The sequence below is a fragment of the Peromyscus californicus genome, unplaced genomic scaffold (assembly GCF_007827085.1).
Source record: "Peromyscus californicus insignis strain IS unplaced genomic scaffold, ASM782708v3 Scaffold_8__1_contigs__length_139910024, whole genome shotgun sequence".
In the NCBI taxonomy this organism is placed as follows: domain Eukaryota; kingdom Metazoa; phylum Chordata; class Mammalia; order Rodentia; family Cricetidae; genus Peromyscus; species Peromyscus californicus.
Genome location: NW_026294606.1, coordinates 132941757 through 132997325, shown reverse-complemented (window position 1 = coordinate 132997325; position 55569 = coordinate 132941757). Strand labels below are relative to the sequence as shown.

Below are 55569 nucleotides of genomic sequence, written 5' to 3'. Positions count from 1 at the left end.
TTTGATTTTATTAGTAAGACCATCTAAGATTTCTGCTACACCGGACACCATGCTGTGTGCCCATAATTCCATCCTCAGGACCCACACATGCTGTGGATCTAGATTGCTCTGTATGCTGTGAATATGTTGCTCTGATTTGGTTGATAAATAAAATGCTGATTGGCCAGTAGCCAGGCAGGAAGTATAATATAGGCGGGACAAGCAGGGAGGAGAATTGTGGGAAGTGGAAGGCTGAGTCAGGAGATGCTGCCAGCCGCTGCTGCCATGAGAAGTAAGATTAAAGTACTGGTAAGTCACAAGCCACGTGGCAACGTATAGATTTATAGAAATGGGTTAATTTAAGATATAAGAACTAGATAGCAAGAAGCCTGCCATGGCCATACAGTTTATAAGTAATATAAGTCTCTGTGCGTTTACTTGGGTCTGAGTGGCTGCGGGCCCCAGCGGGACTGGAGAAAACTCCAGCTACACACACAGGAGCCAGATACCATACTGTATGCCCACAATCCCATCCTCAGGACCCACAAAGCTGGACACTGTACTGTGTGTCCATAATCCTATTCTCAGGACACACAAAGCTGGACACTGTGCTGTGTACCCATAATCCCATCCTCATGACCCACAAAGCTGGACACCGTGCTGTGCGCACATAATCTGGAAAGCTGCAGATAGGGGGGAAGCCTAGGACTTGATGCTCAAATAATTGCTGAGTTCAGAGGCATTTTCTTTTTTTTTTTTTTGGTTTTTCGAGACAGGGTTTCTCTGTGTAGCTTTGCGCCTTTCCTGGATCTCGCGCTGTAGACCAGGCTGGCCTCGAACTCACAGAGATCCGCCTGCCTCTGCCTCCCGAGTGCTGGGATTAAAGGCGTGCGCCACCACCGCCCGGCCAGAGGCATTTTCTAAAAAAAAAAAAAAAAAAAAAGCGGATAAACTAGGCACAGTGGTGCACACCTTTAACCCAGCATCAGGAGACAGAGGCAGGCGGATCTCTCTGAGTTCAAGGCCAGCCTGGTCTACAGAATGAGTCCCAGGACAGCCAGGACTACATAGTAAGACCCTGTCTTAAAGAAAAAAAAAGTGGACAGCAATAGAACACATTCAAACGTACTGAAAGATGACCTGTTGCCCCCACATGCATGATACAAAGGGTGTGTTCGCATGCACACGCGTGCACACATGCATGCATACATAAGTAGATCAATGTGAAGTAAACTGGACAGGAAAAAGGAGTACAAACATTTTACAATCTTCAAACTCAGTAACCCTGACTTGTCCTAACTCTTGAGTCTCTTGGGAACTGTGGGCCACCTTTGTAGCTGTGTTTCCTTTCTGCCTGTCATGGAGAAGCAGCCTTCCAAGTCCAGCCAAGTGGACTTTAAACATTGGTTCCCATCACTGATTCTGTTTTGTTAGAGTATACATGGCCACTTCAGAAATCTTTAGACTAGTCTGGTACACTAAATGCCAATCATGACTTTCGCTTCTAAGACGCCTCAGCTTCCTCCACTTTTGACTCTTAAGAAGAAACTACTCTGCCAGAGCATAAGAAAAGGAGGAAGTGGGACCAGTCCCACACAGTATGGTTTTAAAACCACTACCCATGTCTAACCGTGCCACACAAGTCAGCTGGGGTGGGACAAAAGTGTCACAATATAAACACACAGGTGACATTGGGATATGAAGTACTCTGGAAACTCTATAAAATGATTGTACAGGATAAGTTTATTAGTGTTCGTTTTTAAAAGCTTTCAACAGTAAGTCTGCTGCTAGTCCTGGGGAGAGGGCCGCGCTGAGAACCTTCCTCTCCATCAGCGGAATCTGTTCTCGGGTGCTCGGATGGGTCTTGAAAAGGTGTAAGATGTTTTCCTGAATGAGATTCCACATCCAGACTTTCTGCTGCTTCTGTCTCTTGGTGGTCAGCTCCCCACTGGCCAGCATTACGTCCTGAAATTCTCTCATTGCATCCCACACTTCACTGATGCCCTCTCCAGTTCTGGCGGAAATGCGAAGGACCTATGGAGAAGGCAGAACCAGAACTGTTATTTCATGGGAAGTCTGCTATTTGCAAATGAACTCTTCGTTTATGGAAACAAATGACCATGCACTGGCGCACACTGCAGCATGGGCCTCAGGTTACTAACAGCACAACAGAAATAAGCTGCTGACTTAAGGCCAAATTCTTTAGCCCAGAAATGTATTTTAAATTAGGATGGCTGAGATAGATGGTCATGGGAATCCCAGACAACTTGTGAGTGTCATAGGATGAACAGAGACAATGGTAGGGAGGGCTCCCTGAGGTCTGAGTGCCACAGATGAAGCTAAGCTGAGGAAGAGCTCCACTCCTGGGCCAGTCAGTGCAAGGCTGAGCACCCAGCACCTCCATGGACAAGATGGCGTCACCCCACACAGAAGTCCCCAGAGAAGCCAGCAGTAAGAAAGCCTGCTGCTCTCATGATGACTACTGTTTATTCCTTACTAATAGGGCAAGCATCCTCCTGCAGACAAACTGCCAGCCAATGCAACTGCAGTTTCCTACACTGCTGTTCTTCACTTTCTTAACTCACCGAAAATAATGGGAATGCAAGCATCACATCATAAGCCTCTGCTCTGCTACCCAAGTCCTAGTGGAGAACATCAAACCATGAAGTGCTCTATAACCTTAAGGGCTTTCTTTTAGGATGGCTTCCTATCGCTCTCAAATGGTTTACAGCAAGTGATGAGCAGCCTCATCTCTTACCTCACCGTGTGGTTGAAAGATTATATTTAAGCTCAACTACAAACTCTGGCTCTCAGAGTTTTCAAAGTGTAGTCTTTACATTCAAGCAAAGACTGTTCAGATGTCCAGCCTGAGACCCATGTCCTCTGTCCTACGGTACACAGTCCACTCAGTGAAAACAGAGAAGAACACATGCCAACCTTCGGTCTCCAGACTTCTGAGCGCCTGCGCAGCAACTTGAGTGCACTCACGTACTCTGCCTGGATCCTGCAGGCTGGCACAACCAAGTCTCCATCAGATTTAGTTATAACGACCAGATCTGCCATCTCAATTATACCCCTTTTGATGCCCTAAAGAGAATAGAAGAACCACACTAATCAGAAATATTCCATTTACTCTCACCTAGAGTGAGAAAAGAATGATCAGTAGATGCTCTTGGAATTACTGAAGTCATCTGTAACATCCCTCCCAAATTTAGAGACTAACTTGGTGAAATATATCCAGACTTTGAGTAAATAGATGATCAAGGAAAATTTGATGGAGTGGCAGGAGGCAGCTCACATCATCTCACTGAGACAAAGTTAGCCCCACCTCAGCTCACTGCAAGAAGTAAGGATGAGAACCTATGGTAAATTATAAGCTAGTCATGTAGCCCGAGTACAAGGAAGGGAAATTATTTGACCAGTTGCCTACAAAATAAGTAAGGCAAGTAGAGAGATTAAACAAAGGTGACCGTGACATGTGACCACTGCCTAGATTGGATGAGCAAAGCATGATTGTCTCCAGTTGAGCCAGGGGACACAAAAGAGTGTGGGGCTTATTCTTACTTACAAATGTCCAGCCTTAGCTTGGCTTGTTTCTTGCTAGCTTTCCTTAACTTAAATTATCCCGTCTACCTTTTGCCTCTGAGCTTTTTCCATTCTCTTCTGTAAATCTTGTTCTTACTCCATGGCTTGCTAGATAGCTGTGTGGCTGGCCCCTGACATCCTCCTCTGTAGCTAGAGTTTTCCTGCCTGGCCCACAGTCAGGACAAATCTCTCTTACCTGCCAGTCCCACAGCCGCTCAAACCCGACCAAGTAAACACAGAGACTTATATTGGTTTCAAACTGTATGGCCGTGGCAGGCTTCTTGCTAACTGTTCTTACAGCTTAAATTAATCCATTTCCATTAATCTATACCTTGCCACATGGCTCGTGGCTTACCGGCATCTTCACATGCTGTTTGTCATCGTGGCGGCTGGCAGTGTCTCTCTGACTCAGCCTTCCACTTCCCAGCTTTATTCTCCTCCTTGTCCCGCCTACACTTCCTGCCTAGCCAATGGCCAATCAGTGTTTTATTTATTGACTAATCAGCAACACATTTGACATACAGACCATCCACAGCACTCCTCCTTTTCTGGCTCCTTCTTTCTTTTCCTCCTCCCAGATTTCTCCTCCTATTTATTTTTTCTGCCTGCCAGCCCTGACTATGCTGTCTCCTGCCTTGCTATTGGCTGTTCAGTTCTTTATTAGACCATCAGGTATTTTAGACAGGCCCAGTAACACAGCTTCACAGAGTTAAACAAATGCAACATAAATAGAAGTAACACTCCTTAAAATAATATTCCACAACAGGTCTCTTACTGGTTTGGTTCATGATGTGCCCAAAGAATGATGAATCTCAGTAAGGAGTGCCTCAGGCTCTACCCACTTCCCAATGTAAGTCCCACAAAAGACCACTAAACAGCATGATGGTCCCCTCTCTTAGGACCACCCCTCCCATTTCAGAGGCCTTATTTTTTCCTTGATAAAATCAACTTTCACTTGCTTGCCTCTCTTCCAGTCCTTATTCTTCATCAACATTAGACAATTAACTCCAAAGTCACTCGCTTGGGGTCACTCTGGTGACTGCTGATCACCTAACACCTTAGTCCCCTGGGTTAAATCCACCAGAAGAAAATCTTTCACACAATCATGGGTGTGTATGTTTCCTCCCCACATACAAAGTCCTACCCTTGCACAAGGAAACTCCATACCCCCATACTAACTTCTATGTGTGGATGTGTCCCAGTCAATGCCACACACACACACACACACACACACACACACACACACACACACACAGAGCTTCATGTGTGTCTCTTCTTCACTGGGGTACCTTTGTCATAAACCTACTCTTACAGGACTTTCCTGAATTTTGTGAGTTATTCTAATGGATTATGGAACCTGAGAGGAAGTGGAACCTTCAGCTTTGTAGGCAGTGGTTCAGTGGTACAGGTGGCCTGGCAGAGCTGGTATGTGTGAAATCTGCACCAACTCCAGCTGGCTAATGATGGACTGACAGGAGAGTGCTGTACTGGTGGACAGTATGTAAGCTACCAATGATATCGCACCCATCACTGCTGAGCCAAGTGTTCTACAACAGCCGCCATACTGTGGTCTCTGGGCCGAAGCCTTCCATTTATTCCAGTCACTTGCATGTTGTACAGGGAAGAGTAAGTTGTGTGAGTAGCTCAAAGTCATACCATTTAACTTAGGTTGAGAAAAAAAAACACACACACCGAGAGAATCTGCCTGTGGCTCATGTACTTCAGCCTAGAGGACAATGTTTTTTCCTACACTACCTTCAACCTAACTCACAACAATACTACGCTTCACATTTGTACTTTCAGAGATACCTACCAGGAGGGCTGGGGCACCCAGATCATTACCTGCAGCTCATCCCCTCCCGCTGGTGGCAGCAACAGAACAAACATGTCAACCATATCAGCGACAGCGAACTCTGACTGGCCCACACCTGCAATTTCAAATCATGGCTTTATTTAAAACATTCAGCTGTAACATTTCTGCCATCAATTCCATTCCACTTCTGCTCATTTCCATTCCACTTCATTCCACTCCTCATCTTCATGGCCACATATTAACCCTTTAAAGTCCTGTTGCAAGTGCACATGCATAGAGCCAGCAGCGTCTACTCAGACAGCAAGCATGCTGATGCAGGTGTTTCTTCCTCTGCATGGAAAGTCCTGGATGTCATCGCAGGGGCCTCATGCTTGGTGCATTATCCAACCCTAACTACTTCCCAAAGGCCCCACCTCCAAACGCTGCTAGCATGAGTTTGGATTAATGTGTCAACACATCTTTTCTTTTCTCACTAGACCAATATTTTGGATGAAGACCTTACAGCACAGGCTTTCAACCTGTGGGTTGTGACCCCTTTGGAGGTCAAATGACCCTTTCACAAGAGTCGCCTAAGACCATTGGAAAACACAGCTATTTATATTATGATTCATAACAGTAACAAAGTTATAGTTATGAAATAGCAACGAACTAATTTTATGGTTGGGGGTCACCGCATGAGGAACTGTATTAAAGGGTTACAGCGTTGCAAAGGTTGAGAACTATTGTCTTATAGACTTCCATTCTCTCCTACCCTTAAAGCTTTCTCTGGGCTTCTCTTTCATCAGAAAGTGGCCTGAAAACTGTGACTCTAGTCTTAAACCATGTCTGCGAAGATTTTCATCTCCTTTGCCTTTTCGTTTTTCTTCCCACTCTGCAAAGCCCCAATTCTCTTCTCTTTAAACATGCTTGGAGAGGCCTCTCGATTGCAGCCAAGTACCACCGAAGGGTCTCATAAAAGCCATCCCCCCTGGGGGCTGGAGAGAGCTCAGTGGTTAAGAGCACTTGATGCTTTTGCAGAGGGCCTGGCTTGGATCTTTACACCAGCAAGTGACTCACAACTCCACTTCCAAAGGATCCAAGGCCCTCTTCTAGCCTCTGTGGGCACCAGGAACACATGTGGTGACAGACATACATACAGACAAAACTTACACACATCTCCTAAATGTGTTCAGTCAGTTTCCTTCTTTTGTTTTCACTGTGTCAAACAAAGGAAGCACTTCCCAGCTCCTCCCGTTCCCACTCTGTGGACAGATGTCAACACAGCCTCAGCTAGGCCACCCATGCTGCAGTTCTGATGTGGGCAGCATGGCTCACGAGGACCTCCATCCCACCCACTTTCCTGAGCCCCACTCCTCCTTGAAACCAAAAAGGAACAAACATCTCACAGCTTCCTCAACCATCACCGTATTTCTCTCTTTCTCTTTATGGTCAAATTTCTGGAGAACCTTAACTGATGCTCATTGTCTGTTTTGATCTGCATCCCTAGCTTGAACACCTGCAAACTCTTCCTCTCTGTGGTACAGAGACTTCTATCTATTCATTTCCTTTCCTCCCTAGAGTGCCAGTGTACCAGGTCAAGGCCCACATTTCAAGGTCCCTTTCAGTCAGGTCAAGGTCAGCAGATGGGGCTTCCAGGTGAGCTCTTTGAAGAAGGATGGTCAGCTGGGTGTCCTCTTTATGTTCTCCATTCTATTTCCTATTCCCTCTCCTTCCTTCTATCTGGAACCAAGGTGGGGCAGTCAGCACTCCATCAGTCATGAGCAACCTTGAGGATGGAAACTAAGTGAGAAGGACAGAGAGAGAGACGCCAGCAGCATCCTGAGGGACTGAAGGTGTAGAACTACACTTTCTCTGAACCACCGGCCCCAGGCTTTGAAGACAGCCACCCCCCTTTTACCCGGAGTCACTGTCACCCTGAGTAACACAGGGGGCTTTTATATTGCCCTCTCCTCTCCTTCTCCTGCTATCATCCAGGCAGCTCTTCCTCCACTCAAACTTGAACGGTGGACTTCCCAAGGCCGGTGGACTTCCCAAGGCCGGTGGACTTCCCAAGGCCGGTGGACTTCCCAAGGCCGGTGGACTTCCCAAGGCCGGTGGACTTCCCAAGGCCGGTGGACTTCCCAAGGCCGGTGCTGACTACTTAGGGACTAAATTAGGCCTATCTTCCCCTCAGGTCCTACGTTGAAAACCCAGCCCTCAGTGTGACTGCAGGCGGAGATGGAGCACTAACCAGTGGGACTGGTGCCCCGTGGGCAGAGGAGACACCAAGGTGCACGTGCCTGGGAAGTGCCCATGTGAGGGCACAGCAAGGCAGCCACCTGCAAACGGGGGGGGGGGGGGGGGGGGGAGTGCAGAAAGCCACCTGATGGTGCCTTGACCTCAGTTCCAGCTTCCACACCTGGGGTGACACCGAGGGTCTAAGCCGCCCAGCCCTGTTTATGACAGTAATCCTAACAAACAATGTGGCTAGTTTCCATTTTTATTCCCTATTTTCTTTTTAACCCAAACCACATTTACAACTTCGTACAAAGCTATGAGCCATGCTGATAAGCGTGAGGTCTGTATTTCCTGCCCAGTCTTCCTAAAACCATGTCACCTTGGACATTCGCACGTCATAGTAACGTACTGATAGTTGGACTCACAGTACTCTGCCTTCACCCTTGTCCATGGTGCTCTCTGCTGCTCCAACCCCCCTGCCTTCATCTCTTACATTTAATCAACAATAAAGTCCAGCCCACTCGCTGCCAATGCTTTTGCTCCATCTCCTCTTCCCCAGCCCTGCTTACCTGAAGGAGAGCCTGCATCCCCTTTCTCTGATCGACACCATGGTCTAACTACTTCCCACCTCCATTCTGAACCTTGACCATTCCTCATTCTGCTGTACGGTTCCCTCCAAACACACGTGTGGCTTCGCACTCCCTTCAGAGAAAGGAAACTCTTCGGCAGGGCACACAAGCAAACCTGACCCTGGCCACTGCTCTGGGCTCCTCTCTTTGCCCTCAGGGTTGTAAGTGGCCTGAGCAAGCTGCACTTCTCTGAATGAGCCATGCTGTCTCTGTGTCTGTGCAACACCCTTTACCCCGCCATTAACATCCACTTTCCCTCCTCCAGGCAGTCTTCACTGACTCCCCCAAACACTGGTTTGGGTTGTGTCACACACATTCACCACAAAGTAAACCAAAAGAGCATTTCCCCACAAGAATGCAGACGCCTGGAGTTGTCCTTCTGATGTTTCACTCCACACATTTTGTGCTAATGATGAACTAGCCAGCCTCAGAGTCCCGAGGTCCCAGCTGCCCACACTTCCGTAGTGAATACTGTGGACATAAGTGTGCTTACGCAGTGCTGTGATTTGTTTCCAAATGTCCTTCTAGTTCTTACTAACCCCGCACACAGAAAGCTGCTATGCAGACATGTGGGTCACTATCATCTTTCATAGGGAAGGCTCTTGTGGGTGGGGAGCACAGCCCATATACTCACATTGCCCTTCGGGCAATAGCTTGTGTTTAATTACACTTCATATCTGCTGAATGAACTAAGTGAAATCGGTTGTTATTATCTTTAAATAGCATTCATTATAATGGTATATTATTTTTATGAAAGAGAATATCACACTTACCTACAGTTTCAATAAGAATGATGTCATATCCCCCTCCTTCACACAACAGAATAGCTTCATTTGTGGTCCTTGTCACACCTCCTAAAGTCCCACTGGTAGGAGATGGCCTGATGTATGCATTCCTATCTCTTGATAGCTCAGTCATCCGGGTTTTATCACCTAAGAGGGATCCTAAAACACATAATTACATTTCACAATCATGGAAGAGTTGTAAGAACTAATTACCAATCATCCAACTGCAAGAGGACATGAGCTACGACAGTTCTTTCCAATATTTCACTGTTACCAAGTTCTCCTCCAACTCACAGTGGTGTAACCGTTGGATCATTCCAAGCTCCTGAAAACCAACAAGGGCTCCCCAAACTCACTAGAGGTTCAAATCTAAACCACGCTCCCTAGGCACCAACCCTACCTTATCTTCCTGGACCAATGTCAGCCTCCTAGGACCAAGCCAACCCTCTGGCCCAGCAGTGTGGTCTCTTCACAGCCATCAACATTGGTGTGTCTGCCTCTTTGCTGGTGTCCTACCAGGGCATCTACTGTGTCCTCTTGTCACTCATTTACAAGTGGTCAAATCAGGGTCCTGCTCTATTGCCCCTGGCCACTTCATTTTGTGGTGTTATTATCTTCCTGAACCCCTCCTCTCCTCATTAATGGGACAACAAGTCATGGTGAGGCTCACAGGAGATTGTGTAGCAATGGAACGTGTGCTTCAGAACCCGCTAACAAAAGCAGACCCTATCTATCTTCCATACACTGAAGACCTGTTTCTTTCAGATAGTCTTTCTAGAACTTTTTCATGACGTGTCTTTTGCTGTAGATCTCTACAGTACACAGTAACTGCTCTGCAATCTTCTGGTACCTTGGAGGACATAAGAAAACTTCAGTGACCCTCTCCTTTTTCTTATTACCAAGAACAGCCTCCACTCCCCATTCCCTCATTTGTACAAATGACATTCTATCAGCCTAATGCGAGTACTATGAAATATGTATCGAAGCTACCTTTAGTCCCAGTCTGCTCTTTCTAAATACCTTCCCTGCAGTTAGAAAATGTAGAGTCTACAGTAAATACTGGAAAGTACGGTGAAAAGATAGAAAAGTATTCCTATAAGACATCTTGAGGTTCCATAGCTATTTGTCTTATCTCCTTCACATGACAGTTTTCTAAGCAGGGTCAATTCTCCGCCCTATAGGAAATCTGCCGTATCTAGAGACATCTCAATTGTCACAAACAGGGGCAGGATGCTATTGGCCCCACTGGATAAAGGGTGGAGTTCTGCTAAGCAGACCTCCATTCATAGTACGGCCGCCACATACAACGGATTGCCACCAGTTCCACCAAACGGTACCAGTGCCAAGGCTGCGAAAATGTGCCACAGTTATAGCATAAGTTCCTTGTCTATGAACCTCATCCTAAAGCTACTGTACACTGAACGCTAAACAAAGTGGTTACAGGAGGTACTCAAAATACAGAAGGAATGGATTGAATTAATTGTAGTATTTGAGCAAACATCAGTATTTGAAAATTCTGAAAGAATTAAGGCCCTGGAACCACTATTACCTTTTCCTACTTCCTTTTTTCTTAAATTAAAATATATTTATTTTTACTATTTTTTGTTTGTTTGTTTTTTTTTCGAGACAGGGTTTCTCTGTGTAGCTTTGAGCCTCTTCTGGAACTTACTTGGTAGCCCAGGCTGGCCTCGAACTCACAGAGATCCGCCTGGCTCTGCCTCCCGAGTGCTGGGATTAAAGGCGTGCGCCACCACCGCCCGGCTATTTTTACTATTTTTAATTAGGTGTCTATGTGTGCATTCTACATGTAAGTATGTGTGCATGAGTGCAGGTGTCCTTGGAGCCTGGAGGCACTGGCCTCATATTCCCCCAGAACTAGAGTTACAGGTGGTTGTGAGCCAGCCGCCAGGTGGGTGCTGGGAACTGAACTCGGGTCCTCTGCAAGAGTAGCCAGTGCTCTCAACCACTGCGCCATCTCTCCAGCCCGCTAATTTCTTTCTGCCATCTAATTACATACGAGGAGTGGGGATTTTCTCACCTGTATGTTCAGCTCTACCACAGCAGACAGTAAAGACTGAGAAGGTCCTGAAAAGTATACCTTTCGTTTACTGCTCCATGTTAGAGCCTTTTCACAGGCAGATTCTAGAGCACATGCCTCCCATATGCCTCAACTACCTCATTCCGTGCACACAGAACTTCTTCCTCAAGTACTTTTCCACCTGAACTCACCCGTGTGGAAGTGCAGTCTATCCTCAGAGCTACAGCATATTACGCTATGGAGCCCACCACACTGAACAGCACTGTGAAGTTACTCTTTCATAGAGCTGCTCTTGCCAGTGAACCCAACAGTTAGCTGTAGACCCAGGGTGACCTGTCTCAAGGCCATCACAGGAAGGCTTAAGAGTCTAAAGCAGAAGGGCAGACAAAGGAATTAATGCTCTTTAACTTTAATTTAGTGCTATTTTCCAATTATATTTATATTACATAGACCAGGAATTCATATTTATAATATTCTATTTACCTGCATTTATTTTTTCTTTTGGATTACACACACTTTTTTAAAACCCTAAGACTAGGATCCTTCCCTTTCAGTTTGAGAAAGGTGAGGAACCACAGCTTAGTCAGGAAACGAGTTTGACCCTCAGAACTCTGTAAGAAAATCGGGCCTGGTGGCACACGCTTGTTATCCAGCACTGGGAAGGCAGAGACAGGTGGATTACTAGAACTTACTGACCAGTCAACATACCCTTCTTGGTGGGTTCCAAGAGAGTGAGAGATTTTGTCTCAAAAAAACAGCTCCCAAGGACTGACAGCCGAGGCTGCCCCTGCCCTTCACACACATATCTACACACACACGCACGCACACATACACACACACACACACACACACACACACACACACACACACAGAGAGAGAAAATGGGGGTTAGGAGACACAGAGCTATGTGCTTAATCACAGGATATCACATCAGTTCTGTTATTAATTCCTATTTCAAGCTATTGTTTTCTTTTTCTATGGCAAATACTCTAGATCATTAAGGTGGAAAGGAAATGGCCTTCTCTCTTGAATGAAAATGAGGATTATTTGTGAAAGCCTTTCATTAACACACTTCACGTATTTTCATTTAGCAAAGTTCAAAAACAGTAAATAAGCTAGACAACAAGTTGACATGGAGTTAATCTTGGAACTTGAGTATAATTTCATTTACAGTTAAACTTTCTATTATAGCGAACCAAATCCTTTGAAGCCTCTGATCCACACTTCTCAGTAAAAGGTAATAAGAACTGTTATCTACTTCTCTACTGACCAAAGGTCTTTCAAATATTACTTTCTGCAGAACACCACGGCATACAAACCAAACACTCCCATTAAGTACCCAGTGTTTACTCTTCAGAGCTCCACACAGTGTGGCTGCCTGTGCTGCCTGTCTCCCTCCTAAGACATAAAGCTGGGCAAGGCCAAGAACATCACGTCATAGCCACCCTGCAGCATGGTCCCTGCTGTGCTGGTGCCTCACCTAGAGAAGGCACTCCCATGCCCACTCAGTGAGTAACTGTAATTTGAGCAGCTTAATCCACAAAGAGAGAAGCGGGGGGGATGTTTCCTGAGTATTTATAGGAAAGGCTTTATATGGTTTCTTTAAATGGTCCTTAGGGAGCTAAGTTTATATTCATTTTATCTCTGATGAGCTGCAAATTAAATGTTGAGTGATTGCACGACCTCACATCAGCAAGTAATTGCCCAACACTGCAGTGCACAGTGTGCTCTGTGGACTGCTGCAGGAAGACAGCAGCACATTACACGGGCCTTCGAGCGTCTTCTGCTTCTGGGCATAGAACAGACAGGTGACAAGCTATAAACAATTATACGTTTTGTTCCCTCAAGTTTAATTGAAGAGATGCTACAATACTATGAAGATGAAACTGAGAAGTAAGGCCCACTGGAGAAACAGATTGTGAGAAGGGCTGGCCCTAGGCATGATCACAAAAGGGCTGAGATGTGTGTGTCCTTTGATCAGCCTTAACTTCTGGCCCCTCTGACCCTACTTGAGCTACCCACCAGCTGACCTGCTCTGTGGATTCAGGACTTCCTCACTAACTCCCAGAGTTTTCACCGGTGTTACAGCTTAGACCAGAAAGGCATCCTGGCAGTCAGGAGCCAAGGAATACCACAAAGTCACACCACACAACAAACCTCACACAAGAGATTTATTAGGAGGGAAAAACCCAGAAGGGTGGCTGCCTCTGCTCTAGAGAGCTGAACAGAAGACAGAGTTATACAGGGCTTCAGGGTCAGGGGAGCTTTCGAGTGGCCTGGGATTGGAGGGATTATGGCCTGATTTTGGGGCAAGATTAGGGATTGGTGGGATTTTTTTTTTCTGTAGGGTGGGGCCTGGTCACTGGGTGGGAGAGCAAGGAACAGCCTTTAAAGCCATTAGGGCTGTTAGAGAAGTCTGTGGGTCGGTCCTAGCCATTGGAGCTCCTCAGGTTGGGGAGGGGTCAGGTCTGGCAACCAAAGTAGTCTAGGGGTGGAGCCTGGCCGCTGGAGGTCTCCAGGGGTGGGGCCTTTTTTTTTTTTTTTTAAAAAAAAAAAAAAAAAACAGAGAAAGCCATCTCTGCCTTCTGAGTTGGCATGATTAGCCAACATCACCTCACTCTGCAGAACAGGAATGGTTCCTTTCATGAGGTCAAACTCAGATGGCAGTTAGAGGTCACTTGTTGTTGGTTGTTTTTTCTTTTGGGGGCCGGCCATCCAGCTCCCAGATAAATCACACACAGAGGCTTATTCTTAATTATGAATGTCTGGCCTTAGCTTGGCTTGCATCTAGCTAGTTTTCCTTAACTTAAATTAACCCATCTGTCTTTTGCCTCTGGGCTTTTACCATTCTCTTACTTCTGTAAATCTTACTCTTACTCCATAGCTTGCTGTGTAGCTGGGTGGCTGGATGGCTGACCTCTGATGTCCTCCTCCTTCTCTGGTTACTCCTTTCTTCTCCCAGATTTCTCCTTCTATCTATTCTTTCTGCCTGCTAGCCCCACCTATCCTTTCTCCTGACACACTATTGGTTGTTCAGGTCTTTATTAGACCATCAGGTGTTTTAGACAGGCACAGTAACACAGCTTCACAGAGTTAAACAAATACAACATAAACAAAAGTCACACACCTTAACATAATATTGTACAACAGTCACCTAACTGCCGATTCCCACTAACCTGTAGCAGAGCCCCATCAGCTGTGCAGGTAAAAATGTTAGCCATACTCACCACCACTGGTACAAGAAGACGGGTCCACTGCTAGCACAGACAATCTGTGCCCTCTCTCAGTCAGCATTTTTCCAAAATATTCTATAAAGGTTGATTTCCCTGCACCAGGGGGCCCAGACAATCCTATAGTGAAATAATGAAATCAGCACCATGACTAGTTTTGATAAATAAAACATTAATTTACCTTCTGTTTCCTCTAATTTATGAAAATCATCATTGACATATTTTAACACGCCTTAAAGCAGTCAGTGGAAAATGCATCTCTTTATCTAATTCCCAAGTAACAGTGAGACAGAAGAAAACACTTCCAAGGTCCATGTTTATAAAGTCCGCTTTCATCAATGACCAAGTGTCTTCCCCTTCCCTGTAGTGCAGGTCTTTAGGGACACACACTTCACTGCTTGTGTTTCAGTGTGTAGACCTTGTACACCTGCCACCTTCTCATCACAGTGGGTAATTATTCCACCCGCCCTACTTCTACTTCAGCCCACTGGAAAAACAATCCATGACTCCGAAACTGCTAGCAATTGAGAAAGTGATTTTCTGTACATTTTTCTGTTGTCTCACTCATAACTAAGAAAATATCCAATAAAGGGAAATCTGAAAAAAAAATCCTGATGTTCAGAAAGGCAGGGAAGGCCCTACATGGAAATTCAGTCAAGCATGGCAGGTAAGGGGTAAACCCTGAGCTGTCAGTGGGGGCTCACCCAAGTGCTGTGGTCTGTACAGTGCCACTCAAGCCCTCCGAGTGCCTCAGCACCCTCCTCAGGCCAGCAGCTGCTGCAATAGCACAGTCTTTGCAGGTTGGTTTAAGGTTTAAATGAGATAATGTTTAATAATGGTGTGTGACATACACTGCAGGCATGAGAGGCACACCATTCAATGCAGAACATTAAACATGGCATTCAACAATCTTCAGGAGTACAGACAGGGTATGGCAGGCTTAGGTCCTTACTATAGCTCATGGCAGCTTTCTGTCTTGAGCACCTTTACAGGGGCTGAATAAATTCATGTTGCTTTAATTTACGATGATGATAAAATGACTGAAGACTGGAGTGTCTCAGGACTAAGATCAGGTAGAACACCCAGGAGGCCCTGAGAAGGTGTGTGTGACTTGCTAAGCAAACACTAAGACTTTTCTCTCTTCAAGGGTTCTCTAAGGTCTACTGTAAGTAGACACTTTGTCATGCTTGGTGCTCTCTTTGGGGGTGTGCTAGTCTGTCTACAACACATAAAGACTATCAAGACCAGTGTGGGACTCTCATTTTGAGGAAGAAATGTGAAATGGAGGGACAGGTACAAAGACTGGTTGGAGACCTATGTGTGAAACTGTCTTTGAAACATTCATATCCATTCCTGATCTCGTCTTTCAAATCATGGCACAGAGATGGCTGGAAGGTTAGAGCCACCCCTAGAAGCTCAATGAAAAGTATCTCAGTGCAGTGAGAGGCTAGAGTCCTAGGACATGCCTGGAACCCCAGCATTCCAGAGGCTGAGGCAGGAGGATGGCTTAGAAGTCACCCTGTGAGACACAGCAAGACTAAAGAAAAGGAAAGAAGAAAAGGTGGGACTTGTGTTCAAGAGAGAAAACAAAACACCAAGGAAACAGAATTTCCAACTCTGAAAGGTAGGGCAGGAAAACAGGAGAACTCACTCCAGATGAGCATCTGAGGACTGCCAGGAGCAGCACACTGCTAACAACTCATTCTGGGTGCACTTCTGTTCTGGAATCCACCACAAGAGTCTTGCCACAACAGAATTCTTACTGACTACACAGGCTTGCTTCAAATGGTCATGGTAATTTTACCATATATGAAGATTAATACTTGTAAAACACATCATTTAATTTTATCCAAATGTTCAAGGAAAGAAGTCTCCATCTGACCTCACAGAAGGTGGATGTATTTTAGAAGAGTTTAGAAAACCATTTTCACTGAGCAACAGAAAAAGAAAACCGACCTACTCGAAACGTGAGGGGCTTCCCCTGGTTGAGCCGTTCCTGCTCTCGGTGGTGGGCCAGGACCCTCTGAAGAAGCACCTGAGCCAGCTCCTTCTTCCTCGCATGAGTCGATTCCACAAGAGTTATGGCCTCCGCTAAGCAAGCTCTTTGCCCGCGGACTAAACCCGTATAAAGTTTATCCACAAATCTTTGTTCTTTATCAGAAAGTCCTTCTGTGTGGTCCTTCGAGGTTGTCTGGGCACATAACGCTCTCCTTAGGCCTCCAGACAGCAGCACCCACTTAGTATACTGGTGTCCAGGGGGTGTGGCTGCAGGTGCACTTGGGGTTCGGGATGCAGGATGCCGACCTGAGTGAAGGATGCAGTGGAGCCGTGGGGAAGGCACTCTAAGGCTGTTTAGGAGATGCTGGTAAGGATGCAGTAGCGTGGGAAGACTCATTTTGTTTGTAACTGGCTACTTTCTGACTTAATGTGATTTATAAACTCCCTAGAAAGAAGAAAATATATTTTTGAGTCCAACAGATAATTAAAACACTGAAGTAGTAAAACTGAGACTGTTTATCCTGCATTCTAAGACATGAATAATCAGGGTTCCCGATAATTTATGTGATAACTAATCTTGGGTGTCAGCTTGACTACATCTGGAATCAATTAAAACCCAAGCTGCTGGGCATGCCTGTAAGAAATTTTCTTAATCAGGTTATTTGAAGCAGGAAGGCCCACCCTAAATCTGGGCCACACTTCCTGGTGGCAGCCCACAGAGTCAGAAAAAAGCAAGCTTTCCTTTCTGCCTGCTTGCCCTCACTTTCACTGGCCAGTTCATCTACCCCGCTGCTGAACTATACTATACTTCACCAGTATCAGCCAACTTCCTCCAGGTTTAGACAGACCAAAGGTCAGCAGCTCTCCAGGAATCCTGCAGGACTCCAGCTCCAGACTGGGACAGTGAGCTCCAGGCTGGGGACTGAGAAAGCCAGAAAGCGGCACTCCTCCATGGTCTCTGCTCCATTTCAGGATACTGGCTTGAGTTCTACCCTAACTTCCCTTGATGATGGATTGTAACCTGTGAGCCAAATAAACCTTTTCCTTGACAAGTTGCTTTAGATCATGGTGTTTATCCCTGCAACAGAAAACTAACTAGGACACTACAACTTAGGAGAGGCTGCCTTCCTTGGCCAGTTAGAATAACCCAGAATAATTCAGAATAACCCCAAACATGAAACTACTTTATTGTAAAATACAATCTACATTAACATTGCCCTGTGAACAAAACCAACACAAGGCGTTTGTAAGAGTGCTCCATAAGTCTAGCACTCTGTGGTCCATCTCGGGAATCCACAACACAAAGAACTGAGTTCCAGGAGTTCCTACCTCTAAATACCTGCTATGGCATACATATGAGTGTGCGCACACACATAATAATAATAATGATAAATAAATGTAAAAATGTTTACAAAATCTCATTTGAGTAGCTATCTTCTGTCATTTTCTTTCTTGCATTCATCTTAATGATTTCTTCAGGTCAACATACCCGATTCTGAGGCGTGCACAAAAGATCTGCTCAGAAGATTCCCTCTGCTGCTGGCCTCCTATTCATTCTCTACATAAGGAGTGTGATTAGGAGTGCAGCACTTGAGCATGCACATACTCAAAGAGACACCCTGAATAATCTGGCATAAGTACACAATCAACAACAATAAGCCTTAATGTGAAGTAAATAGCGTAGGCCGTGTAGCAACCAGACCAGTGTATCTCAAAGATGGTCAGAAGCACCTGGTGCCTCTTAAGAATGCCTCTTCCCAGATCCACGCCAGCCTCTGAAGGTGAGCACGCTATGGTTTGAACCACCACAGAACTAGGGAAGAGCCTTTCCAGCTTTACTGATATTATTAACACAACTTCCCACTATATTAAAGAAAGTTGACATGTGTGTTGAGTCAGAATGGGACAAAAGTTATGAGCCATGGCCACTCACTTTTGCTGTCATGACTTTGGGTAGGCCACCTAACTGTTCTGTTTTCAACTTCCTCTGGAGTGAAAAGACTAGGTCAGAGCAGGGTAGTTGTAAGGATGAAATGACTTGGCTCCTGTGAGAAGCCTGGAGTGGTCGGTCAGCATCAGTCTTTGCCATCATCATGTCAATTTGTAAACACTGTAATGCTAGGCCACACCCCCACTTCCCGGGTCAGCTAGAATCTGTAGGTAGACATCACCTGCCCAGTTGAGTTTATGGTTCTTTGTGCATGCTGGTTTTCCTAGACCTTGCAGCACATTGAGTTACTCTATTGCTCCAAGGTCCTTTCTCTAAATAGTACTTCGAGGCCAATGAACATGAAACAGTTAGTAATAAACATTCTACTAGGCAAAAAGAAGAAATGGGTTAAGGTTTTTAATTGGTAAAATTAGCTGCTCTGATTTTCCAAGGCCACAATATTTTTCTCTATTCTGAGGAAGGTGGTGATGGCTTTTTTCAGTTGTCAACTTGACTACATCTGGAATTAACTAAAACCCAAATGACTGAGCACACCTGGGAGGGATTTTTTTTCTTAATTAAATCATTTGAAATAGGAAGATAAACATTTAATCCAGATCTTTTGAGGTGGGAAGACCCACCTCTAATCTAGGTCATACCTCCTCTGGCAGCCTGTGTAAGGACGTGGAAGAAGGAAGCGCTCTCCTTCTTTGCCAGGTTGCTTTAACCTCCCTGGCAAGTCCATTCCTTAACTGGCATTAGAGCCTACTTCTTCAGGATTCCAGTGTGTCCTGAAAACCAGCTGAGTGGTCCAGCCTTGTGCACTGAACAACTATTGGATGCTTGGACCACAGCCTGTAAGCCATTCTAATAAGTCATATATATGATATATATATTCATTCTATTTGTTCTATAAGTTCTATTACTCTACAGAATCATGACTAATACAAAGGTACTATAACTTCTGTTTAAATAAAATTAGTCTTATTCTAAAAGGACAATTTATTTTTGAGATCATAATATATGATTTCCCCCTTCCCTTTCCTCACTTCAAATCCCCCCATACACCCCATCCTTGCTTTTTTTCAAATCCATCATATATATATATATATATATATATATATATATATATACACACACACACACATACACACACACACACGCACGCACGCACGCACGCACGCATGTACATTCCTAAATATAACCTATTCAGTCTGTATTGTTACTTGCATGCACATTTTGAGGGCTGACCGTTTCCTCCACTCTCAGCACTCCTTAGGTGCCTGTAGTTCTCTGTGTGTTGTAAGGCCTGTGGACTTCCCCTGCCCACTGCAGCATGTCTATTGTTGTTGTCTTTGTTTAGCACGTGTTTAGGCAGTCAAGCTGGTGAGACTTCATGTGTGTAACTTCTGACTTTTCTAGGAGACACAGTCTCACAGCAAATATCCTAATAAAAGGACAAGTTTTTTTAATGTGTAAAAAATATTAAGTATCCATCACTACCCTTCACATCCTTAAAACAACAACAACAACAAAAATATAGGGGCTAGAAAGATGACCAATGGTTAAGAGCACATACTGCTCATACAAAGGATCCAACTTTGGTTCCTAACCGCCATATCAGGTAGCTCACTAATACTGCAATTCCAGCTACAAGGGATCTGATGCCCTCTTCTGGCCTCGGTGGACACCTGCACTCACTTGCACATACCCATACAACATGTAATTAAAAAATAAATATTTTAGGGCTGGAGAGATGGCTCAATGGCTAAGAGCACTGGCTGTGACAGAATCCGCCAGCTCTGATTGGACCAAAAGGTGTAGGCCAGCAAGAAAGTCTCCTGCATCCCCACCAACACCCCTCATCGGACCAAACCCTGCAGTCTACAAGACCCACTCCTTGCCCTAAACCCACCTGTCCTGCTGGGACCTCAGCAGTTCCCTGAGACACAGAATCTGCCAGTTCCAATTGAACCAAGAGGTGAATGTCTCCTCTCCTAGCCTGAGAGTCCTGTCTCTAGGCCCCAGGCCCCAGAGGCACTACCCCTTTCCCCTGCCCATCACTGCCCTAGGTGCAGGCCAGCAGGGAAGACTCCTGTTGGCAGGCATCCCCACCAACACCCCCCATTGGACCTGACCCTGCAATCTACAAGACCCACTCCCTGTCCCAAACCCACCTGTCCCCTTGTGACCTCAGAGGCTCCCTGAGACACAGAATCCACCAACCCTGATTGGACCAAGAGCTCCGATTGGACCAAGAGTGGCTCCTGGAGACACAGACACAGCCAGCACAGAGTGGTCCAAGAGCAGCTCCCTCAGACACAGACACCTCTTGTACCTATTAGAGGAAGAGATGGGTAGATGCCAGTGCAAAAATATGTACAACAACATAATGAGCAATATGGCACCACCAGAACCTAGTGGTTCTACAACAGCAAGACCTGATCATCACAACGTAAAAGTAACAGAAAAAAGCAACCTTAAAAATACCTTTATGAAGATGATAGAGGCCTTTAAAGATGAAATGAAACATTCCCTTAAAGAAAATGAGGAAAAGACAAACAAAAAAATTGGAAGAAGTCAATAAATCCCTTAAAGAAAGTAAAAAAAAAGCAATTAAACAGGTGAAGGAAACAGTTCAAGACCTGAAAATTGAAATAGAAACAATGAAGAAGACATAAATAGAGGGAATGCTGGAAATGGAAAAATCTGAGTAAATGAACAGGAACTACAGATGCAAGCATAACCAACAGAATACAAGAGATGGAAGAGAGAATCTCTGGCATGGAGGATACAATAGAGGGAATAGATTTGTCATTCAAAGAAAATACTAAAGCCAAAAAAATCCTAACACAAAGCATCCAGGTTCTGGGACACCACGAAAAGACCAAACCTAAGAATAATAGGGATAGAAGAAGGAGAAGAATACCAACTTAAATGCACAGAAAACATATTCAACAAAATCACAGAAGAAAAATTTCCCAAGATAAAGAAGGAAATACCTATGGAGATACAAGAAGTTTATAGAACACCAAATAGACTAGACTCCCCCAAAAAAGTCCCCTCGCCACACAACAATCAAACCACTAAACATACTGAATAAAGAAAGAATATTAAGAGCAGCAAAGGAAAAAGGCCAAGTGACTTATAAAGGCAAACCCATCAGAATAACACCTGACTTCTCAATGTAGATTCTGAAAGCCAGAAGGTCCCAGACAGACATAATGCAGACACTAAGAGACCATGGATGCCAGCTCAGACTATTATACACAGCAAAACTTTCAATGACCATAGACAGAGGCATAACACATTCCAAGACAAAACTAGATTTAAACAATACCTATCCACAAATCCAGCCCTACAGAAAGCACTAGAAGGAAAACTCCAACCTAAGGAAGTTAGATGCACCCACGAAAACACAGGCAATCGATAACCCCACCACAGCAAATCCCAAAGAAGGGAAATACACATACTATCACCAAAAGATAACAGGAATTAACTGGTCATTAATATCCATCAATATCAATGATCTAACTCACCTATAAAAAGACACAAGCTAACAGAATGGATACAAAAACAATGTGGTGGTATTGTGTTCCCCAAAATATTGTGTACCCTAATAAACTTATCTGGGGTCAGAGACAGAACAGCCACTAGATACAAAGGCTAGAAAATGGTGGCACTCACACCTTTAATCCTAGCACTCCAGAGATAGAAATCTCTCTGGATCTCTGTGAGTTCAAGGCCACATTGGAAACGGCCAGGCATGGTGACACATGCCTTTAATCCCAGGGAGTGGTGGTAGAAAGCAGAAAGGTATATAAGGCGTGAGGACCAGGAACTAGAAGTATTTGTCTGGTTAAGCTTTCAGGCTTCTAGCAGCACAGTTCAGCTGAGAGCCATTCGGATATGAGGACACAGAGGCTTCCACTCTGAGGAAACAAGACCAGCTGAGAAGTTGGCCAGGTGAGGTTAGCTGTGGCCTGTTCTGTATCTCTGATCTTCCAGCTTCACCCCAATACCTGGCTTATAGGTTTGATTTTATTAATAAGAATTTTTAAGATTCATGCTACAAAGATCCATCCTTCTGCTGCATACAAGCAACACACCTCAACTTCAAAGACAGACACTACCTCAGAGTAAAAGACTGGGAAAAGGCTTTCTAATCAAGTGGACTTAAGAAGCAAACTGGTGTAGCTATCCTAATATCTAATAAAATAGACTTCAAACTAAAATCAATCAAAAGAGATTGGGAAGGACATTACATATTCATCACAGGAAAAATCCACCAAGATGAAGTTTCAATTCTAAACATTTATGCCCCAAATACAAGGGCACTCACATATGTAAAAGAAACATTACTAAAGCTTAAATCACACATCAAACCCCACACACTAGTAGTGGGAGACTTCAACACCCTACTCTCACCAATAGACAGGTTTGCCAGACAGAAATAAGAGAAATAAGGGATCTAACATGTTATGACTCAAATGGACTTAATAGATATCTACAGAATATTCCACCCTAACACAAAAGAATATACCTTCTCACTACCCCATGGAACCTTCTCTAAAATCGACCACATACTTGGTCACAAAGCAAATCTCATTAGATAAAAAAAAAAAAATTGGAATAGCCTCCTGTATTTTATTGGACCATCATGCCTTAAAGTTAGATTTCAACAACAAAAATTACAGAAAGCCTACAATCTCATGGAACTGAATAATGCTCAACTGAATCACCAATGGTTCAAGAAGAAATAAAGAAAGAAATTAAAGACTTCCTAGAATTCAATGAAAATGAATGTACAACATACCCAAACTTATGGGACACTATGAAAGCAGTGCTAAAAGGAAGATGCATAGCACTAAATACCCACATAAAGAAGTTAGAGAAGCCAGGTGGTGGTGGCACATGCCTTTAATCCCAGCACTCGGGAAGCAGAGCCAGGCGGATCTCTGTGAGTTCGAGGCCAAAACAAAACAACCCCAAAAAACAAAAAACCAAAACAAAACAAAAAAAGGAGTTAGAGAAATCTCACACTAGTAATTTAACAGCACACCTGAAAGCTCTAGAACAAAAAGAAGCAAACTCACCCAGGAGGAATAGATGCCAGGAAATAATCAAATTGAGGGCTGAAATCAATAAAATAGAAACAAAGAGAACAATACAAAGAATTAATGAAAAAAATAGTTGGTTATCTGAAAAAATCAACAAGACAGACATGCCCTTATCCAAACTAACCAAAAGGCAAAGAGAGAACAAAAATAACAAAATCAGAAATGAAAAGGGAGACATAACAACAGACAACGAGGAAATCCAGAGAATCATCAGGTCATACTTCAAAAACCTGTACTCCACAAAATTGGAAAATCTAAAAGAAATGGACAATTTTCTGGATAGGTACCACATACCAAAATTAAATCAAGATCAGATAAACAATTTAAATAGACCTATAGTCCCCAAGGAAACAGAAAACTTAGTCTTTAAAAGTCTCCCAAACAAACAAACAAACAAACAAACAAAAAGCCCAGGACCAGATGGTTTCAGTGCAGAACTCTACCAGAATTTCAAAGAAGGGCTAATACCAATACTCTTTAAACTATTCAGCACAATCAAAACAGAAGGAACACTGCCAAACTCTTTTTATGAGGCTGCAATTACCCTGATAACCAAACTACACAAAGATGCAACAAAGAAAGAGAATTATAGACCAATTTCCCTCATGAACATTGATACAAAAATACTCCATAAAATACTGGCAAACTGAATCCAAAAACACATCAAAAAAATCATTCACCATGGTCAAGTAGGCTTCATCCCAGAGATGCAAGGATGGTTCAACATACGAAAATATGTCAATGTAATACACCATATAAACAAACTGAAAGAAAAAAACCACATGATCATCTCATTAGATGCTGAAAAAGCCTTTGACAAAATCCATCACCCCTTCAAGATAAAGGCCTTGAAGAGATCAGGAGTACAGGGAACATACCTAAATGTGGTACATATATACAATGGAGTTTTTTACTCAGCAGTAAAAAACAATGACATCATGAAATTTGCAGGCAAATGGATGGAACTAGATAACATCATCCTAAGTGAGGTAACCCAGACTCAGAAAGAAAAACATGGTATGTACTCACTCATAAGTGGATACTAGAAGCAAAGCAAAGGATAACCAGATTACAGCCCGCAGATTCAGAGAAGCCAGGTAACAAGGAGGACCCTAAGAGGGACGCATGGATCTCTCTAGGAAGGGGAAATAGATGAGATTTACATGAGCAAACTGGAGGTAATGAAGGATAGGGATAGGGGATGGGAGCATGGGGGAATGGGATGGTCAAGTTTGAACAGGGGTGGAGTGGGAGAGCAATGAGGGAGATATCTTGATAGAGGGAGACATCATGGGGATAGGGAGAAGACTGGAGTGAGGGAAGTTTCCAGGAATCCACAGGGATGGCCCCAGCTTAGATTACTAGCAGTGGTGGAGGGGGGTGCCTGAGCTGGCTTACCCCAGTGATAGATTGGTGAATGCCCTAACTGTCATCATAGAGCCTTCACCCAGTAACTGATGGAAACAGATGCAGAGTGTCATGGCCAAGCACCAGGCTGCCCTCCAGAAGTCCAGTTAAAGAGAGGGAAGAGGGATTCTATGAGCAAGGGGCATCAAGACCATGATAGGGAATATTACAGATACAACTGAACCAAGCTAGTGGGAACTCATGAACTTTGGACCGACAGCTGTGGAGCCTGCATGGGACTAGACTGGGCCCTCTGCATGGGTGAGACAGTTATGTAGCTTGGTCTGTTTGAGGGGCCCCTGATAGTGGGAATAGGATCTATCCATGGTGCATTAACTGGCTTTTTGGAGCCCAGTACCTATGGTGGGACACCTTGCACAGCCTTGATGCAGGGGGAGGGGCTTGGACCTGCCTCAATTGAATGTATTAGGCTTTGCTGACTCTCCATGGGAGGCTATACCTTTTCGGAGGAGGGGATTGGGGGTAAGCTAACTCCTGAGGTGTTCAAGTCTTCAAGTAGTCAATGCCAGAACTAAATCTAAAAGAATGAAAAAGCTAAAGCATGAGGCAGTTTTTCCAGGCTGAGGCCTTAAATGTGTACATTTTTAATAGAGGTGTGGCTATACAGAACTAGTGATAGGAGACGGGGTTTGAACCAGGACAAAAACTGAAGCCAAAGAACAACCTTTTGTCTGTTGTCAGGGATAAATGACAGTCTTTTACAGAGGCAACACAATCAACCTTAGTACTACTAGTAGTAATATTAGTAGCAGTAGTAGGATATACATCTAGAAGCAGTGTGAGAAGCCGAGCGATGAGACTCTGGTAACACAGAATCCAGAATAAGAAACCTGAGCAAGGCTCCCTAGCAAGGAAAAGAAGGAGAAGAGGAGTACACAGCCTTGGATTGGGCCATTAAGGGATAGAAAACAGAAGGCAGGTTCTAGAACTTCCTGTCCCTGTTAGACTCCTCAAGGCTGACACATCTGGCGTGCTGCAATTTTAGAAACCATCCCAACCACCACAAAGAGAGGATACGCAGGTCTGAACTTTCTTCTCCACCTCCCACTCTATAGAGTTTATAAACCATCCTCAAACACTTGATCTTACTCCCGAGTTCCACGAAGACAGTATGATGACAGTTGGTCTCAATTAACAGAAGGGGAAATCAAGAATGAGTGAAGTGTCCTTAGTCACAGGACCAGGACTAAAATCCAGGACTTTGGGCTCTTTCTGACATTTTTCTTAATGAAGTATGTTAGCACAAGGGAGATGTCCTGTGGCAAAAAGGAAATAGTTATTCATAACTGCCTATCTCTGAAATTGAGTAAGAAGACTTTTTGTAATGAAGAGAGGCTAGAGAACAGAAGGAGACACCCTCATGCCACAGAACATTCTCACTATCAAATCTAGTCCTACATCCTATGAAACGATAATCACATTTGGTCTAAAAACAAATGAGAACTATTTAAAATATGTCCTTTTTATATTTACAGGTCTCACCATGACTACTCTTGTTACCAAACAAGCCCAAAGGAATACAATAACAGGGAAGAGGGGGACCCCCAAACCAAGTAGATTTCAAAGCTTTCAGCCAATACATGTTTGAGCATTGACTGCGCGTCATGCTCTAGTCTAGTACTGGGAATGCAGCAACACCAAAAAAGGTTGATGCCATTATGTTCTTAGGGGAAAATCCATCATCTGTCTGTCAGTCTGTCTGTCTGTCAGTCACTGCAGCTAGATCTGAATAAGCCAGGAAAAATTCAGGAGAGACTGTTAAAGACAAGTTGAATACAAGGCTTTACAGACAGATGAGATGTGAAGCCAGCACAAGAACTCATCACACATAATTTTTAAAAGGACCTCTGGCTATTCCATGTAAAACTCCAAAGTAGGAACTGAGGAGCAAGATGTAAGAACAGAGACGAGACAATAAGAGAGGAAATTATTGTAATTGTACTGATGGGAGATGAAGGCTTGGACCAAGTGGAGGTGATGCTGAATCAAATTCCATATGACTTCTGAAGGAGCTGTTTTTATACAAGATGTGGGCTGGGAAACGAAGCAGTTAAGATCTAGCTGAAAGGTCTATCCTGAGCCATAGAAAGCTCAAGACTGGGAGGTGAGGTTTGAGGTCTAACCAGGAGTTGAGGGGAGATATATCCACAAAAATAAATTGAATTTTTATTTTTTATTATTTCTGTGTGTTGGGGGACACATGCTTGTGTATATGGGTATGGCCAGTCATGCATATGTCACATGTGTGTGGAGGCTAGGGTTGCTGTCCGAAGTTTCCCTTAGTTGCTCTCCACCTTGTATACTGAGGTAGTCTCTCACTTGAACTGGTTCACTGATTTGGCTAGTTTAGTTAGCTAGCTTTTCTGGATCCCTCTGTCTGCCTTCTGAGATTACAATCTGTCACCATGCCTGACAGGCATTTAGTGGGCGCTGTGGACCTGATCAGTCCTCACACTTGGATGTCAAGGGCTTTATCTATTAAGCCATCTTCCCAGTCCTAGATTTAATTTTTTTCCTCCGAGACAGGGTTTCTCTATGTGGCCCTGGGCTGTCCTGGAACTCACTCTGTAGACCAGGATGGCCTCGAACTCACTGAGATCCACCTGCCTCTGCCTCCCAAATGCTGGGATTAAAGGTGTGCGCCACCACCGCCCGGCTCGCAGACCACATTTTTATGATTTTAAAGAAGCGGCATGTTGTTAGGGTGTATAGTAATGGCATCTCTGACAGTATCCCTGTCTTGGACTTCCTCAACTCTGTGAATATATTATATTACTTTACAAAGGGTAACTGAAGTATGCCAATAGAACTCAAGGTGCTAGTTGGCTAAGTTAAAGATAAAAAAAATTAGTCTACTTAATCCAAGTTGACTCCGTGGAATGACCAAGGCCCTTTAAGACGAGGAGGGAGCCAATAAAAACAACAGCCTGATGGCATGAGGGCTAATCTACACTTGCTGGCTTTGCAGGTGGAGTAGAGGACCAAGAGCCCTCAGTGAAGGCTGACTGGAGAGGCTGGGGAAAAACCAAAGAGGCAGACTCCACTGAGACAAGGATGGACCACAGTGCCAACGACACCTTAACTTTAGCCTGCTCTGACCCATGCCCGCCATGACCAACCACACCCATCTTTGACAACAGATCTGTTGGGCCAGCAAGAGAGTTCAGCAGGTACAGGCGCTTGCCATGCAGCCTGGTCACCTGAGTCTGAGCCCCAGCACCCAAGCAAAGGTGGGTGGAGAGAACCAACTCCACCAAGTTGCCCTCTGACTTCCACGTGCTGGACTGCACATGTGCACCCTCCCCACACATTAATTAATTATTAAGAAAATAATTCTGTGTTGTCTTAAGGAACTAAGTGTGTGATAATTGCTACAGTCACACCAACAGAAAACTAATACAGTTGCTATAGCAACCACAATTTTTTTTAAAGATTAGAATTTAGATTTTTAAATGAGAAATGTCTAATAACCACTCATGATTTAATTATCTTTGCCATAACCTGTGACCTCTCCATTCCTCATTTAGATCTTTCCTAACCCGGGAATCAACTTGATGAGACTTTTACTATTTATTGTAACCTTCAGTGTTACATTCAATATATGTGCATGTCAACTTCCAAATTAGACATAAAATTAGCATATCTTCTAAAAAAGAAAAGAATTACATGCAAGGTGAAAAGGGCGGTTAGTGTTTTAGCTATGCTTCTACACACAGATTTTTATCAGACTCATACAGAGATTAGAAGTACAACCACACTCTGAAACGTGTTATCCACAGGTCCCTACTATGTCTATTCTGCCATAAACACTTGTTTGACTGACAAATGTCTCTTGAGTTGAACTAGCACCCTCTGGGACACATTCCCCAACCTTCCCAGACAGTTAGCCATGCTAGTCAGTGCTCCACAACCTTCTGTTCACATCTGCAATACAGTACTTGTTGATTGTGTTGAAATCTATGAACCAGTTCTCATCACTCCTGTTAGCTGATGAGCCTCCCACAGAGAGGACAGTATCTAGTCTTTATCTCCTCAGGCTCTAGGGTAGTGCCTGCACATGGCACACTTTCAAAACTGTTCTTTTAGACTTATCAATGGGACTCAACCTGTTCTCCACTGAATATGCTATGGGGGAGAGTCTGACCAACAATAAAACCTGTATGAACAGAGAACCTGGACAAAACACAGTCTGCTGCTCTTCCAAGCGCCCTGCTTTCAGTCAAGATATCCTTGGCATCTAACCAAATCGCCAAAGAAGAAATTCAATATGGAAGGAACCAAACCCACAACAAGGATTTGACCAGATGGAAATATGTCCATTCATAACACAAGCAAATTCTCTAAACAAGATGAATAAAAACTGTCTAATAAAATAGTATAGCCTCTTTTAACATATAAAAAAGTAGTTTCCTAAAACAATTTTAAGATAATATTTTATTAATTGAGTATTTCATGTATGCAATGTCCTCCAACAATTTAATGGCAATCTTCCTCAGAAAACTCATCTAACTATTGATAAGCTTACCGTTTGTTCTACAGGCAGTTCTCTGATGCCCACAAGGATCTTAGAAGTCCTTTAAGTGAAACACAAGAACTAAGAAAAGAATGGTATCATTTTCACAAGCTCCCAATAAACTAAAAAAATTAACCAGATTCTACCGACACTTACCAGACTGTTTCTAAGAGATGACTTTTTTTTGTACCCCCCCTCTACGTGGATGGCAGACACCAACAGCTCTGCTTCACTTCATGTGTAGCATGTATGAGGTTCTGTGTGTACTTTCCTAACTAATCCACGCACTACAACAAAGGAGATCCTGGTGTATAGGTGAGGAGCTCAGCACCATGAGGGGGAATGGCCAAGGCGTCACAACTAGTGCTGGGATTTCATAAACACAGATATGCATGGTGGGACCTCAAGAGAAAGTAAAATAGCCTTTACATTGGAATGTGGCATGGTTACATCTGGCTTTTATTGTTTAATTTTTTTTCATTTTTGTCAAAATTACAAAGTCAACATGAATTCCAATCATGTGTTAGGTACAGAACAGACTAAATTTTAAACATTTTAAAACATTCTTTCATTTCAAAGAAAAATCACACCCAATAAATCCGTAAGTTATATAACTCATTATTTAATTAAACTGATTTTAAAGGGTCCAATATATTTCTTAAAAGTGAATATAACTTGGCCTAATGAACGAGTTCCTATCTTTAATATACATGTCCCAGGCAGAACTGAGAAATAAGTAAGAACTTTACTGACATTCTAGCAGACTCTGTCCACTATACTGGCAAAATGATATAAGCAGAGGGGCTTCTCACTTGCTCATGGAACTAAACATCTTGGCCTGCTGTCTGAAGGACAGACATCAAAGACTGTGGCCAATAATCATATCAAACTGTTAATTAATTGTCATGATTTCTAACAGTAAGGCTTCATCCTGTAATCTGTAAGCTAAGCGTTCTGCAGAATTCTGCAGCATTTACAGCACTCAGTTGCTTGCTTCAAAGTACTGTTGGACCTAATAAGCCAGGATGCCAGTGTTTTAATATACAATGAAAAATATTAAGTAGGCACAAATACTGCAATAGGTTAAGCCATCACTTCCTGCTACGGCTTGGCTCTTAAAAGTACTAAAGGTTGGCCGGGCAGTGGTGGCGCACGCCTTTAATCCCAGCACTCGGGAGGCACAGCCAGGCGGATCTCTGTGAGTTCGAGGCCAGCCTGGACTACCAAGTGAGTTCCAGGAAAGGCGCAAAGCTACACAGAGAAACCCTGTCTCGAAAAACCAAAAAAAAAATAAAAAATAAAAAATAAAAAAAGTACTAAAGGTCTAGGTGTAAGAGGCTTCCTTCTAAGCCCTTGATGCAGTAGAGCCTTGAGGAAGTGGGGCCTCGTGGAAGCTGTGCCCTAGAGGTATCTTTTCTCTTTCATTCCTGGCTCCAGGAGCAGGCAGCACCTCTGCCACAGGCTTCCACCATAATAGACTGTGCCACCACAGGGCCAACAGGGACAAAACTCAACCAAAATAAACCTTTACTTTGTTACAGGAATAAAAATTGAACACACCTGACCTGAGAGAGGTTCACATGGATAGTAACATTTTGAGTTCACATCTACTTGCCTCAAAAATACAATTCATTTATTATTTCTTCTCCATCCTCCACATCTGTCTAATGCAATGGGCTTCAAACTCTGTATGCCATAAAAAGGAATTTACAACACACACGCACATGCGTGAGCAAGGAACACAATATCACCCAATGACACTTAGCCCTTTTACATGTGATACACTCTAGTATTGCCTCTTCTGGTTTTCTAATGCAGATTGAAGATGGGGAAAACGTGAAGTTTCGAAGACCACAGTCTCTCACCATTATCTATTCATCCTCCACACCGCCATGCATCTCATGTGCACATTACTCTCCTTAAAACATTCAAAGGCTCCCCCTGCCTTACCTGAAGAAACAGAAAATGGCTTTTTTTCTATGACTATGCCACTCATTCAGTAAATACTTACGGAGAAGCTACAGGGCAATGTGCTACATCTTGGAACGCACTGACATACGGGACAGGCATGACTACCGATAGCAGAAGTGTACATCGAGGAAGGACAGTCATTACATAAATATCTTAGACTCCTTCATGAATTCTTTATCATCCTCTCCAACTTATTCCATTCCCCTCAACTTTTACTTCCTGCTATAACCATTCTAATCCGCACAAAGATCCCAGAGAAGGCTACACTCTTCTATACAGAGAGGCTGTCATCCATATTCTTTCTACATGGGACGTCCTCTTCCTCATCATCTCACAAAATCCTTCTCAGCTTCCAAGATCAGCTCAAGTGCGTCCTCTACAGAACTCCCATTGACTGCTTTCTTGACACTAGTTCACTCCTCCTGCCTCTCGCCATCACTCCCGGACCACACTCCTCTCTGACAGTCCCCATCACAACGCTGTGGTCACTTTTAAGACGGCAGTTGTCTTAGTTAAGTTTCTAATGCTGTGAAGAGACACCATGACCACAGCAACTCTCATAAAGGAAAACAGTTAACTGAGTCTGGTTTAACAGTTTAGAGGTTTGATCTATCATCATCATGGCGGGACACGGTAGCGTGTAGGCACACATGGTACTAGAGGAGCTGAGAGTCCTACATCTTGATCCACAGGCAGCAGAGGGAGACTGTGTTACTCTGGGCATGGCCTGAGCATCTGAGACCTCGAAGCCCGCCCCCACAGTGACACACTTCCTCCAACAAGGCCACTCCTCTTATAGTGCCACTCTCTATAGGCCAAGCACTCACACGCGTGAGCCTAGGGGCCATTCCTACTTAAACCACCACTGCAGTCTTCGGTGGTTTTCTTTGTATCGTTCACAGACTCAAAGAACACATGCACAAATGTTGCATGTGTCCATGACTCCATTACAATGACTGCTAATTGATTTTTGAAAACAGTATACTTATAAATATGTATTTTTCTGTTTAAAGTCTGGTATACACCTGCTTTGTTTTGTTTTTTAATTAGGAGTTTGCTTAGCAGCAGAATCTTTCGAGATATTTCCCTTGGAACTGATCAAATGACTATTCTTAATTTCAGTAACTACCATGGCAAGAACACAAACTCAGTATATTAGGTCAGTGTCACATTATACCCCGGCCACAAAGTCACTCCACAAGTGTCTTGATTGGGGAGCTGTCCGACACGCTCCAGCTTTGTGAATGAGAAACTGTGAGGGTGGGGCCCACAGCATGTGTTCCAAAGCCTGGGTGGGGTTTGACAACTGCCGCCCTAGGAACAAATGCAACAGTTTGCACTTGGTATCACAGTTCTGCTGAACACCTCTCCTACAGTCTCCTTTCAAACCTCCTCCAAGGAGACTGTCTTCCAAACCTGCCACCTGCTTTCCCAACTTCCAGATTTGACCCACAGGTCACATCTTTCCTCTTCTATGACATTTCTCCTTCGCTGCTGAAATCCTCTTCTGATGATCCCGGCTTTTGGGAATCTTTTCCATTCTGTAATTCCAACTATTCTGAATACTAACTTAGGTGACAATCTGCACAGATCACTAACAAGTTGTGCCTGATCTCTGTAAAAGACCCACGACAATGAGGATTTTAAATCAATATAGGAGGATCAAGTGTTTACTTTTCCCACATGACACCAATTAGCTGGGACAATTTTCAATAATTCACTAGCTCTATTCATTCCAAATAGATGGTAACACCTTCGAATTTTTCTAAGCACCGATTTATGCTACTCGTGGTTACGTAACGTCATTTTCTCCTAATAGGAAACAAACCCTTAAAAGAACCGTCCTTTTAAAAATACCATTTCCCTGAATGTATTTACTTTGTCAAAGAACATTCTGGACATTATACATGACCCTCAAATGTTTTGTTTCTGCTGGAAATTGGTTTTCTACCCGCTTAGACACTTTTATAGTCTCTTTGTTCTCCAAAATATATGCATGGGCCACAATTCTTAAGAAAGGCGGCAGGCAGTAAGGAACGCTGTTCACGCTATTATGGCTTAGGCTGTATTTCACTTTTCAAATATGAAACACCTATCTGCAGTTGGCACGTCCTCTCTGAAAGAGATCTGCAGGCGCTGTCCAGGCGGCATTGGGCCACCAGACACCGCTTCGGGACTCAGAACCCTACTTCACACCGGGTGTGACTCTGCTGAAAAACGAGTGTTCACGCCACTCCTCGGTGTCTGCTGCTCCCTTGCACAGGCGGAGCTGGCTGACACAGAGCAGCCTCCGGGCCCCATCTCCCTCCCGGCGGCCGCGAGACTGACTGCAGCGTCTGCGACGCCTTTCTTCTGTAAGGAAAAAGCGTGCTGTCCCCTCGAGGCCTTCCTCCACACACACCCGCCCCGATCCAGTCACATCCTCCTCTGCTGCCCCCCGCGAGCCTCCAGGGGGCGCCCCCGACAGCGGGGCTGACCCCGGGCGGAGGACGAACCGGCCCCGACTCCCGGCCTCAGCGCGCACGGGGTCCCACACTCACCCTCCCGAGGCCGCGCCGCAACGCCCCGTCCCTTCCGCCCATTCTGCCCGCCCCTTCCGCGCACGCCGCACGCAGGCGCAATGTGACGCCCCGCGTAGGCGCAGGCGCAGGCGCGTCGCTGCGGGGCGGGCTGTCTCGTGGCGGCCGGGGCATGCGCGGGAGGGGTGGTCCTCCTGGGCGGGAAGCGGGCGGTGGCGGCGGTGCTGGCCGCGCTGGTCCTCGGCGTCTCCCCTCGCGATGGCGAGCTGGCTTCGGCCGCCGCAGGGGCTTCCAGCCTGCCCGACCTCGGCGGCCGCGGTGCCCAAGCCCCCTCCTCCCGCGTCACTGATGACGCGGACACAGTTTGCAGCGCACGTGGCCACCTGTTGGAGTAACCGCTCCACCCCCAGCCCAAGTGCAAGTCTGAACAATGGCGTGGTTTGAGTGGCTGAAAGACCCACAGTTTTTCTCTTCACAGCTGATCCGCTCGTACTAATATTTTGTAACATGTCCCACGTTGAGAGACCTGTGCTCACCGAGAAAGTCGTCTGGGTTGGGCAGGCTCTCCCTTGAAAGGACCTCACCTGTTTCTATCTTGCTTGGGACGGAATGGTAATTTCTTTTTTTTTGTTTTGTTTTGGGAGACAGGGGCCTCTGGCTGTCCTTGAACTCACTATGTAGACCAGGCTGGCCTCAAACTGCCTCCTCCCAAATGCTGGGATTAATGGTGTACCCTATGGCTCCCTGCTGTAACTAATTTTAAAAAATTTTAAACATACACGATGCAGCAGGTGGTGAAGCCGTTGTGTACTAGTCCAGGATTTTTAGGGGAAAGTTTCTCTACTATTGTAATCAAGGTAACATCCATGTGATCTACATACTATTTTTCTTTTTTTGATGAAAGATAAGTTTGTGAGTAAGTTTGCTGACTTAAAAACGGATCCCTAGCTTTGACCTGTTTTTTATTCTGCAGACTATAAGATACTTTGGTGCATGTTGCTTTTTAAAGTTCCCCAGCAGTTCCAGAATATCACTCCCTTCATGAAGCAGAAGTGTCCCTGTAAAGTGCAGGAGGAGGTGGGGGACTGGAACCTGCCTTTGAGGCTGTGAGATTTCCACCTATGTGCAACATTCTTCTGAAAAATGGTTTAGCCTGAATCTCATTGTTAAATGCCAGGCAGAAAAATTTAAAACTGGTTTTATTTGGACTTCAGAAATGTCAGTATCTTAAAAAGTAACAACCAAAAAAAAAAAAAAAAAAAGATTATATTTAGGGCACCTGATCAATCTTGGGTAGCAGTAAGTATTTTAAAATTTTAAAACACGAAGACACATAGTGACTTGAATTTCTCAGGGATGATCTTTTTTAAAAGGATCGTTTTGTGTTTAGTCCATGTACAATCAAGTAGGTCTGAGGTCCTAAGATCTACAAATTTCAGGTAATCCAGAATGAGAGAGTGTGAAGACAGAAAAAGTAGGGCATTGTGTTAAAAACAGGTCATTTAAGTGATATCTATAAGTGTTTTGTTTTTTTTAACTCTTTGACCATAAATTTGAAATGTTTAAAAATATAAAGTTGTTGGGGCTGGAGCAATGGCTCAGTGATTAAGAACATATTTGCTGCTCTTGCAGAGAAGCCAGATTGGATTCCTAGCACCCACAAAGGCAGTTCACAACTGTCTGTAACTCCAGTTCCAAAAAATCATTGCCTTCTTCTGGCCTCTGTGGACACCAGGCTCACATGTATAGCACATACATACTTACAGACAGCATAAAAATAAGTATTTTTGAAAGTTAAAAATTTGGGAGACATCCTATCTAGCAATTATTTAAACATTCACATATCAGAAACAAAATTAATGATATAGTAGTTTTCCTATCACCTGACCTTAAGAAATGCTGCACCATGTCTAAGAACTGTGGGAAGGGTTTAGAAATGACCTCATTATTACAGGTATCATATTTCACTCTGTATACTAAGGCCTGGAAATTCACCAACCAAAGTAGTTATGGGTCGGTGCTGTGTGTGGCATGCTATAATAAGACTTGTAAATTTTTATAATTGGTCAGTTACAGCTTTTTAAATACTCATTTCAACAAATTTGAGTAGCTGCCATGTTTCAGATACTGTATAGGTTCCTGAAACTCCGGATAGCAAAATCAGAACATGCTCATGCCCTTTTATAGGATGGCATTGTATTTGTATGTAATCTACCTCCATCTTCAGCATGTTTAAAGAACACGACAGGGAAAGTGAGCAGGTGCTATAAGCCACAGAGAATGGGCTTTCTTCTGCCTGTGACAACCTTTACTATATTCTTTAGATTAACTTTTTTTTTTTTTTTTTTTTTTTTTTTTGGTTTTTCGAGACAGGGTTTCTCTGTGTAGCTTTGCGCCTTTCCTGGGACTCACTTGGTAGCCCAGGCTGGCCTCGAACTCACAGCGATCCGCCTGGCTCTGCCTCCCGAGTGCTGGGATTAAAGGTAGATTAACTTTTTTTCATACTTGTCTATGTAGTTGTTCTTAAGCACTGCATTTCTCCCTGAGCCCAAGTCAAATGATTAGTCACCATTGTTTACCTTTAAGTACACGCTTGACCGATACTTTGGAAGTTCAGCATTTTAGGGAACTGCATTGTGAACCACTTATGAGAACTGTAAATAAGCCATCTAGTTTCTGTGCATAGAAAAGAATGTCATCTTCATTTTATATCCAGGTCTCATACGCAGTTAATTTATCCTAAAATTATTAAAGGGCATTTTTTAATGTTCAGATTTATGGAATAAGCAAAACTTGGCATCCAAGGTCATCCTTGTAACCTTTTAGGATGCTGGGAGCCAATTTCTGCCTCCCAGCAGGTGGCAGCAGATGAGTACTCAGTAAGGTATGGTAACCTCACCCTGGTTTTCCTGTCCTGGTTAATGTGTTGCCTGTGGCAGGCTGATCATTCTTCCTGCGCAGAGCAAGAGGAGTACTTACGCTGCCTACCTGGGAGTTTGCGTCAGCTTACTACCTGCTTGGGAGGATATACTGAAATTATATAACTGAATTTTATTGTGCAGTTATGTTAATATTCTTTCACATTTTATTCTTTTTCAACTTTATTATCCATTTTGTGTGGGACTTTGGCATCTGTATTTATGAGAGATACTGGTCTGTGACTTTTTTTTTTAATCTGTCGGTTTTTCTGAGACTAATGCTGTCATTGTGTTTGTCTAAGCTTATCTGAGATTGACGTGTGTTAGCCTACGCAAGCCACCCTGTTGGAACAACACTCATGTTCACATGCTATAGCCAGAGATGAACACACTGTCTATAACCATTAATCAATTAATACCCATCAGCATTATCTCAGAATTTATGCAGTGTAGCTGAAGTATTCTTATAGACAAATACATTGTTTTTTAAAGCTTTTATTAGAAAAATATAGAGGAAAAAAATTAAAACATCCAAGACAGGGACAGCAGACTGTGGGGCATAGGACAAGTTAATGCACAGCCTGTTTTTGTACACTGCAAAATTCTAGTGAGACTGATAGAGGGATAAGGATAAGGAGACAGATGAGTCGCATCTGGAGGAACTGAACACTTCTCTGCAGGCATAAGACAAGAACCTTCTGTTGATTCAGTGCCAGGGCACGCTGGTAACAGTGTGGGTGAAGCCAGGGAAGCCTCTAAGCATTCTGCAGTGCACACAACTGTCTCCTTCAACTTTGCCGACCTCAAATAATAGTGGTCCTATGCTTGAAATCTCCTAGTTAAAACTGAAAGAATAATATTACAAATTAATTTAGACCAATAAAATCAGATAACAATAAATAAATCCAAGACCAAAACTGACTGGAGAGGAAATAGAAATTTTGAATTAATAATTTTAGAATAATTTACAAAAAGCCTCTAGGCCCAGATGGTTTCACTGGTGAAATCTGTAAATATTGAAGAACATGTGATGTCAGTCCTACATAAATTTGGAAAATAGGAGGACTATTGACAGCCCAATCTTATAAACACTGAGATGTTAGAAAACCAAGTCAGCAACTACCATGGAGAAACAGATGCAGAATTCTTATGCAAAATAGAAAAAAGTACAACAGGCAAATGGGATTTATTCCAGAATGTAACTTTGACCCAACATAAATAAATCAAATGCCTGACGGCACAGGCCTGTAATTCTAGCTTCTCAGGAGGCTAAGGCGGGATCACAAATTCAAAGCCTGCCTAGGCCAGCTGAAGTCCAGTCAGGTACTTAGGGAAAGAGAGACAGAAAGACAGACACTCCAGCAACAGTAAACCCAATCTGTATTTCTAACTCATGAAAACAACTGGAGAACTAGAAAAAAGGAACTTCATTGCATAATGATGTCCGTGAGTGACCAGGGGCCACCAGCATGCTTATTCACCAATAGTCTGTCCTAGGACTGGCCATCAGATGAGCTGTCTGCTCATAGAACTTCTGGTGAGCTGTGTTCTAGGTTCTCACAAGCCTTCCAAAGACAGAAGATTAAAAAGGAAAGGAGTTCAACTACTCACAGCTCAATGCAGGCAAATCGGAGCCACTTGTCCCTGTAGGCTTTGTGTACAGAGAGTCTTAATTCTGCTGAATTTAATGCTAGGTCATAGGGTAGAAACTGTCTAGAAGTATCTCTACATGCTAGTAAGTAGCACTTGGCACATGAAATTTTTAAACAGTAGCATAAATACTTGTAAATGCTTTTAATGAAAGATAGCTGTAGTCTGAAACTACAGAGGTGCTGAAGCGAAAACTCCAAATAAACAAGTGATGACCATGAGGGCGTGTCCTTCTCTGCCAGTAGGCCACACGGGAAACGAGTGTGGGATTGCTAGGACCACTTTCCAACCAATTGCACCAACCTGGTTCTGCCCTGAGCCTGAACTAGTCTGGAAACACCTGGAGCTGGCTGTTTTGCCTCTGATACTGTCCCAGAAGTAGAATTACAGCATATTTAAAATTCACCAAATTGTCTTTTCTTATATTCCTTCCCACTGATGGCTGTAGTTGACAAAAGAGAAAATCTGTTTCTTTTGATAAATTTAGTAAGTAGACAGAATGTAGACTACATTTGCCTGATGGCATAACAAAAATCATTGAACAATGCTGAATTTGGGGAAACTACCATTTGCAAACTACAGTTCTGGTTGACAGGATGACTCATTCTGTTTATAGTTCTCTGCTTCTGCATGATTTCAAGGAGGAAGGCCCTAGGATTTCCTCTGCTGACTAAATCTCTCTCATCGCATTATTCCAACAAAATACTTGAAATCCATTCTTCAGGAAAAATGGAACATCCAGCTTTGTGCTAACTGAATCTCTTCCAAGGATTTATGAAGATACAAGTTTTGGTTTAATAGATGTTTAAGAAGATTTGGGATTATAAGTAATTCTTAATGTTAAAAAGTACTTTTTGACTCTTGAAAAGGTTTTAAATTATTCTCTGTGCTTATTGATTTGACTGTCAATCATGCTTAATTTTGCAAGATTACTTCTCAAATTTCACTTTAAAAAATATTGTGTGTGTGCACATGCTTACACACATGTACCTAGAACCTTCAAAAGTCAGAAGAGTGCATCAGATCCCATGGAACTAGATTTGCAGACAGCTGTGAGCTACTACGTGGATGCTGGGATTGAAGTAGTCCTCTGGAAGAGCAGCCAGCACTTTTAAGCATTGGGCTGTCTCTCCAGCGCTAAATTTTACTCAGACTAGTATTCTGAAGATCTCCCCATGTTTCCTTCTCTTCTAAAAAAGCATTTTTGAGCTGTTATTTCAATTTCTCTGTTTTGCACTGTTTTAACTTTATTTAACAAGTTTCTTTGTTTTCTTAATACCCAGTGGATCTTGAACTTTGGGGTGAATATATGCAACATGTGACCCTGAGTTTCTGACTCAGTAAGTCTGCGGTAGAACCAAGGAATATGCATGTCTGCAACCTGAGGTAATGTGGATTCTGCTGATCCAAATTGCACTAGTGGAATGTGTAAAGATTTGTTCAGCGGTCTGTCCTAAAAGGCACTGTTCATTTCTTCCACAGGAGACTCTACTTTTGATTTTGCAGGAAAAAAACATAATGCTTTTCCTGGTAGGAAAAGGAAACAGCAGTGTCTGTTACAGGGTTCTCCAGAGTCCAGCCGTCAGCTTGTCTCTGGGCTCACTGTGGAATCTTACTGGCTCTGCACTCCATCACTATCCAGCTGCTCTGACTTTGTTTGTAAAGTCACCTGCTGTCATTTACTTCACTTCCTTCGCTGTTTTCCTTTCTGTTTTCCTTCCTGCGGAAAGTCTTTGACCTCTGTCCCACATGCCTTCTGAATACAAAGGTTCATCTCTTGCCTCTTTAATCTTATCTTCTCTGAGTCAGTCACACTGAACCCTTTTATAGTTGTAATCTTTTCATTCCTTACATTTAAAAAAATATACTTTAGCCTATAATCTTTTTGAATCCTCTTTTTTAAATTATATTTTAAAAACCTTTAATTACACGCTATTGAAATATTTAGGCCTGTTCCTAGCACCAATAACTGCACATGGGTGATTTCACCGTCATCATCATTGAGAATTTTGAGAAACATTGGTAGATGTACAAAAGTAGAGTCTCCTGTGGAAGAAATGAACAGTGCCTTTTAGAACACTTTCCGCTATTGCGATTTGGATCAGCAGAATCCACATCACCTCAGGTTGCAGACATGCATCTTCCTTGGTTCTACCCTAGACTTACTGAGTCAGAAACTCAGGGTCACATGTTGCATATATTCACCCCAAAGTTCAAGATCCACTGGGTCTTAAGAAAACAGAAAATTCACTGAAGTTTTAGTGACATTAAAATCGTTGAAAATTACAGTCCAGCATTAAAGCAAAAGCAAGTGAGTGATAGAATATCATCCATGCATTTAAACACAATCCTGTGAATCCTTTTTGACAGTGGGAAATGTCTGTGGAGTAACAGTGGGAAGTCTGAACATAAAATTGTTCTTCCGGCTGGGGGATGGCTCTGTAAGTAAAGTCCTTACTGTGCCGACATTGGGACCTGAGTTTGGAGCCCCAGCACCCACACAATCCAGGCACAGGGCTGGAGAGATCACTCAGTAGTTGAGAGCACTTGTTGCCCTTGCAGAAGACCTGGGTTTGATTCCCAACACCCATGTTATGGTTCACAACTGTAACTCCAGTTCCACAGGATCTGACGTCCTCTTCTAACCTCTGTGGGCACTAAGTAGACTCATGGGCAGCACACACACACACGCACACACACAATACAATGAGTAATAACTTTTAAAAGGCCAGGCACAGCCACATGCATGTGTTGTAACTCCAGTGTGGGAGCACAGACAGGTGGATCCGAGAGTTCTCTGGCCAGCCAATGGAGCTCAACTCAGTGAAGAGACCCTATCTCAAAAAACACAGTGGAGCATAGCAGAAGACACCTGATGTCAGCCTCTGGCCTTCAGAGTGTGCACCTTGACATGTGTGCACAGATCACATGCACACAGACACACACACAAGGCTGTGCTCACTTGAAGCATTTATAGAAAAAACGTCAGAGGAAAACAAGCAAAATGATTTACAGCGGCTGTTGGTCCTAGAGTTGCATGCATGGTCCCTGGTGTTTATCCTGCAGATGTTTCCAGTTTTCTACAAGAATGTGTTTTGCTCTTATGAATACAATGATTAAAAGGAGAAAAGGAAGTAGAGTGGGGATAAGAGAGAAGAAAGTGAAATCACACCTGATAGACTGCAGTTTGCCTCATACAAGTTCCTCAGTGACTTGCAGATGGAGACCACTGTTTGAGAAGAATATGCCTTCAGAATACAGCTGCAGCAGCAGCCAGTCCTGAGGCTCTGCTGAGGTGTGGAGAGAGTCACTGCTTCCTCACACTCCTCACACAGTGCCCAGAAACCAGGGTGTACAGCTGAACATGACTGCAGCCTCCTGCACCCGGCTAACTGTTCCCAACCGGGGTAAACTGTCAACTGTGCAAAGTAAGCTCCGTCACCCCTGTTGTCCTCCCTTTAAACCCCACACTCCTCCCTGGGATGGAGTACTTGTTTGCACCTGTCTCCTAGCTTGCAAATCTCTTCTAGGCCCAAATAAGAAATGCCTTTATTTTATTTCAACTCAGTTTATGATTTTGTAAACGGGGGGGGGGGGGGGATAACAAACTTTCCAAAGTCCCATTTAGACATAGCATTCTTATCCCTCCCCCCAAAATGTGTGGTTGCTAGGAAAAATAACACGAGTGACAGGCCAAAAGCATTACAAACAGCCATCTCGATTCTTCCTGAAGGGACACAGCACAGAAAACCACTTAATTTTTGTTCAGCATTGAAAGGGATAAACAATAAAAATTTGAGAGTGAGTGAAAAGTCTTACTGCAACACTAATCCTTGCTCTTTCAAGTACATTAGTTACTAAAATATTAAGTGTGCTAAAGTAATATTAGGGGAAGCGTCTTTAAATTTAGATATGCTTACATATATTACTCCTAGGAAGGATTATTTTTCAGTGACATTTGTTTGTGTGTGTATGTGTGTGTACATGCACATGCACACACGAGTGAGCATTTTCATGTGGAAGTCAGATGACAGCTTGTGGGAGCTGGTGCTCTCTGTTCACCAGGAGGCTCCTGGGAATCAAACTTGGGTCGTCAGGCTTGGTGGCAAGTGCCTTTACCTGCTGAGCACCTGCCTGCCCTCCTCAGAAGGGGTCTTATTTTACAGTTTTATTTGAATTAACAACCTGGCTAATAAATGAGGAAAAAACCAAACAGGTTAGAGTTGGTTTGTTTTTTTTGTTTTGTTTTTTTAAGACAGGGTTTCTCTGTGTAACAGCTCTGGCTGTCCTGGAACTTGCTCTGTAGACCAGGCTGGCCTCCAACTCAGAGATCCACCTGCCTCTGCCTCCTGAGTGCTGGGACTGACGGTCTGCGCCACCATCACCCGGCCAGATAGAGTTTTAAAGTTTAATACCTACCTTCCTGCCAGCCTATCTACACTTGCACTTTGAATGATGTGATTATTTCTTTTTGACAAAGGTCTGTAGAGCTGATAATACTTCAGGGCACTAAAACTCAGAGGATTAGAGAGAGACAGCTCAGCGGGGGAAGTGCTTGCCTCTGAGCTTAAAGACCCAAGTCAGTCCCTGGCACCCGCATGGTGGAAGAAAAGAACTGACTCCAGCACGTCGTCCTCTGACACTCACATGTGTGCTATTGTTGCAGAATATTCCTGTACACTGTGTGAAGATGTGTCACTGTGACTGGTTTAATGAAGAGCTGAATGGCCAATAGCTAGGCAGGAAGAGGTTAGGCGGGACTTGCAGGGACACAGAGGACTCTGAGAAAAAGAAAGGCGGAGACACCAACAGACACAGCAGGTTGAACATGCCATGCTGAGGAGAGGTAACTGAGCCATGTTGTAGAATGTAGATTAAATCATGGGTTAGTTAAGTTACAAGAACTAGTTAGAAAAAAGTCTAAGCTAATGACAAGCTTTCATAATAACTCTCCATGTCATTATTTGCAGGCTGGCAGTCCTGACAAGAAAGCGTACTGCATGCCATGGCACAAACACACAAGCAACACAACACACACTAAATTAAAAACTTAGCAAGGATTTTTAAAATGTCCCAAACGGGCCAAATTTCTATTCTCTAATAAAATAAGATCAAAATTAATACAGATGATTAAACGGGGTGGCGGTGGTGGTGAACCAATCATTTGGAGATGTGGGGGGATGAATTACTCCATGTCTTAACACTAAAAAAAAATCAAAAGTATAATTGTAGATCTTGTAGGGTGGTAAAAGAATATGAAATAACCTAATGGAATGTACACAGATGAACCAAAATCCAAATCATTTATTTAAGTATTTCCATTGTATAAAAAAAATTGAATGACATATTCAACCCAAAAATTAGAAAAATAACTTTCTCCTTAAAAAAAAAATTACCAGAAAAGAAATACTCTCTCCCCGCCAAGTCGTGAAAAAAGTAAGTACAGAAGTTGTTGAATTAAGTCTACGTGCGGTGACACATCCTAGCCCTCCATGAGAGATTTAAGGCAGGAGGGCCCTAGTCCATGGCAGCCTGCTGTATGTAACAGGTGTCTCAGAAGAAGAACAGCAATGGAAACATAGGAAACATGAAATCAAAGCCATTGGTGAGAAAGTAGACTTAAGAGTTGTGCCTTTGTAGAAAAGATAATACAAAAGCACTCTGGAGGAAGCATACACACCCTAATACTAACACCAAGATATTTGAAGAGTGAGAAAGGGGACAGAAATTGTATGTTTTTATTATTATTATTATTATTATTATTATTATTATTATTATTTTATAAAGGAGATTACCATTCAAATAATATGGCAGGCAGGCTAGGTTACTCAGACCAGCTATTCCCAAGGGGGTGTGGGGAGGGGAGCACAACTTATAAATGATGGGCAGGTAGCACATCAAACAAAGTTTTTGAAGAAATAAGGACTCAGTGAGACAGAAGGAGTACCAACAAAGCCTAAATGGAGAAGGGACACCAGAAGCAAGTTACTGTTGTTCGGGGAACATTTGCTGAACCAGGTAAGCCCTGGCTTTATCCTTGTGGAGGGTCCACAACAGAAATTACAGCCCAGGCCTAATCCAAGGCAAAGACCCAAAAGCTGACTCTTCTCCCACTAAACCAAATTCATGAGGGTGATTTGCTCAGGGTGAGATTGAGTGGGGAGCCCTGGGAGATAAAAACCAACTTGGAGAAACTGTTTCCTTATGGATATTCAGGAGCTTGCATGTGTGCAGCACTAAGGTGGTCTTAGGTACCCGCAACCTCACCCTAAGCCTGTGTTGAAGGCATTTCTCAGTTGCTGGAGTGTCTGCACCAGGCAGAAGAAGAGGCATGTCTGCTTTGGCCCTTAGTGGTTCTCAGAAATACTTTGCCAAGGAAACCCAAAGGCAGTTCATGAAAGTGAGCATGCCACAGGGGAGCAAGTCGTGGAGAACCAGGAGAGTAGCAAACAGCAAAACCAAATCTTAAAAACAAAAAACCCTGAGGTATGAGAATATTTCAATTACTAGTACCAAGTTTGCATACTGTAACAATAAAAAGTAAAGTGCAGGAACTAGGAAGTCACAGAAAGCACACCAACATAACTGTAAGAACTAACAAAACTTCTTGAGATGTGAAACAATGAAAATCCAAGCCTCAGCTTTACCAACACACAGGAAACACCTGAAAAGAGAATTACAGCGTTTGAAGACAGACAAGAGGAAATTGTCCAGAACGCGGAGACACGGACAGATAAAAACAAACGAGTTTATGTAATGTGGAACTTAGAATAACAAGTCTTACATCTACTCAGAGTTCCAGTTGAAAGGGAAAGAGATGAATATGAGACAGAGACAATGGGCTGAGAGAATTTCCCAAAATTAGTGAAAAGCACCCAAAATAAACCACCCAGATGCATTCTGTACCTGCCGAAAAGGAGATATAAGAGAGGTGGTAACCCTGATTGTTCTTGCACGGCTCCAGGCACTGAACTGATTGTGGAGGCAGGGGAATGAAGAGAAGACAAATGTACAGACGCACAGAAACATTGGGATTGGGCTGGCCGGACTCTCAGGAGACATCACAGCACCAAGGAAGTGCAGCATGTTTATTACATATGGCTGAACAAGGGGGCAGGCCAGGCACTGCCTACAGACTGGGAATAATGGTTTACCAGTCTGGATGATGGCTTCTGGACCTGTTCTACCAAAATTAAACTACACGAAGTAGAATGTAAGAGATAAGAAAACACACCTTTAATCTCAGCACTTGGGAGGCAGATGCAAGCAGATCTCTCTGTGAGTTCGAGGCCAGCCTGATCTACAGTTAGTTCCAGGGTAGCTAGAGCTATGCAGAGAAATTGTGAAGAAGAATGATCAAGCCAAAACTTGGGTCTTTGAAAGGACTGGTCAGTTCACACATCTATGTTGAGTAGAATCATAAACAAAAAGACGCCGGGTGGTGGTGGTGCACGCCTTTAATCTCAGCACTCGGGAGGCAGAGCCAGGCGGATCTCTGTGAGTTCGAGGCCAGCCTGGTCTCCAAAGCAAGTTCCAGGAAAGGCGCAAAGCTACACAGAGAAACCCTGTCTCGAAAAACCAAATAAATAAATAAATAAATAAATAAACAAAAAGATATGGCACAAATTATCAGCGTGAAGAATTAGAATATACCAGGGATGTGGCTCAGTGGTAAAGTGCTTGTCTAGCATGCACCAGAGCCTGGGTTTAATCTCTGCAAAACAAATGAATAAAAACTGGGATATAAAGGATTAAAAATATTACACGAGAGGATATTACATAGTTATTCCCATAAGAAAATAAAGTATTTGATTCCAGATGTGATTTTCACCAATGACTCCACTGAAGAAGGGGGAGAAATCTATTTTGCATGAACACACCCAGAGAATAGTAGGAGGTTTTATGCATAAATCCTAATTAAATATGAACATATCAAAATGTGTTTAAAATACATAAAAATGTATAAATGCATAAATATAATCATTCAAGACTAGTTGAGGGTTTCCAAGAATGAGTACTTCAGTTAAAAATAATAATAAATTCACACTAGTAAATAACACTAAATGCCAACACAAAACTTATAGCTTGTCCTAAAGATATGACAATATTTTGGTTTTGACTTAGCTTAAGAAAACAATTTTGATAATGTTAGGGTGATGTTTTTCTTGCTCACAAGGTTTTACTTAAGCAGGAGTGGGTGACAGTTAGGCATGGTGCTATGTTCCTGTGGTCTGGGATACTTGGGATGCTGAGACAAGAGAATTACCGGAATGCAGAAGTCAGAGGCCAGCCTGTGTACCATAGTAAGTCACCATCTAGAAATAAATATTTTATAAAGTAGTAAATTGTATCTAATATCTTTCCTCTTATCCCCTGTAAACCTGCAGGCAAGCACTCTACACTGAGATCAATCCTCTGCTTCAGATGCCTTCCCTTGCAGATAACCAAATAGTCAGATGGTTTTTTCAGTCATGTGATTTAATGTTTATAAGATTTATAAGATAGTTGAATGTATTCAATGCATAAAATGTTGAACAGAAGGATCAAATTTCTTATTTCTTTTAATAAAAGATTTTAGTGTGTATGGTGCACACGTGTGTCAGCACAGCAAGCACAGAGGTCGAAGGGCAACTGTAGGGTCAGTCATTTCCAAACACCTTACATGTGTTCTGGGGACCAAACTCAGGTCGCCGGGCTTGCATGGCCAGACCTGTACCTGCTGAGTCATCTTACTGACTGTTTTAGTTTCTTGAGAGTATTGTTGTTTAACAAGAAATCTTGTTTTGGAACTATTAGAATGAGGATGGGAAGTTTTCAGACCCCCTTTGGTGATGGGGTTAATCAACTGTAACACTGTTCTTCATTAAGTCAGACAAGATTTGCGTGTCCCTTCCTAGACTATCCCGTGAAAGATTCCGGCGAGGTGATTGTGTTTATTATCCACTACAATTGCTTGAATAGTCTGCTGGTAGTCTAAGCGTGTGTCTCTCAAGGACCAGATTCCAGTCTCTAAGTAAGACCGGGCCAAAGAACAGGTAGCAGATTTTAAGTCTAAACAGGTGTGTGTGTGTGTTAGCAGAGATTGAACCCAGGCCTTGCACACGCTAAGCAAGTGCCCTACCACAACAGTATGTCTAGGCCACTGACAAACCTTAAACAGGATGTTCATTCAGGAGGTCAAACACGAAGCAAATTAATGAACACCAATAATATTCCTTTAAACAGCAAAATCAGTTCGAAATCACAGCACAGTACACCTGGTTCGCAGACCAATAAAAAACTCACGAGAATGGTGGTACCACAGGTCGTGGGAAAGGGGCATCACTTAAGCCGTCCTGGAAGACTGGTTCCCGGGGTGGGGGAGCAGCGGTGCAGCACCCTTGGGCTGGGATGTCGTCACCGTGCCTCCCTTCGGAGAGCCTTGCTCGAAACAACACGGAGGCCAATCCGAGAGCATTTCAAGTCTTTTAATAGTGTGTGGTCCCTAGGTTGACATCTGATTTTACTTTTTTAGAAGTAGAAAGGAAACACACAACATTAGCTGGAACTATTTCCCAGTCTCCTATTTTAGTTAAGTAGACAAGAACACTCTTAATTTTTTGAACAAAAAGTTCACGTTGGGACGTGCTCAGATGGACAACTGTGCAAGTGGGAGGGGCGTTTCTAAGGTCATTGCATTCGTTTTCTTGTTGTTGTGCCCAAACACTGACAAGAAACGACTGGAGAAAAATGGTTTACTTCTGCTCACAGTTCCTCATGGAGGAGAGACATAGTGGTAGATGTCTGTGGTGGCTCGAGTGTGGAACCGAGTGGATAGAGAGTGGGACTGGGGTGGTAACCCTCAAACCCCTCTGTAAGTGATCATCTTCTTCCAGCAAGCTCCACCTCCTAAGGGCTCCACAACATTCGGAAACAGCACTACCAGGTGGGGATCAGGTGTTAAAATGTACCAGTCTATGGGGGACATTCTCGTTCCAACAACAGTCGTCAAAGCAAGGCTAAGACCCCCACAACCTCTCCCACAGCAGTACCACTGCTTGACAAAATCAACATGGATCCACACACCAAGAATATACTTATGGGATGCATGTAACCACACACACAACCATACTAATCTATGTATGTGTAAAATGGGAAAGTTACAAGCACTCATTAGGACTGCTCCTCACCTGTCCAGTGTACTTTGGAGTGAGAAGCAGAAGAAAAGCCTTGAACACACTTTTTACGGAATGATATGCACTTGCAGACATGAAGAAATGTAGTTAACAAATACAGATGAAAATTAGCATTTGAGAGTGGTAGCAGGTGGGTGTGAGTGACTAACTAAGTAGAGGCACTTGTCCCCAGCCTGGTGACCGAATTTCAATCCTGGGACCTACATGGTAGAAGGAGAGAACTAACTCTCAGAATTTGTACTCTGATCTCCACATACAAACAAGTAAATTCAACAATCATTAAAGTCAGTACAAAGACGGAGTCTGCATAGCCTTGTTTTTTGCTGGTCCCGCTGAAGACAACTGTGACATCTGATTAAGAGGCAAGATACAATCCAAGACAAACACTGAGTGTGGGAATTGTATGAGGACTGATTGCAGATCCCAGGATACTCTAACACCTTCATTCAGTCATGACAGCCTATGTTTCTAAGGAGCATCAATAAAACAGTAAGCAAACTAAGAAATTTTGAGTAAAAATATAGAACTTAATTAGAAGTTTCAGATGCTACAAAAACACAGGCTGTCTATGCAACATTTGGGACATATTTGTACTAAAAGAGTTTTTGTTTTTTTATCTGACATCATACTTAACTAAGCATCTTGTATTTGTTGGCAATGTAATCTAAATCTAAATGCATTCTGAATTTCTAGTACTCTGCTGATTACCTTAAGATAGTGGTTTATATAATCTTGAACTAGGGAGCAAGAATGTAAGAAGGAGAAGTGGGTATCAGTATTTCTTAAAACATTTTTGCATCAGGGTTGGGAGGTTGGAGGACAGCAGAAGGCTGCTTCTCTCCTTTGACCATGGGTGGGTCTCAGGGATCCAGTTCAGATGTCACCCCTCCGAGATGGCTCAGAGCTGTGAAAGCACAGGGATGTGAGTTCAGATCCTCAGTACCCAAGGAAAAGCTGGGTGTGGCTGCACATGCCAGACCCGCGCTGGGAAACAGATAGGTGGACCCCAGGGACTTACTGGACAGCCAGCCTAGCCAGAATAGCAAGCTCTGGGTCTCAAAACCAGGATGGAAAGTGACTGAAGAAGACACCGTCACCCACCTCTGCCTCCTCCAGACACTGGTGGGCAAAATAATCGCCAGAGTCTAACCCAGTCTTTACCAGGCTGTCATGAATCAACCGTAGTTACTTGGAGCATTCCAGGACATGTGACCACAACATATTGTAGGCAGCCTGTGTTTTCAAAACCATGTTTCTTTGAAAATGTTCAGACTGTTTTCAGGAGGAAAACTACTTACTCCAAGTTCAGAGACAAAACCACACAAAAGTTCTTCCCCAAGCTGAGGCAAAGAACAATATGATATATTTTAAAAATCGTATGTAGTGATGGACTTTAATTTCAAAGACAGCAATACATTTTTTAAAGATCACATTAATAGTCTAAGCTGTTACCTTAAAGGAGAATCCAATATTTATCCAATTCTTTGTGCATTTTTGCTGAACTTGGAAGAGAAGCTTTGGTGTCAGGTAACTATCATTCAATGGCCTGTGACAAATATTCTTTGTGCCTTTGTCTTGTTTTGTTTCTTTTCAGTTTCACAAGAAAAGGGGACAGGACTGGAGTGCTGGCTGTTTTTTTATTGATCTCAGGCACTGTTTCAGCTTATGGAATAAATGAGAAATGCCTGTTGGTTTAATTAAAAGAACCCCGTTGGCTGTGCTCGCCTGCCCTCCTTCCGATGCCCAAGCAAGTGCATTTATAAAGAGATCAAACGTTGCACGGTCCATTGTCCCAGATTTTTCTAGTCTATCTTGACAGCTTTTGAGAAGATGAGTCAATTTCTCAAAAATGGTTTATTGTAAGCCTTGCAATACTCAATTCCTACCTGGTGCCGTAAATCATTATTTTCTCCCTAGTGAGATATTCCTGGTGAGCTATCTCCAAAATATCTCCTTTTTTTTTTTTTTTTTCCTTAACTCAAATAGCTTATTGGGAAGAGGCTAGCATCTCCTGGGGGATGCTGGCTGGCCTCCACCAGGGGGGCGCGGGAGCTACTAGTACCTGGGGAAAAATGCACCACCTCAGTGCAGACTCAGGTCCTGTTCACAGGCTCACAGCTCAGGAAAGACTGCTGCCAGTCACAGAGACCAGTGAGTGTGATCAGAAAGCCCACGGCTCAGCCTTGTCAGTCACTCTATGGGCAAATCCCCACTAAGGCCAAACTTCAGGAGAAGAGCAAGGAGAATGAGTGCCCTGAGCTGTCCATCTGTAACACCCGCTCACCAACACATCTCCATGGCCAATGACAGTTCTCATGACTATAAACCTGCAAGCATGTGATTAAACAGTCAAGTGATACTGGGTAAGCGTACATTTGTTTTTCTAAAAATTCCTGTTATTATTTATTTATGTATATGTGTGTTGTTGGTGTGTATGTATGCCACATGTGTGTGAGACCTGAGGAGGCTGAAGAGGGAGCCAGATCCCCTGGAGCTGCAGTTAAAGTTGGTCACGTGATGTAGGTCCTAGGATTCAAACTTGGGTCATCTAGAAAGATGGCAAGTGCCCTTTTTTGTTTGTTTGTTTGTTTGTTTTGGGACTGGGTAGCCCTGGCTATCCTGGAACTTGCTCTGTAGACCAGGCTGGTCTCGAACTCACAGAGATCCGCCTGCCTCTGCCTCTCCAGTGCTGGGATTAAAGGCGTGTGCTTGGTGTCAGCAAGTGCTCTTAACTACTGAACCTCCTCTCCCACCCTACTGGTGTTCCATTTGTGTATGTGTGTGTGTGGGGGGAGGTGTGTGTGTGTGGTGCCTTTGGTACACACACATATGCACATGCACATAGAGGTCAGAGAAGTGCACCTGGTGTCTTTCTCTATTGCTGTCTGTGTTGCTGCCTCGAGGCGGAGTCTCTTACAGAATGGAAAGCTGTGTTTTCAGCTCGACTGAATGGCCAGCAGTCTCTTGGTCTCTTCCTGGCCTTCCCCCCAGCTTCTCCCCTCTGCTGGGGATTGAACTCAGGTCCTGAGGCTTGCAGGGCAAGTACTTTACCTACTGAGCCATCTCCCCAGCCCACCCATGATGTTCTTTAGAAGTGATTTTTAATGGCCCAGGATCCAGTTATATTTCCTCTTTTGTGTTCTGGGAAAGAAATCTCACCTCTAGAATAAAAGCAATATGGAACAAAATCCTGTCTGCCTGATTCACGGGGCCGAGAACTCTGCGTGTCACAGAGTGGGGACAAAATACAGACCAAATTTTCACACAAAGACTAGAAAAAAAAAAAAAAAAAGAACAACCTATGCCCAGGCCTAGGGGTACTGCCTGCCTGTCATTAGGGAAGAACAGGTTAGTACTTAGAGAGTTGTCCCCAGAGTAGTCCCCCAGGGGCAGACCTCACCGCTCACCGAGGGTGCCTTACCCTGTGAGTTTACACACACATCCTTTCTTACCTTCCCTGGTACTTTCTTTTTCTCAGGTCTTGCACAATTGGTGTTGATGTTTGGCGACTTATTGGTGTTTCTGAAGTTCTATCATATGCCCCTAGAAGGCAGCAACTATATCTGGTTTGTACACTCTGCATCAATAGCACCCTTCATGCTGTGGCCTTCATATTAACATTGACTTGAGGCCTGTGCATGATGGAGAACTTCAGAAGATAGGCAGGCACTCTGACATCCCAAAGTTCTTCCCTCCGGGGATAAATGTGCATCACTGTCGCTCCAGGCTAGAGCAGGGACCAGGGGGTTGTGGTTTCATTCATGCCTGCCCTGTACATTTGAAGTTCTGTTTTGTAAGAATGCAGTTACCTACTTAATAATTACCGTGTTCCCAAAAGATGTTCAACTCAGCTAAGAGCTAACGGGGTGCTTTGCTTTAACTACTAAACATTATGTATTTAAATGCCATTTACATCTAACCTTACATTTTGCATTGTGTGTTATGACAGTCAATTCACAGCACTAAATCAGTGACTTGAAAGTTTGCAAGTCATGATGGAAATTACAATATAAATAAGAAAACATTGGGAATGTGGGCAGAGAACAGAAGTCTGATGCAAATTTGGACTACCTGACTGGATTCACTGGAATGAATACTTGAAAACTGAATTGCATCAGAGTAGCCATCAAAATGCCTGCTATCTATTACTTTGGTGAAACTTTGTCAAAGAATGGCAAGAAGTCCCGGACCCTCTCGTCCTTTCCAGAGCACCCAGGCCTTTCTGATAAGCCAACTGAATTTTCCCTGAACTATCACAAAATAGTGCTTCCACACAGGAAGTTGTTGTGTCATTTAAAGGAGGAGAAGGACACAGAAACGATAGCAAGATGATTCCAAACGGGGCACCCCAAAAAATGCAGAAGTCACAATGTGGCCCACGATGCTCAGGAGAGACACTCATTAGATCCTGGGCGCTCCTTGATCCGGATGGACCACTGTGTGTACATTAGACAGTGTTGATAGCACGGAGCACAGTGCGCAGAGCTGTGTGACTGCTGACCCTGGGAAGAGGAGGAGGCGTGCATTCTCCATCACTCCTGTGCAGAAAGGTACAAAACATCGTGAAAGAAAGACCAGTCAGTGCCGGTTGTCCCTTCCAAACTCCTCCCCCTGCCTCCTCTCTCCTCTCGCTTCACTTCCCCAATCCATGAAAGAGAACTATGGTGGTATTTTATTTGTACTGAAATGTGATTTTAATCGTATGTTAATAAATAAAGTTGCCCCGGGGGTCAGAGCTATTAGAGCCATAGCAAGAGCGTGGCGGTGGTGGCACATGCCTTTAATCCCAGCACTTGGTAGGCAGAGCTAGGTAGATCTCTGTGTGTTCAAGGATACAGCCAGCATTGGAGACACACGCCTTTAATCTCAATCCCAACCATAGAAGACCTGGAAGTCTCTACAGACAGGCAGTGACGAAGCAGTCATGTGTTTGGGTTTACAACCAATGAGAAGGCAGAACCGAAAGTCTTTATAAAGACAAACACACAGGAAGTAGGTCCCTTTTGGAGAGCTCTCTTGGCTGAAACAGGAAGGGTGAGGCTCTTAGTTCTGACCTCTTGGCTTTCTTCTCTGAATCGGCTCTGTGTTTCTTATTTAATAAGACGGTTGGTTACATCTACAGAGAACACTGGCCCTCTCATTGTGATGTTTCTCGTCAAAGGTCTCATCCTCAGATAAATTGAAATTTTCACATACATGCTCCCCACAAAGGGTGAAGAAATGTATAAAAGAGAAGTGTTCCGGCACTTACCGGCTACACACTGCTCCAGCTCCATACGGGGGAGCCTTTCTATGTAGATAGCAATGGTTTTGTGAGCCATGATGGGAGCTCACAGGAAGGCCAGGCACCAAACAAGCAGCTGCTTTCTGCTGAACAGAATCAGTTCCCCTTCATCCGTGATTTTATCCTCGGAGAATCGCTTGTGAAAGAGCTCTGTGCGCAAACTGCTGCTGGCAAGGGTGCGTCTCTTCAACGTGCTTGCTGAGGGAAGCGGCCCCTGGCAGGGGCTTCTCTGCTGGCAAGGGTGCGTCTCTTCAACGTGCTTGCTGAGGGAAGCGGCCACTGGCAGGGCCTTCCTTCCTTCCTTCCTTCCTCCCCTCCTTCCTTCCCCCTCCCTCCCTCCCTTCCCCCCTCCCTCCCTCCATCACTCCCTTCCTCCTTTCTTTCAGACAGGCAGTTTTAGCTAGTGGCACATGGCTTGCCTTGGTCTGTCGTGTCAGAGTTCAAGCTTTGTCATTTTTCTGACTGTAGTTATTAGGATTTCTTCTGAAAACAAGAGCATGGTATAGCTACTTAGCAAGTTGGATTTCCACACTCAATTTACTTTTTTCATTCACCAGAGAAATCAATGACAAGATGAGATGCAGGTATATTCACATTTTAAAAGAGCACACCAGTAAAAGGAAATCCAGATGATGCTCTCACACCTTTTCAAAGCCGCATGGAAAAAGAGTGGAGTAGGACTCTGTTGATCACCCTCTCCGAGGGAGACACAGAACATCCCATGTATTTCAATTATTTATTTATATATGTGTGTGTGCAGATATGCACACCTGAGCATGCCTAGAGGTCAGAAGGGAGCATCGTGTGTCCCTCTCTGTCACTCTTGTCTTATTCCTTCGAGCCAGGGTCTGTCCGTCAACCTGAGACTCTTGTGTTCTTGGTTAGGCTGGGAGCCAGCAGGCCCCAGCAAACTTCTGGCCCCTTGAAGCTGGGGGTATAAGTGTATATGGGATCCAGACAGGGGTTCTCATGATAGTGCAAGAAGTGCTCTTAACTGCTGAGCCATCTTTCCAGCTAGTCCATAACACTACAGAAAAAAAAAAAAAAAAGAATCCTACCATAAACAGTGAGGTCATGTTGGGACCATGCAGCTAGAAAAGGACCCATGTCAGAGCCAGTCTATGCCTGAACAGCTTCATCTTTGACATTGTTACAAGAACTCTGGTGAAAGGTTACACATAGGACCGTGTTTCCCCTATAAGAAATTATTATAACTTTTGACTGTGATTGGATTTATTACAGTTATTGTGAATAAAAATGTTACATTTTAAATGAACACCAGGGAAATTATGATAAGTGAATTAAGCCAGGAGCAAAAGGACAATACACACTGCCTGATTCACTTTATATGAGGTGCTAAAATAGTAAATTCACAGAGAAAGGAAGTAAAACAGAAGCTTCTCAAGTTAGCGGGTCCACAGCGTCTTTTGGAACAACGAGGAAGTTACAGATGTGGACTGGCAGTGACAGTACCTGCCTACACACCACCGACGCACATTCCTGAAAGAGGTGAAAAGAATACACTTCAGTGTGCATGGTTTAGCACGCTAAAATTGTCTTATTACTATTTCAAAATTATAACACAACTGCGTTTACATACGCCCTAAGTTGTTACTCTTGGGAGGGCCAAACCCCCAGGGCCTGGTCTGTGGAGGCCGGAAGTCAGCTCTGGACGTTCTTGGTTTTAGAAAGTGTTGTTTCTGCAGGATGGAGCAAGTGAGAGCAGATGGGAAAGGAGGGAGGGGCCGGATGACCCTGAAGTAGATGCCGAAACTCCTCCATGCTGG

The 55569-nt window shown here is 43.7% G+C and overlaps 1 protein-coding gene across 3 annotated transcripts; it reads right to left on the bottom strand.

Annotated features, from left to right (window-relative positions):
* Positions 1–1704: 1704 nt before the first annotated feature.
* On the bottom strand, positions 1705–33890 carry Mmaa (metabolism of cobalamin associated A). Of its 3 annotated transcripts, XM_052727496.1 has the most exons (7): positions 33777–33890; positions 16233–16719; positions 14274–14396; positions 8997–9167; positions 5407–5492; positions 2917–3066; positions 1705–2013 (listed from the first exon to the last, which is right to left on the bottom strand). In XM_052727496.1, exons 2-7 carry the CDS (start codon positions 16669–16671, stop codon positions 1726–1728), a joined length of 1257 nt encoding a protein of 418 aa, XP_052583456.1. In that variant the 5' UTR covers positions 16672–16719; positions 33777–33890; the 3' UTR covers positions 1705–1725. The 3 variants fall into 3 exon arrangements, with proteins under 3 accessions (XP_052583456.1, XP_052583457.1, XP_052583458.1); XM_052727497.1 differs by lacking the exon at positions 33777–33890 and having other exon boundaries at positions 16237–16344; XM_052727498.1 differs by lacking the exons at positions 14274–14396; positions 16233–16719 and having other exon boundaries at positions 33777–33888.
* Positions 33891–55569: the final 21679 nt, after the last annotated feature.

Coding starts and splice junctions, on each gene's coding strand:
- Mmaa (XM_052727496.1), bottom strand. CDS start 16,671: ATGAGTCTTCCCACGCTACTGCATCCTTACCAGCATCTCCTAAACAGC. Junction 14,397..16,232: donor GCCCCTCACGTTTCGAGTAG/GTCGGTTTTCTT, acceptor ATTTCACTATAG/GATTGTCTGGGCCCCCTGGT. Junction 2,014..2,916: donor CAGAAGTCTGGAGACCGAAG/GTTGGCATGTGT, acceptor CCTTCTCCATAG/GTCCTTCGCATTTCCGCCAG.